This window comes from Ovis canadensis, chromosome 8 (assembly GCF_042477335.2).
Source record: "Ovis canadensis isolate MfBH-ARS-UI-01 breed Bighorn chromosome 8, ARS-UI_OviCan_v2, whole genome shotgun sequence".
NCBI lineage: Eukaryota > Metazoa > Chordata > Mammalia > Artiodactyla > Bovidae > Ovis > Ovis canadensis.
Window position 1 is genome coordinate 56722545 of NC_091252.1, and position 72089 is coordinate 56794633.

Genomic DNA, 72089 nt, shown 5'->3' on the forward strand with positions numbered 1-72089 from the left:
GACTTGCAAAACAGTGTAAAAACCCACCCCCTCCCCCGCAAAAAAACAGGAATAATTAAAAAAGAAAAAGAGAGTAAGATGAAGTTCATTTATTCTGAGGACTGAGAGCACAAGGAGTTAATGGTTCTAAATACTGTGGCCAGTGTTGGGAGAGAGGCTGGTAAACCTTGAGAGAATTGTGCTCTACTTAAATGACAAGTACCAGGATCTGATTGATATTCTCTGTAAAGTTTTCCCTGGTTACATCGTTTTTCCTTGGCACCTATGATTTATGGAATATACCCGTATTAATTAGGCATATGCTAGTATTTGGGAACAAGAGGCAATAAGAAAATCCTCTTGCATTTCATTGCATAATATATACAATTTATTGAAAAGACACAAGTTTGGAAACTTGGAGAAAAGGTTAAGCACTTGCTTCAGGTACCATAAAGGAAAAGGCTGTCAAAAGTAGATCATCATCCCCTAAATATCAAGAAACCAAAAAATAAGTTATTTCATAGGGAAAAAAAAATTAAAAGCCATGGCAATCCCTGACTCAGCAAACAAAAGCAGTTGACAAATGTACCTGCTACCCTGTCTACAGCTGATCTTGCCTTTTCAGGATGGCCTTATCAACTTAAGATCTTGTTGGAGAGTAATGAACAGGAGGAAAGACACTGGTCCTCGATTGCTCATCATTAGAGCTCCTTATATAGCTTGAAGGGGAGCAGGGACTGGGATAAATCAGTGCTTTGACCCTCCTGATAATTGGTGTTCAAATCTCAGAATCTGAGTATTATTCTTGGCTAAAGTATTTAATATCTACCACCTGGCTGGATTGTTCCCTATATTCATATGGGGAAGACATAGTAGGCAAGCGTTCATCCTTGCAAAAGGAGCTGGCAGAACTGAACTACATACAAGCCTGACCTAGTGTGTACTCTGAGCCCTCTCTTTTCTCCCAGTTTCTCCCATATGGATTAGGAATGACAGTCACTTCTGGAGAGGGCAAGGGAGTGCACACAAGAGCAGAGTGTATTTTTAATTAGAGTGCCCCCTAAATGCAAAAGCAAACCTGTATCACAGAAATTTAGCAACGTGAATGAACTATTTGTTGAATACTGACTTGAATATAACATTTTACAAAGGATATTTCTAAACATCACAAGAACCCTGAAGAACAGGTAGCTCAGAATGACCTATGCAGGCAGGTAAAAAGCTGAGAGTGGCGAAGTCTCTAACTCTGGGATCAGAGGGCAGTGTTCCTGAAGTCCTCTTCAAATTCATTGTGCAATTCAGAGGAAGTCCCAAAGTGAGTTCTTTCTTATGTTATCTGTGATATTTAGACTTGCTCAGTCCTCAGTCAACTTTTATAAATATAATTACCTCCAGGGATGTCTTCATGTTCACATTTTCCTTATTATGTTATTTTCTTGCCAGTGTGCATCCTCGGGCATCCAGCCATTTGACCATGACCACAGGTTGACAGACACTGTCCTGTAAGTGGGAGCACGTTTATTCCTTTCTCCACCCGACCCTCACTCCCTCAGTTCCAGATTCCTTCTCTTACTCACACATGGTCCTTGGGATGGAAAACTTCTGCTCATATCAGATAGGTCCCACAAATCACTTAAAGATCTGAGGCAATCATATAACTGCAGCATCATTGGTTTTCTTTTTAATTTTTAAAATTTATTTATTTGGCGGAGCCAGGTCTTAGTTGTGGCATGTGAGATGTAGTTCCCCAACTAGGGACAGAACTTGGGTCCCCAGCATTGGGAGCATGGATCTTAGCCACTGAACCACCAGGAAGTCCTGCAGAATCAGATTTTTCGAGAGTTTTTAAGATTGTAAAAAACACCAATGGCAATGATTACTCAAGCTGGCTTGGGAAGGGGTCTGCTGATGAGGGACAGTCCAGGGGGTGCTCAAATCATGGTTCAGGCTGTGAGCAGCCCATGGATGGTTATACCACAATGGTCACTTTGTCCATCATAGATTTATCTTTATCTGATTTGCTTAAGGGGAACTCTTCAAATTTATTTGTCCCTGTTTTAATATTCAGCCAGCACAAGAGAGATAATGATACTCTGCACAATGGACAAGTCCTTTTTTACTAAACCTGTCCAAGACATGCACATATATAAAATAAATTACATTTCCCAAAATAGCAAGTCTGTTTGCATCAAAATAAGGTGATTAAGAATGTATATCCTGGAGTCAGTTACTAAGATCCTTAGCTGTGCATTTTGGGGAAATTTATTTCATTTCTTTAAGTCCTTGGCTTCCTTCGGAGAAAACAAAATAAAAAGAGAACTTACATTATAGGGTTGTTTTAAGGATTAAATGTGATGATGTATATAAAGCCCACAGCACAGCATCCAACCGTACTAAACACTTAATGATTGTTTTTGCAAGTACCTCTGTCCACATGCACACAAAGTGCACACACAAGGCAAGGAAAGAAGGGCGTCAGTAGGACGGACACTTCCTATAATGAGTTTACTCCATTAGAGGAGATATTGCTATTCTCATCTTATCCATGAGGGAAAAGCAGAGACAGATTAAAATGGCTTCCACCAGCTCACACAGCTGGTTATTGATCAAGTCGGAATCAATTCAGGATTCTGATCCCAGCTTGTCTTCATACAAAAGCTCTTCAAATAGCTGCACTCTGCTTCTAACAACACAGTGCTCTCTGCTATAGGTATAATCAGCCTGAACAAAGGGCAAAGGCATAATAAAAAAGATTCATAGAAACCGCTTTCAACTTTATTCCATGATCTTTTTCCACAATTCTTCCTAACTATTTACCCTCTGGTTATCTTAGAGGATAGATACACAAGGCTGGGGCTTCCCAGGTGGCTCTAGTGATAAAGTGTCTGTCTGCCAAAGAAGCAGATGCCTGAGACGAGAGTTCGAACCCTGGGTCAGAAATATCCTGTGATGGCATGGCAACCCATTCCAGTATTCTTGCCTGGAGAATCCCATGGACAGAGGAGGCTAGTGGGCTACAGTCCATAGGATCCCACAGAGTTGAAAGTGACTTAGCACCCACACATGCACCCACACAAAGCTCGTTCCAAGTCCATCTGGATCTAATCACCCACAACCTGGGTAAAGCATAAGAGTAAGGATGTTGCTACCAGAGGCTTGGGGAAAAACCAGTAATACATCTTTTAAAGCTGAAATGAACAAGATTGAAACATGTTCTTAACCTTGAAGGATTTTTTTTAAGATTCCATTTATATCTAGTTATTTTGATAAGCTATTTTCATGTTAATCTTGTTTATACATATTCTAAGTTTCAATAAAATGTGCAGTGGCTCTTGTTTTTCTGTTTTATGTAGATCTGTATCATCCTTATTGACTTTACATAATGAAAAAGTGGCTTCCCAGTGTCATTACTATTGATCTTGATGAGGGCGAAAGTGACTGTTAACTCTCAAAATCATCTGTAAATATTTAATCATCCCCATTGATACTATAAAAAAATAGATCAAGTACTCATTTTCTTTCCTACAATCATATTTGACTCTATAAATGGAAGAAATCTGTATCCTCATGGTTAAAAAAAAAAAAACAACAACAACAAAAGCAAGAAGCAAAACCTTAGATATCTATGAGATTTTTCAGATTTCAATGAGAAAAAGGATGCAAGAATCTAAAGATAAATCTTTCTCTTAAGGTATTATTTTACTTCATTTCTAACAATAGTCATCCAAAAACATTTGAAAGAAGGCGCTGCCACCATCACAGCTGACTGCCAATATTCCCAGGACTCCTTTGCTCCTGGGTACCAGTGGGACTGACCTACAGAGCTTAGTGTTCAGTGCTCAGCCGTGTCCAGCACTTTGTGACCCCATGGACTGGAGCCCACCAGGCTCCTATGAACATGGGATTCTCTAGGCAAACTACTGGAGTTAGTAGTTATTTCCTACTCCAGAGGATCTTCCTGGCCCAGGGATCGAACTTGAGTCTCCTGTTTCTCCTGAAATGGCAGGTGGATTCTTTAACACTGTGCCACTTTGGAAGCCCTGCAGGCCCCATTGTAATAAGGTATGGTCATAGGACTGTCTTTGGTTACTTGAGTGTTAGCAAAGGTAAAATATTTCAGTCTGAAACAGTTAATTACCAATGCCTTATCTCTAGCTCTTTCTGCCCTGTAAGGTTGGTTGTGGAAGATCTCTTTTTGTGGAAGATTAAGATGTTGAAGGAGCCCAAGCCACCTATTGACAGAGCTCCCTTTTATTCATAGATAGCATTGAGTGACTGAAAAGTACATTCTATTTTGTTAAGCTACTGAAACCTGGGGGATTGTTTAACCAAACCTGTCTTAATTTATTGGCCCAGCTATAAAATATTGATGTCCATTTTCTCTTTTACTAAAAGCAAAGATTTTTAAAAAATAATGCCCAAAGACCTCAGTAACAACATGTGGAAAACCTTTGTCCATATATATCATTAGAAGCAAGGGATAACAAGAATTAATATTGATGCATATTGATGTATGTTGATGCATATATGCAGAATCTGAAAAAAACTGGCATAGATGACCTTATTTACAAAGCAGAAATACAGACACAGATGTAAAGAACAAACATATGGATACCAAGGAAGTAACTGGAAAGTAGAATGAATTGGTAGATTGGGATTGACATGTATACACTACTGATACTGATACTATGTATAAAATAGATAATTAATGAGAACATACTCTATAGTACAGGGAACTTTACTCAGTGCTCTCTGGTGACCTGAATGGGAAAGGAAAGGAAAGGAAAGTGAAGTTGCTCAGTCGTGTCCGACCCTTTGCTACCCCATGGACTGTAGCCTACCAGGCTCCTCCATCCATGGGATTTTCCAGGCAAAAGTACTGGAGTGGGCTGCCATTTCCTGACCTAAATGGTAAAAAAAAAAAAAAAATCCAAAAAAGAGGGAATATATGTATATGTATGGACCTTCAGTGGTAAAGAATCCACCTGCCAATGCAGGAGATGCAAGAGACACGCATTCTATCCATGGGTCATGAAGATCCCCTGGAGAAAGGAATAGCTACCCACTCCTGTATTCTTGCCTGGAGAACCCCATGGACAGAATAGCCTATTGGGCTAGAGTGCATGAGGTCGAAAAGAGTCAGAAATGACAGAGCAACTGAACACATACACATACACACACACACACACACACACACACACATATTAGAGAATATGGGCTGAGAAGTAATGGGCTTAACAGTAATTGTCCATTTTACTGGCTCTGGATCTTAAAAAAAGAGATAATTCAGAGAAGATGTAAAATTACTGGCTCAATTATTTTAAGTCATTAATTATTTTTTAAATTTTTATTAGAGTACAGTTGCTTTACAATGTTGTGTTAGTTTCTACTGTATAGTAAAGTGAATCAGCTATACATATACATACATTTTATGTGTGTGCTCAATCATGTCCTACTTTTTGCAACCCCATGTTACTGTAGCCCAACAGTCTCCCCTGTCCATGGGATTCTCCAGGCAAGAATACGGGAGTGAGTTACCATTTCCTAGTCTAGGGCATCTTCCTGACCTTGGGATCAAACTGGTGTCTCCTGCATTGGCAGGTGGATTCTTTGCCACTGCACCACCTGGGAAGCCCATTATCTCTAATAGTTTCTAGTAAGCGAAAGAAAATGACTGGAATGAAACTCTATAATATACTTATTCAATGTTGTTTTAATAAAATTAAATCATTAGACTATTTTTAAAGGATACATAGGGAAAAGAGGATTGCTGTCAAAGAGAAGTTATATTAGATTGTAAGAGTTTCGAGTTATTTTTGCCATATTCCAGGTTAAGTATAATTTGGTCTCATTGCATTTTTTCATTTTGTTTACTTTTCCTCAGTTTAAAACAACATTTTTTGGCTCAGTTTCTATGGGTCAGGAGTCTGAGCCCAGTTTAACTAGATTCTCTGCTTCAGGGTCTCACAAAAGTTCAATTACAAAGTTAGTCTGGAATACATTTCCATCCAAGGCTTTACTATAAGTATCTGTTCTTATGCTTATTGGCAGAATTTAATTTCTCATATACTATTGGACAGAGGTCCTCAGCTTCTTGTTGGCTGTTGGTCAAAGACCATCCTCAGCTCCTAAAACCTGCTTCAATCATTCCCTGGATTTGTCTCACTAGTCCCAAGAGATCATTTGCCAGGAGGCTGATGTCTTTGGAGTACATCAGGTGAGCGCCTCTGCTTTCCATCTTCCAGCTGTGTTTGACCAGTGAGAGGCACCCAGCAGAAAATGTAGACAGGGAGGAGATTGAGTTTGTGTTTCTGTTTCCCTGATTTCCTCTCCTCCTTGCCAGGCATTGAGTTGACTAATTTTTTCTAAGCAAAAATCAAAGCATTTTTACTCAGGGGCCTTCAGGTCCAGCTGTTGTCTCTGGATCCTCATAGCTAATCCCCCACTTGCCGCTTAGACAGAGTAGTAATGGCTTCCCAGTGGGCTGGTCCTGGGAGGTTTTATTGTTCCCCTTGGTTTCCCTTAACTTGTTCATACCATTGAAGACATTCCCTTATTTAAACTCTCCCTATTTATCTTATTTGACTATGCACATGTTTGTCCAGGACTCTGCTATAACCCACTTTCTAAAAATCAGCCTAATTTTAAATGACTCCTTAGTGGCATCAGTGACTTTCTTCTCTTTATGAATTATTTTACCCCAGGTTTTTATATAACATGAAATTTATTATCTTAACCATTTAAACTGCATGATTCAGTGGCATTAACTCATTCATATTTTTTGTGCAACCGTCTCCAGAATTCTTTTCATCTCACAAAACTGAAATTGTACCATTAAACTATAACTCCTCTTTCTTCCCTACTCCCAATCCCTGGCAACCACCATTCTACTTTTTGTCCCTATTGTTTTGATTACTCTCAATATCTCACATAAGTAGAATCATAAAGTATTTCTCTCTTTGCTTATTTTACTAAGCTTAATGTTCTCAAGCTCCATTTATACCATATGTGTTTCCTTTTTAAGGCTGAATAATATTCTAGTATATGAATACATCACATTTTCTTATCCACTTGACCACTGATTGACAACTTGGGATGGTTCCATCTTTTAGTTATTGTGAATAATGCTACTATGAACATGGATGTACAAATATCTCTTTGAGACACTGTGTTCAATTTGTTGGATACATACTCAGAAGTGGAATTGCTGGACTAAGTTATCTCTATTTTTAATATTTTTGAGGTACCACCACACTGTTTTCCACAGCAGATATATAATTTTACAGCACTATCTATAGTGTACAGGATTCCAGTTTTCCACATCCTCACCAACACTTGTTGCTTTCTGGGTTTTGGAGATTTTTTTCATAGAAGTCATCCCAACAGGTATGAAATGGTAGTTCATCGCACATACTATGACACTGTACAGAAGACAGAGATCAAGACCATCCCGATGGAAAAGAAATGCAAAAAAGCAAAATGGCTGTCTGAGGATGCCTTACAAATAACTGTGAAAAGAAGAGAAGCAAAAAGCAGAGAAAAGGAAAGATATTCCCATCTGAATGCAGAGTTCCAAAGAATAGCAAGGAGAGAGAAGAAAGCCTTCTTCAGCAATCAATGCAAAGAAATAGAGGAAAAGAACAGAATGGGAAAGACTAGAGATCACTTCAGGAAAATTAGAGATACCAAGGGAATATTTCATGCAAAGATGGGCTTGAAAAAGGACAGAAATGGTACGGACCGGACAGAAGCAAAAGATGTTAAGAAGAGATGGCAAGAATACACAGAAGAACTTTACAAAAAGGATCTTCACACCAACATAGTCATGATGGTGTGATAACTCACCTAGAGCCAGACATCATGGAATGTGAAGTCAAGTGGGCCTTAGAAAGCATCACTATGAACAAAGCTAGTGGAGGTGATGGAACTCCAGTTGAACTATTTCAAATCCTGAAAGATGATGCTGTGAAAGTACTGCATTCAATATGCCAAAATTTGGAAAACTCAGCAGTGGCCACAGGACTGAAAAAGGTCAATTTTCATTCCCATCCCAAAGAAAGGCAATGCCAAAGAATGCTCAAACTACCACACAATTGCACTCATCTCACACGCTAGTAAAGTAATTCTCAAAATTCTCCAAGCCAGGCTTCAGCAATATGTGAACTGCGAAATTCCAGATGTTCAAGCTGGTTTTAGAAAAGGCAGAGGACCCAGAGATCAAATTGCCAATGTCCGCTGGATCATCAGAAAAGCAAGAGAGTTCCAGAAAAACATCTATTTCTGCTTTATTGACTAGGCCAAAGGCTTTGACTGTGTGGATCACAATAAACTGTGGAAAATTCTGAAAGACATGGGAATTCCAGACCACCTGACCTGCCTCTTGAGAAACCTATATGCAGGTCAGGAAGTAACAGTTAGAACTGGACATGGAACAACAAACTGGTTCCAAATAGGGAAAGGAGTACATCAAGGCTGTATATTGTCACCCTGCTTATTTAACTTCTATGCAGAGTACATCATGAGAAACGCTGGGCTGGAAGAAGCACAAGCTGGAATCAAGATTGCCAGAAGAAATATCAATAACCTCAGATACGCAGATGACACCACCCTTATGGCAGAAAGTGAAGAGGAACTAAAAAGCCTCTTGTTGAAAGTGAAAGAGGAGAGTGAAAAAGTTGGCTGAAAGCTCAACATTCAGAAAACGAAGATCATGGCATCTGGTCCCATCACTTCATGGAAAATAGATGGGGAAACAGTGGAAACAGTGGCAAACTTTATTTTTGGGGCTCCAAAATCACTGCAGATGGTGATTGCAGCCATGAAATTAAAAGACACTTACTCCTTGGAAGGAAAGTTATGACCAACCTAGATAGCATATTCAAAAGCAGAGACATAACTTTTCCGACTAAGGTCCGTCTAGTCAAGGCTATGGTTTTTCCAGTTGTCATGTATGTGTGGATGTGAGAATTGGACTGTGAATAAAGCTGAGTGCTGAAGAATTGAGTCTTTTGACCTGTGGTGTTAGAGAAGACTCTTGAGAGTCCCTTGGACTGCAAGGAGACCCAACCAGTCCATTCTAAAGGAGATCAGTCCTGGGTGTTCTTTGGAAGGACTGATGCTAAAGCTGAAAGTCCAGTACTTTGGCCACCTCATATGATGAGTTGACTCATTGGAAGAACTCTGATGCTGGGAGGGATTGAGGGCAGGAGGAGAAGGGGATGACAGAGGATGAGATGGCTGGATGGCATCACCGACTTGATGGGCATGAGTTTGAGTGAACTCCAGAAGTTGGTGATGGACAAGGAGGCCTTGCATGCTGCAATTCATGGGGTCTCAAAGAGTCAGACACCACTGAGTGACTGAACTGAACTGAACTGAATGACTAATGATTCCCTAGTGATTAGCCCTACATTGTTTTCTGTGGATATCAGCTCAGTCTGGGGCTGAAGATGCCATATTATCAAGTAGAAGGAATTTAAAACACTGCTTGGCAGCCATGAATTTGCAGATTTTCCTCAATGGTGCTAATTTTTGCCTCTGACCTTCCTTGTCCCTTTATATCTCCAATCCTATTTCTGCTGATCCTTATTCTCCATCATGGGTAAGAATGATGGCTGTAGAAATAAAATCCTACTAGTATAAGAGGTCTGAATTGGGTAGAGTAGAATACTATAGAGGGGTGATGGAATACAAAAGAGTGAGAAATTGGGTCTCTGCCACTCTATCACGGAGAAGGAAATGGCACCCCACTCCAGTACTCTTGCCTGGAAAATCCTATGGACAGAGGAGGCTGGTAGGCTGCAGTCCATGGGGTCAGGAAGAGTCGGACACGACTGAGTGACTTCACTTTCACTTTTCACTTTCATGCATTGGAGAAGGAAATGGCAACCCATTCCAGTGTTCTTGCCTGGAGAATCGCAGGGACAGGGGAGCCTGGTGGGCTGTCGTCTATGGGATGGCACAGAGTCAGACATGATTGAAGCGACTTAGCAACAGCAGCAGCAGCAGTAGCCACTCTATCAAATAAACTACTATTGACTTATTCCTGGCCTGTTCTCTATAAGATTTACTGTCAGTCCTAGCCAGAACTCTGCTTCTTTTCAGGGTTTTCCAGGTAGTGCTCATGGTAAAGAATCCACCTGCCAAGCAGGAGATGCAGGTTAGATTCCTGAGCTGGGAAGATCCCCTGGAGGAGGGTATGTCAACCAACTCCAGTATTCTTGCCTGGAGAATCCCATAGACAGAGGAGCCTGGGGGGCTACAGTCCAGGGGTCACAAACAGTCAGACACGATCGTAGGAACTTAAGATAGAGGAATGATTAGTGATGTGTGTCTTTTCATGTATATATTAGACGTTTGACTGTCTTACTTGGAAAAAAAAGGAACATCTATGTAAATTCTTTGTTCACTTTTGAATTGAACTAATTGTTTCTCTGTTGTTTAGATTTAGGAATTCTTTCTATATTCTAGAAATATTTCCTTACAAGATACATAATTTGCAATTTTTTTTCTCCCATCCTGTGCATTGTCTTTTTATTTTGTAGACAGTCTTTTGATGTGCTAAAGCTTTCATTTTCATGAAGTCCTTTGTCCACAATTGTTTTGATGCCTGTGCCTCTAGTGCCATATCTAAGAAATCATTGCCAAGTCCAACACTATAAAGATTTTGCCCTATATTTTCTCTTAGATTATAGTTTTAGATTTTGCATTTCGGTCATGGATCAATTTTGAGTTAATATTTTTGTATGGTGTTCGGTTAGAATCTATCTTCATTGTTTTGCATACGGATGTCAATTTTACTAACACTGTTTGCTGAAAAGACTGTCTTCCCCGGGATGAGTGATCTTGATACACTCATCAAAATTAATTTGACCTTATATGAAGTTTTTTTTACAGACTGTATTATATTCCTGGGCTTCCCTGATAGTTCAGTTGATAAAGAATCTGCCTGCAATGCAGGAGATCCCGGTTTGATTCCTGGGCTGGGAAGATCTGCTAGAGAAGTGATAGACTACCTACTCCAATGTTCTTAGGCTTCCCTTGTAGCTCAGCTGGTAAAGAATCTGCCTGCAATGCGGAAGACCTGGGTTTGATCCCTAGGTTGGGAAGATCCCCTGCAGAAGGGAAAGGCTACCCTTTCTAGTATTCTGTCCTAGAGAATTCCGAGGGGTCACAAAGAGTCGGATATAGCTGAACAACTTTCACTATTCTATTCTATTAGTGTATATGTCTGTTTTTATCTTAGTATCACACTTTTTCCGTTGCTATAGCTTTATATTAAGTATTTGAATAGAAAGTATGAACCCTCACACTTTATTTTTTTTTTCAGGGTTGTTTTGGGTATTCTAGGCACCCTTGAGTTTAATATATAATTTTAGGATGGATTTTTTAATTTCAGCAAAAGAAAAAGATTGAGATTTTGATAGGGATCGCATAAAATCAGTATCACTTTGGTAGTACTGATGTCTTAACAATATCAAATATTTTAATCCTTGAATATAGCATGCCTTTCAAATTATGTATATCTTTAGTTTCTGTCAGCAATGTTTCAAATTTTTCATTGTACAAATCTTTCAAATGTTAGGTAAATTCCTAACATTCTTTTTGATGCTGTTATAAATAGAATTGTTCTTGTGATTTCTTTTTTGGATTGTTCATTGTAACTATATGGAAGCACAACAGATTTTTATGTGTTGACTTTGTATCCTGCTACTTTACTGAATTCATTTATTACTTCATTCATAAGATACTGTTTATAAGCAGAGATCATTTTACTTCTTCCTTTCCAATTTGGATGTATTTCACTTATTTTCCTTGCCTAATTTGCTCTGCTAAATTTTCCAGTACTGTGTTGAATAGAAATGATGAAAGCAGGCATCCTTTTCTTGTTCATGATCTTAGAGAAAAGTATTTCAATGTTTCAACATTGAGTTTGGCTTTCCCTGAGGGTTTCATCCTATATGGATTTTATTATGTTGAGGTACCTTCCTCCTGTTCCTAGTTTTATGAGTATTTTCATCCTGAAAGGACGTTGGAATATGTCAAATCCTTTTTCCACGTCAATTGAGATAATCACATGGATTCATTTTTTTCCTGCATCTGTTAATGTAGTGTGTTACACTGCATGATTTTTGTATATGGAATCACCCTTTGATTTCAGTAATAAATCCCATTTTGTCATGTATATAACATCTTTAATATGCTACTTAATTCATTTTTCTAATATTTTGTTGAGGATTTTGCATCAGCGTTTATAAGAAATATTAACCTGTAGTTTTCTTGCAGTGCCTTTGTCTGTCTTTGGCCTCATGATAAGGTTAACTTCACAGAATGAATTTTCTTTTCAACTTTTTGGAAAAACTTAAAAATAATTAATGTTAGTTATTTTTTAAGGTTTACTAGGATTCACCAATAAATCAATTAAGCCTGTGGCTTTTCTTTGCTGTGAGATTTTGATTACTGATTCTGTTTCCTTACTCTTATAGGTATATTCAGATTTTCTATTTCTTCATTGTTCAGTCTGATAGGTTTTATATATCTAGAAATTTGTTTGTTTCATCTAGGTTTTGCAACCTGTTGGTATACATTCATAGTACTGCTCTTCAAATAATTTTACTTCTATATATCATATCATATACAATATATATCATATCACACTTAATTGATTCTTTCTCCTGCTTGCTCAAATCTAAATTTGTATTCCTTTGACATAATTTTTATTTTAATTATTTCACTTTTCAGTTACAGAATTTCTTTCTATTTTCCTTTTACATTTCTTTTAATTGATATTTACATTTTGTTCATACATTGTTTTCTTGACCTTTTTCAGTTCAGTTCAGTTCAATTGCTCAGTCGTGTCCAATTCCTTGCGATCCCATGAACTACAGCACAGCAGGCCTCCCTATCCATCACCAACTCTCAGAGTTCACCCAAATCCATGCCCATTGTGTCAGTGATGCCATCCAACCATCTCATCTTCTGTCGACCCCTTCTCCTCCTGACCTCAATCTGCCGTTGACCTTTTTAACATCTTTTAATTCTTTGAGCATCTTTAAGACAGCTTTAATGTCTTTATCTGGTAGATTCACTATCAGGACAGTTTTTCAGAGATAGTTTTAGCTTTATTTATTTTTTCTTGTTTAAATGGTCCATACTTTCTTTGTATGCCTTGTTGTTTTTTAAGTGAAAACTGGACATTTGAATATAATAATGTGGTAACTCTGGAAATACAATTCTTCATCTTCCCTAACAGCCATTAGGCACTAATTTAGGTGTTAGACATTTACTAAATGAATCTTTCTATTTTTTTTCTCTTCATAGATTGCATTGCTCAGCTTCTATCTGCCATGAACAGAAATAAGGAAATAATCCTTTCTCCAGTGTTGTATTTGGGTTCTGATTTCAACCACTTGCTAGGTTCTGATTGATTTCTCCTCTAGCTCAAGGTCATTGATTGTCCATTTTTGCTCCCCACCCAGTACTGCTTGATGGTAGAGGAAAGTGGATCCAAAACTGGATTGAGCCTGGTCGCTGGATATGACTGCATGGAGTCATGGATAGATTGTGCATGAGTAAGACATAAGCCATAGTCTTGCGCAGCTATTGAGATTCATGCATTTATGAGACCCAGCAGCTAGTAACCTGATTAATGTATGGAGAATAAAGCAAGCACATATGGTTTGTACAAGTGTACTTTTAAAAATTTTGTTTTGTTGTCATTAAGCTTAAAATTTGATGATAAATGCAGTGCTTATCATCATGAGTGGTTGGTTCTCTCTCCAATATGGGCAGAACCATTACCCTATAGGTTCCTCTCCACCCACAATGTAGGAACATCCCAACCTGATACACAGGAAACTTGAGCAGCTATGCATCAGTACTCATGGACTCAGAATCAGACATAATATTCACTTCTTAAATCTTGGATCTTATTCTTTCCTCCTCTCATCATATTACTGAGTCCTTGACTACTTTCTCTCAGCTTCTTCTAGAGGTGAAATATTTGTTATCACAATATAAGATTCTGAATTGCTCTTTGCTAGCAAAGTCTCTTCATCATGAACTTTTCCAAGACTCCAGACCTGTGACCAGATTTGCTGAAGATGCTGGAGCTAGCCTACTGTTCATCAAGGTCTGTAGGATACAGACAGAGAATTTTAACATGATTTGATTGTCCACATATTCCAGAATCCTCTTACTTCTTATTTTTTGGAGAAATACTCCTTACTCCAGGCCTTTGATTCTATTCACCTGCTGAGCACTCAAATACCTGACATCCCAAAAGACACGTTAAGTGTCCATGTCCATAAGCATGAGCTAATGGATTAAGTTGCTTTTTTGATGACCTCACAAGCAGGGGAACCTACCTTCTGGTCCTGAGCTCCATGTTTACCTAATCACCTAGCATCTCAAATTGCTATGTCTGGGAAACTGTATCATTCTATGCTCCAGATTTTTCAGGAGCTAAAGTTATGCCTGACCTTCAGTCTTAGAGGCTGGATTTATGTATTTATTTATTATTTCTGTGATCATAAGTTCTCTCTTTTTCTAAATTGGTAACACTTATTGTATCTCTTTATCTTTTTTCTTTTTTAATATAAATTTATTTATTTTAATTGGAGGCTAATTACTTTACAATATTGTATTGGTTTTGCCATACATTGACATAAATCTGCCATGGGTGTACATGTGTTCCCAATCCTGAACCCCCCTCCCGAACCCCCCTCCCACCTCCCTCCCCATCCCATCCCTCTGGGTCATCCCAGTGCACCAGCCCCGAGTACCCTGTCTCATACATCAAACCTGGACTGGCAATTTGTTTTACATATGACAGTATACATATTTCAAATGCCATTCTCCCAAATCATCCCACCCTCACCCTCTCCCACAGAGTCCAACAGACTGTTCTATACATCTGCGCCTCTTTTGCTGTCTCTCACACAGGGCTATCATTACCATCTTTCTAAATTTCATATATATGCATTAGTATACTGTATTGGTGTTTTTCTTTCTGGCTTACTTCACTCTGTATAATAGGCTCCAGTTTCATCCACTTCATTAGAACTGATTCAAATGTATTCTTTTTAATGGCTGAGTAATATTCCATTGTGTGTATGTACCATAGCTGCTTTCTTATCCATTTGTCTGCTGATGGACATCTAGGTTGCTTTTATGCCCTGGTTATTATAAACAGTGCTACAATGAACATTGGGGTACACATGTCTCTTTCAATTCTGGTTTCCTTGGTGTGTATGCCCAGTAGTGAGACTGCTGGGTCATATGGCAGTTCTATTTCCAGGACTTTAAGGAATCTCCACACTGTTCTCCATAGTGGCTGTACTAGTTTGCATTCCCACCAACAGTGTAAGAGTGTTCCCTTTTCTCCACACCCTCTCCAGCATTTATTGCTTGTAGACTTTTGGATAGCATCCATCTGACTGGCATCAAATGGTACCTCATTGTGGTTTTGATTTGCATTTCTCTGATAATGAGTGATGTTGAGCATCTTTTCATGTGTTTGTTAACCATCTGTATGTCTTCTTTGGGCTTCCCTGGTGGCTCAGACAGTAAAGCATCTGCCTGTAATGTGGGAGACCAGGGTTCGATTCCTGGGTCAGGAAGATCCCCTGGAGAAGGAAATGGCAATCCACTCCAGCACTCTTGCCTGGAAAATCCCACGGACGGAGGAGCCTGATAGGCTACAGTCCATGGGGTCACAAAGAGTCGGACATGACTGAGCGACTTCACTTTCACTTGTCTTCTTTAGAGAAATGTCTGTTTAGTTCTTTGGCCCCTTTTTTGATTGGGTCATTTATTTTTCTGGAATTGAGCTGTAGGAGTTGTTTGTATATTTTTGAGATTAGCTCTTTGTCAGTTGCTTAATTTGCTATTATTTTCTCCCATTCTGAAGGCTATCTTTTCACCTTGCTTATAGTTTCCTTTGTTGTGCAGAAGCTTTTAAGTTTAATTAGGTCCATTTTCTTATTTTTGCTTTTATTTCCAATATTCTGGGAGGTGGGTCATAGAGGATCCTGCTGTGATTTATGTCGGAGAGTGTTTTGCCAATGTTTTCCTCTGGAAGTTTATAGTTTCTGGTGTTATGTTTAGATCGTTAATCCATTTTGAGTTTATTATTGTCTATGGTGTTAAAAATTTTCTAGTTTCATTCTTTTACAAGTGGTTGACCAGTTTTCCCAGCACCACTTGTTAAAGAGATTGTCTTTTTTCCATTGTATATTCTAGCTTCTTTTGTCAAAGATAAGGTGTCCATAGGTGCATGGATTTATCTCTGGGCTTTCTATTTTGTTCCATAGATCTATATTTCTGTCTTTGTACTAGTCTTGATGACTGTGGCTTTGTAGTAGAGGTTGAAGTCAGGCAGGTTGATTCCTCCAGTTCCATTCTTCTTTCCCAAGATTGGTTTGGCTATTCAAGGTTTTTTGTATTTCCGTACAAATTGTGAAATTATTTGTTCTAGTTCTCTGAAAAATACCATTGGTAGCTTGATAGGGATTGCATTGAATCTATAGGTTGCTTTGGGTAGTATACTCACTTTCACTATATTGATTCTTCCAATCCATGAACATGGCGTATTTCTCCATCTCATTGTGTCCTCTTTGATTTCTTTCACCAGTGTTTTATAGTTTTCTATATATAGGCCTTTTGTTTCTTTAGGTAGATATATTCTTAAGTATTTTATTCTTTTTGTTTCAATGGTGAATGGAATTGTTTCCTTAGTTTCTCTTTCTGTTTTCTCATTGTTAGTGTATAGAAATGCAAGGGATTTCTGTGTGTTGATTTTATATCCTGCAACTTTACTATATTCATTGATTAGCTCTAGTAATTTTCTGGTAGAATCTTTAGAGTTTTCTATGTAGAGGATCATGTCATCTGCAAACATAGTTTTGGAAGTTTTGGCCACAGCAATCAGAGCAGAAAAAGAAATAAAAGGAATCTAGATAGGAAAAGAAGAAGTAAAACTCTCACTGTTTGCAGATGACATGATCCTCTACATAGAATACCCTAGGTTCTCCCTTTTGCCTGCCTTGATTATGCTTTGAGAACTGGTAATAACTTCTTGGACTCCCCTGGAAACTATGAGAGTAGAAAAAAGGAGATTCTGATACTGTCCTCCTGAAATACATACTCTAGTCTAAAGGGAACAGGTTATGTGTGTGTTAGTTGCTTAGTCATGTCCGACTCTTTGCTACTCCATGGACTGTAACCAGCCAGGCTCCTCTGTCCATGGGATTCTCCAGGCAAGAATACTGGAGTGGGTTGCCATTTCTTCCTCCAGGGGGAACAGTTTAAAAATGCACAAACCAACTGGTGATGCATAGTGATAGGAAGGTAATAGAAAAATGTTTGCTGGAGAGAGTTGCCATTTGCTTCTCTAGGGTATATTCCCCACCCAGGGATCAAACCTGTGTCTCTTGCATCTCCTGCTTTGGCAGGCAAATATTATGTCACTAGTGCCACCTGGGAAGCCAAGCAATCTGTAGTCACTGCAAATAAGTTCCTGAGGAGCCAAGGAATATATAAGATAATTTCTGTTGAATGAAACTGAACTTGAATAATTTGCTTTACAAAATACACCTTATTTTTAGTAAATTTAGTAAAATTGCATGCATTATATCATATCAATATTGAAGATGATCTAAATGATCTGATGAGGATATTTCCCTGCTGATTGGCCCTGCTCCTTTCCACTGCTTGTAGATGCTCACTTGAGACTGAGATTCTGGGAGGTGGGAAGTGAGACTTCTTTACAAACTTCACGGCCCTAGGACATACATATTTATATGCCAGTTTTCACTTTATCTGCGTTCCCAGTGTCACTCCATCTGTGTGAGCAGCACAATATTATAAACAGCTTTAAAATGTAAACAAATGAAAGCCCATCAACACATACATCTCAGCATACAGATTCTGCCAGATCAAGTAAACCACACTTTCATCTGCACATACCTGCATAGAATTGAATTATATCAGCCCACCGGAGCCTCTATCCTTATCTCCATAATCCTCTCTTCATTCAGTGGGTACTTCACTACCTCTGACCCTTAGAATAATAGTACATGCTCAATGATTCATCTCATGTCACAGCCTGGGAATCAAGAGTCAAAAGAAACCCCAGACTTCAGCTTAGACTGTGTTTAACCTTTGTCACTCAAACCATCCTTGGGACATCCTCTGTGCTCTGTTCCTAAAAATTTCAAAAGGCTTCTCTCTTCCTGATGGAAGATCCCAATTTTTCTCCTTTAAAGACCTTTTAACTCACTTGAAATTTGTTCTGTCTTTCTCATGCTGTCCCCCACTAAAATCACTTAACATCAGGGATCAAATCCTTGGGCCATTCTCTAGCCACATAAAATTCAAATTACCATGGGGCTTTTGTTTCTTCTGAGGTAAGTCCTAGCATAGTCAACCTTTGCTCAACAATTTAATTAGATATTAAGACTTATTCCCTGATATAAATGATTTTAGGAAGACATTTTTTTTGAGGGGGGTCATCAGCTCAGTATAGTCACTCAGTCGTGTCCTATGCTTTGTGGCCCCATGTATCGCAGCACGCCAGGCCTCACTCTCCATCACCAACTCCCGGAGTTCACTCAAACTCATGTCCATCGAGTCAGTGATGCCATCCAGCCATCTCATCCTCTCTTGTCCCCTTCTCCTCCTGCCCCCAATCCCTCCCAGCATCAGAGTCTTTTCCAATGAGTCAACTCTTCACATGAGGTGACCAAAATATCGAAGTTTTAGCCTTAGCATCAGTCCTTCCAATGAACACCCAGGACTGATCTCCTTTAGAATGGAGTGGTTGGATCTCCTTGCAGTCCAAGGGACTCTCAAGAGTCTTCTCCAACACCACAGTTCAAAGCATCAATTCTTTGGTGCTCAGCTTTCTTCACAGTCCAACTCTCACATCCATACATGACCACTGGAAAAACCACAGCCTTGACTAGACGGACCTTTGTTGGCAAAGTAATGTCTCCGCTTTTGAATATGCTATCTAGGTTGATCATAACTTTTCTTCCAAGGAGTAGGCGTCTTTTAATTTCATGGCTCCAGTCACCATAGTCTAGTTCTATTTACTATGTGTTGAAATCCACAGAGCCACACCCCCACACCCTCAAATATTAAAGTTAAATATCACTGTAGTTATGCAAGATTTGCTAGTGATAGATGTCATCTTTTTGCTTAATACTATGCAAATCTACCTCAGATAATTTAGAAATGTCCTCAGAATACAGAAGATATAAAAAGAATTGAGAAGAACTCTGTAACCTTAACTTTAGTGGTGGGGAAAAGTACTTAAATGTTCAGATGTGTAAAACCACCCCCAAAATAACCTCTATGTTCCCACTCTCTGCAGAAATATTTCCTAAAGCTTAGTAGAGCTAGGTAGAAATGGACTCAGGATTAATTCTGACCTTCTGTGGCAGTGCATTTTCAAGCCCAAGAATTTATGTGTGCAGAATATTAAATGTCAAATGCAAATATGAAAACGGAGCTACACAGTTGCAGATCGTCCCTAATTGATATTGAACAGACTATTCCCTTTAAATGTTAATGAAACTGTTGTAATTACTAAATGACCAAAACAGCTCAGAAGCCAGGGTTCACAGCTGTAAACCATTACTTGTAAATTACTGGCACAGGACCACATTAGCAGATGGCTCGGTCCATGGAAGAAAACTTCCTCAAGATGCTTTTCTTCCAGGCCTGGGCTCAGGAGCAAATTAGATGAGCATATTAGAGAGGGCCAGAGTGTCTGTTTGGACATGTCACTGGAGATAAGCACCTTCTTTGATCTTTTTCTTTTTCCCCCCATTATTATTACATTCTTTGCAGAAAGTGCTGAATATCACAGAACACAAAGAAAGGAGAAGGATAAACTGACAAGAGCTTATAAATGTTGCAGGAGGTCAGATGTGCACATTTCTGCTGGCTTTTTAAGGAGTAGAGGGTTTCCTAAATTCTGAGGCAGATGGACTGAATACTGAAGTGGGGGAAGGGAGAGAGAAAAAAAATAGGGTGAAAGAGAGAGAGGGAGAGTGAACACCTGAGACCTGCTAACAAGCCAGTGGCAGAAAAGCAATTAGAAGAAAAATAGGGCATTTGAATGGGTTTAGTACCCTCAAGACAGAGAACATCTATAAAGCTGTGTAAGCAAAAACTATGCAGTAGGAACAAGCGATGTCTTTATTAGAGAAGGCCTGTGGCTCTTCACAGCTTTGTTCTGTAAATTCCATACCAGCTTTGCAAACTCTCTGAGGTTATTAACTTTAGCGAAGCTTTTTTTTAAAAAGTTGGGTGAGTCCTGCAGTTGATCCTTTCATTAATAAGAAAGAAAGATTAATTAAGACATCTGCCAAGAACAGGAGGAAGGAGGAGTTTGTCTTACAGTGTACACAGCAATCTCTCCTAAAAATGAAAGGATGGATTTTTCCATGCCATGAACTACTCTGTAGAGAAAACGTTTAAAGAATGAGGTTTGACAGTCAAACCGAGAGTGTGGGTAATTCCCATCTTCTGAGCTGTTTGATATCCAAAGTGGTATAGAAAAGAGTTGTTAGGATTTCAAAAGGCATCTTCACAGATAAAGAACATTGTAACTGCTTCTGAGTTTGGAAGAAGTATCACATAAGTCTGAACAACCTGACTTTATGTGGCAGAAGCGACAAAACATGGGTGGATGGGTATGAACCAGACCGTGGGTCAGAGTTGCTGTGAAATAACCAGGCACAAAAACTTGAGACATAATTTGAGAAATTTGTCAAGGGGATGCGTAATACTGAATTTCCCAGGATATTTATGTTTTATGTGTAAAAATCTATGAGACCAGAACTTCCAGGAGACACACATTCTATTCCTGGGTTGGGAAGATCCTCTGGTATAGGACATGGCAACCCATTTCAGTATTCCTGTGTGGAGAATCCTATGCACAGAGGGCCTGTGGGCTACAGTTCAAAAAAAGTCAGACATGACTGAAGTGGTTTAGCAGTAGCAGCATAAAATCAAACCAGTGATCAATGTACTGATACAGTCTTGAGTCTGGATTCTTAGATTAAAAGCTAACATATAACATATGAAGGAGACAATAAGGATAGATCACATTGGAAAAATGAGTAGGACCTTGGAAGACTTTTTAAGAAACCTTAACTCTGTTGGAGAACATTAGAGGATCTTTGAATGGTCCTAAATAGAATTGTTTGCCCTGTAGAAAACTGACTCCAAGGACTGTGGAGAATGGACTGGAGTGAGGGAAAGCAGTAATAAGTGTATTGCTGCAACACGAGGAAGTGATAAGAGGGTCCTGGACTCTTGGCAAGGACATAAATAGAAGTGGGTGGATTTATAAGAGTTTTGTAAGAAGTAAAAAAAATATGAAATTTTATGTATTTGGTTATGAAGGGAATGAGAGAGAAAAGATGAAAATTCATCTAAGAGTTTTGTTTAAAGCCACTGAGCACCACTGATTCAAATAGACACCAGAGGATAAAAAAGTTTGAGTAATAAAAGGTTAAGTTTTGTGATTATTGGATTTCAATTTCTGTGGGCTATCCAAGTAGCCAGTGGAGCAGCTCTGGGCTGAGGAATGAGATCCTTGAATCAGTAGAATTTGGAAATAATTGAAACAACAGCGCTTGATGGGATCATACAGGAAGAATGACAGGACCTTAGTGAATTCGAGTAAAAGCTAACATGCTATTACAGAAGAACCCTGTAATATGCTTGGAGAAAAAAGGCATAGTTTTCTCTCCAATGACAGTCCCAAGGTGAAGAAACCAAGCTGGTAAAATAGTTCAACTCTACACAGGCTCTTTGGGACACTTCTGTCTGGGTGATGTGTGATTCCATAGGTGTTATCATAAGCATGGTTGAAGCTGGAGCACTGCCTTCTCTGGCTTCCAGCCATTTGACCAATTGTCATTATAATGGAGAGAAAAGAGAGTAGATCTACAGATGTAAGTTCGTTTCCAGGTTTGATGAAGAAAGTTAAGGAAACTCCTCTGTGAAGGAGAAATAAAAATCATCTACTGAGAGTAAAGAGGGAAATGCCAAGGTTATAAATCAAATGCAGAAAGAAGTTTAGATTATCTTCATGGAGAACCAGAAACAACGATTTTTGGAGAAACTGAATGGTCCAGATTGCTGGTCATTCTGGAACACCTGGATAAGTTTTGAAACCATCACCTCATAACTGTTGTACCTAACTATTCAACTACAAAATGATCAAAAAGTAATGTGAAAGAAACATTTAGCAATATTTATGTTTTCAGTGCTCACATCTATTTATAAACATAATTAGAGGCTGTTTACTGAATAGGCCATCCAAAATTTAAGATCCAAATTTTACAAATATGACAAATCCATGTTTCTCTGAAGGAAATATCAGCAAAAATATGATAACTATTCAGCTTAAAAATATGGAATTCTCATAGCTTTGACTTGAAAATATGCATGTTATCTTTGACATTTAATTTTGATATTTTTGTTTATGTGTTCAGGCAAGTTTTCATGCTAATAACCTTCTTTACAAAGACATGTGAATGGAATCCATGTTTCCACAAAAGGCTTTGCCAGGTGAGTGTACATTGTCAAATATAACTGAATTCTCTGGAATTTTCTGACTTGAAATCCTGGCAAGTCATTTGTCCCAAAGTCATATAGGTCAAAATATGCCACAATGATGCTTTTTGTGTCAGCAGGAAAAGAATCACAAATCCAGATTTCAATATTTAAGTAGTTTGAGCAGACATGACCTTGGGAAGAACTCTACAGTTTTTCCAGTACAGTTTTTCCAGGGATCTGTAGATATCTTCCCACAGAGAATTTGGCAAGGCTCTATCACTCTCCATGAAGATGAAAATCTCGACTTCTATAGCATTTATAACTTTTAGATACTTTCCTTATTCTTGTGTTTGGTTAAAAACTGGTAACTTGGATAAATAGTTTGTCATTTGTTGTGGTGGTGGTTTAAGGAAGGGATAGGATGCTGTGCTTGTTTTGTTTTTAGCAGCATCCGTAAATCAAGGCTTTGCTTTGAATAAATTACCACAATTGTATTGTCAAAAGTAGTCTTTCTTAGTCAACATGTGGATCAACTCCTCCTTGTCCAGTATTTCCAAGTGAATTTTTCTTTATATCATTTTATCTTCCACCTGTTCCCCTCCAAAAAATAATTAACAAAGAAAAAAGAAGAGAGAAAGGAGGGAAACAATAAAGGTAAAACTTTCCCAAAATGCAATCAAGCACTTCAAGTTTTACTCTTGGAACATGCAGTAGAGAAGTTAATATTCCTGTCTCATCCTTTGACAAACCATACCAAAATGAACGATTTAAACCTCTGGCTCTGGTAAAGTTGATCTTTCCATGGCAGTGGAGGAAGACGTTTTCAGAGTTGCTGGCAGTCTCATGCCATTGCTTGCCGGTATAGAAGGCAGTGAGTCATTATGACATGTGGAATGGCTTTCTTTAAGAAAGCAGCCAACCCAGACGTGTTGCCAAACATTGCAGGTGCTCCACCTGTGCACTGAACACCAAGATTTGTCTTCCAGTGGAAGCTTTCCCTGGCAAAGATGTTTTTCACCATTTTGAAGACATTGACATCCTCTCCAGGTTCCAAAATGGACTCATAAAATGCAAATTTTTCTCTGATGGCAAAAATTTGCACGCAATAAATGAAAGCTAGGCACTGGCTTCACTAAAAGTGAAGCGAAAGTTGCTCAGCTATGTCTGACTCTGCGACCCCATGGTCTGTAGCCCTCCAGGCTCTTCTGTCCATGGGATTTCCCAGACAAGAATACTGAAATGGGTAGCCATTGCCCTCTGCAGGGGATCTTCCTGACCCTGGGATCAAACCTGAGTCTCCTGCATTGTAGGTAGATTCTTTATCACCTGAGCCACGAGGGAAGGCCTGGCTTCACTGTGGCACACATATTTTTGTCCGGCTACATGCAAAATGAAAATTAGATAGCTGTTAGTTTCTCCAAGAGTTGCTTTAATATAGTGGAAAACATATCAGTATTTCTGGAATGTATAACATTTATTGGCAAAATTATTTTTTCTTGAGAGCTCAAAGATATAAAACGGCTGAACATGATGGCACAAAATTCTCTCCAATATGGCAACTTATTTTGGCTGGGAATGAAAAAGAAACCACCTGTCAATGCAGGAGACATAAGAGATGTGGGCTCAATCCCTGTGTTGGGAGAATCCCATAGACAGAGGAGCCTGGCGGGCTACAGTCCATAGGGTTGCATAGAGTTTGGCACGACTGAAGCAACTTTTGCACAGCATACATGGAATAAGCAAACTTGTGATGCTTTAATATCTGACTACCTGGTTGGGAAATCTAAGTTCTTATAAATATCTAATACTGAAAATTCAGTCTTTTTCTTTTAGAATAGATTCATATCACCTGATGTCTTTGCTTGGTGGCCAGTTATAGGATTCTCCTTCCATTTGGTTAAATTTAATGCTGACTTTTTTGTCCCATGATTTTCAAAAATGTGGTATAATAATAAGATAAAAGGACATGGTTCCTTCATTTTTTTTTTCATTTGTATTTGTTATCCTGAGCTGCACTTGATGTCCATAAATGTAATAGCAGGGTAAATCTTAATATATAACAATAAAAGATATTTTAAAATTATTACATGACAAAGATTCGCTAATTGACTTAAAAAAGTACAACACATCTACTATGAGTCAAGTTCTGCTATGGGAATTGAGTATAAAGCAATGAACAGAAAAGACCCAAATCACTTCCATTGTAAAGTTTACATAGTAATGTATCACAAGTGTGTGCTTCCTAAATGTATACAGCAGCATGCTGTGTCACTCAAAAATTGCTTTAAACAAAATAAAATATTAATAACAATTTACAAAAATGTGTGGTATAATTATTTTTTATAATTTCCAAAATAACAACAAAGAGCTTTAAAGGAAAGAATTTTTTGATTTCTTTATTAATTTATTTGATCACTCCTTGAAACCTTTACCTGAATCTCTAAGGTTTTGCAGACCTAGTTCACAAAGTTTGGGCACGAAAAATAAATAAGTAATTAAGTAATTGTTGTAAAGTAATCTGTCTGCAATGCAGGAACCTGGGTTGGATTCCTGGATTAGGAAGATCCCCTGGAGTAGGAAATGGCATTTCACTCCAGTATCCTTGCCTGGAGAATCCCACAAACAGAGGAGCCTGGCAGGCTCCATGGGGTTGTAAGAGTTGAACACAACTTAGTGCCCAAGCTACCACCAAGCAGTTGCTATATATTCAAAATAGAAAAAGAAACCACCCTATTTGAAAAGATTGAAAGATAGTATTTTCTGAGCTTCAACTCAGTAGCAATATACTTATTTATATTATTATACTGATTTATATTACATTGTATCACAGAGTTTCTCATAATATTTTTTTTAAGTTTTTGAGCACATGAAAGACTCTTGTTAATAAAATCTTCATGTCACTTTCCCTGATATCAGTTTGGTTATTATCTGTTCCACAAGCTTGGGTCATTAGCACAAAATGTCATAAAGTAGGTGGCTTATCGACAACAGGAATTTATTTTCTTATAGCTCTGGAGGCTAGAAATGTATAATTATGGTGCTAGCATGGTAGAATTCTGGTGAGACCCCTCCTTTGGGTCACAGATTGTTGCCTTTGTTTCTTAACCTAATGGGCAAGGGACAAACTGGCTCTCTGGCCTCTTCTTAGAAGGATACTAATCCCATCCACGAGGGCTCCACCCTCCCAAAGCCTCCACCTCCAAATACCCATCATACTGGGGATTAGATTTCAACTTATAAATTTTGAGGGGTCACAAACATTCAGTCTATAATATCATCACAAAGTTACTTGTCTTTGGAAAGGTTTTTAACCTTCTTAAGTTGCTTCAACAGAACAGTTTTCCTTTGGAACTAACCTGAGTTTTCCTCTCAGTGTAACTTTGAAACATGTATGCGTGAAACTACTCTGTTAGCTGCCTTAAAATTGTGGAAACACTTTTACTGTGCTGGAAAGAAAAGGTGGGGGGGATAAGTACAATTAAGCTTCTAGGACAATGGTCTCCAATTGGAGAGTAGGAAGCCAAAACAAATAGTTGTTAACAAACATCTGTTGTTTTGTTTGCCCGGTGCAGTAATTCACTACACGTGCACACTCCCACCAATCTATGCTAGCAGTTCCCTTGCCTGGTTACTGATGATTTCAAAGGAAGCTGCCATCTTTTTTATAGATTCTGATACCCTGTTCAGATACTGCTAAGGGAATCAATACCTGACTCAGGTAGGACCAACAAGAATCTTTCCTTGGGATTTACGAAACTAGGGCAATATGGAAGAACTCTTATTCCCTGTTTGGGTTTTTTTTTTTTTTTTTAATGTTATTAGCTTAAATGTAGAGACTGCCAGTAATAGTGTGTCTAACAGTTACAGGAGAAGTCACAGAAAGAAAGAAAAAAGCAAAGCAGAGAGGATAATACTTATCTCTGAGCCCTTATGACAACTCTATCATTATTTTGGTTATGTTAGCCAATAAATTACTCTTGTTTGCTAAAGGTAGTTCGAGTTACATTTATGAAACTTGAAGCACACTGTCTTGATTATGTAATGGCTCACTGATTTTCAGTTTGTAAAAATGATTAGTTATCTCATTACTTATAGATTAATTGTATTAATAAAACAAGTGTCCTGGATGGAACTAGAATCTGTCATACAGAATGAAGTAAGTCAGAAAGAAAAACAAATATCATATATTAATGCATATATATTGAATCTAGAAAAATGGTACTGATGAACCTGTTTGGAGGACAGGAACAGATATGCAAATGTAGAGAGCTGACATGTGGACACAGAGGTAGAAGGGGAGGAAGGGATGAATTGGGAGATTGGGATTGACATGTATGCACCACCGTGTGGAAAATAGATAGCTAGTGGGAAGCTGCTGGGTAGTACAGGAAGCTCAGTATGGTGCTTTGTGATAGAGGAGTGGGATCACTGGAGAAGGAAATGGCAAGCCGCTCCAGAATTATTGCCTGGAGAATCCCATGGACAGAGGAGCCTGGCAGGCTCTGGTCTGTGGGGTCACACAGACTCAGACATGACTGAGCACTCACAGTCACTCACACAGAGGGATGGGGGGGAGGCTTGTGAAGGGGAGATATATGCATGCATGTGTCTGATTCGCTTCAGTGTGCGGTAGAAACTAACACAACATTGTAAAGAAATTATATTTTAATTTTTCAAATTATTTAAAAATAGAATAATAATAAAAATTTAAAAACTTCATGAAAATGTTCATCAAGCCTTCTTAGAACCTTCATTCCGTTGACCCCAGCATTAATGGAGTGGATGTGCAAGAATAAGGAAGTGAAAAAGGTGAGTGTAGAGAGATTTTAAGCTGTTTTGTTATACTGTGAATGAGAGAATTGGCGTCATATGTAGAAAGGAATAGAAAAGTCACTGAAGGTTTTTTGTTTTCATTTTTTCTTTTGCATTACAGCTTTTCTTTTTTTAATGTACACAGTGATTAATGTATAATGCACATACTGGTAGCAATTACCTAGCTTTGTTGTTTATTAACATTCTGACAAATTTGTTAAGAGACAGATTCTTAGTGGCAGAAAAACAATATTTTTATATGCTATTGAGAAAGATTGAAAAGTAAACTGGGATGGTGCAGCAAAGATAGTGGAAATGACTAGGGAGATTTGTGTACATGAGAAAGGATTGCGTTTGATGCACTAGAGGAGGAGTTAGCCTTCCCACAGAGAATGAACAGCAAAGTCATGCTTTTATAGACATGGTGCAGATGGGAGTGAGATGTGGAAGTTCTAGTCTAGGTTCTTGTATTTCCTAAGTGAACTAGAATCAAGAGGTCAGCAGCAATGCATGAGAGTGAGTAAAGGTGATGTAAATTTGTGGAGAATGCGTGTATAATCCTCTGGGAAAGGGAATGGTGTGTAGGTTTGGAGAATGTATTGTGATTGCTCAGCACCTTAAGGGCCCACTTAATCATGAATTTAAAGTGGGACATGTTTACATGACAGTGTTGATGGCTAACTACAGACAGCTGTAGTGGGTATAGTCTCAGAGTTTAAGTAGGAAGGCAGTTCAAAAAAGCAAGTACAATGAAGCAAGAAGACAAGGGCTGTTGAGAACTATGCAAGGGAGGGTTTATCATGATGGAAGTCAACTCTAAGTTGAGTAAACAGAGTGAAAAGGGTCTGATCAAGGTAAAGTTAATAAGAAAAGGGAATTTCTGCAATATCTTCATTGTCTGAAATATTAAATGAATCAAAAATCATTGGCTTTGAGAAGAAGACTAAGAAAAAACTTATGACAACAATTTTCAAAGATCTTTGTGATTTGCATTTTAAGTCATTGTGCTCTTTGTATCTTTCGTTGTTGTTCCTTCAACTCGAATGTTTGGGAATTTTCTTTTCAATATTGTTCAGTATTGTAAACAGGACAATACATTAGATGTTGCCTCATACAGTAAACTGTATACTCACACAGTAAACTATATACTCACACTTATGTGTTGATTTTTGAGATCTCTCTGGGAAGCAGACATCACTCAGAAGGAAATTGGAACAAAAACAGTATTTTTCTTCTTTACCAATATTATAGGGGTAGGGGACTCCATACTCTATAGCTTGATTTTCTTTTCTTTCTTTCCTTCTTTCTTTCAGTACTTCTTCACTGTCAGTTGTGGTTAAGAACATGTTGTAGAATTAGATTACATGAGCCTGTATACCAGCATAGCAACCAAGGCCGTGTTTATTACCTTAGACAAGAGACTTAACAAATTTAATTTCTTTCCTATGTATAAAATATGCCTAAGTGTATCAAAGTCATAGTGAAATTAATTATGTGCAGTTACATTCTATGAGATACCATCCAAATAAGAGATTAATACACATGGTTCTGTTTTCTTGATTGGATTTACTCATTTACTGCCATTGCCACTGGTGGTGCTACTGTAAAGTCTAATTTATCTAAATACTCCCTGTTGGTAAACCACTAACCCAGTTCAAGTTTCCTTTCTACCCAGAAGTGTTCTCTGTGCCTGGCCTATCAGATTCAGAAGCCCTGTCGCTAAGCTCCACTAGTACGGCATCTGCCATCACCTTCTGGCATCATTTTTATGTACACATTTCTTTCTTAGGAGGAAGAAAGATTTCTATCAGAGGAAACTGGGTTTGATTTCTCCATCTCCCAACCACCTGGTGGAGAGCCTAGATCACAGGAATCAGCTACATTTTAAGTGACTTTATGGGCTTCCCAGGTGAGTCAGTGGTAGAAAGTCTGCGTGCCAATGCAGGAGATGTAAGAGACATGGATTCAGTCTCCAGGGGAAGAGCCCCCCAGGAATAGGAAATGGCAATCCACTACAGTATTCCTGCCTGGAAATCCCAGGGACAGAGGAGGTTGGTAATCTACAGTTCGTGGGATGTTCAAAAGTCAGACACAACTCAGCATGCATGCACATACAGGCGGATACATGTTAATGGAATTTGAGTTTATGGTGAGAACATTTCATGGTTCATGCTATTTAGAGTTAGAGGCAGAAGCTTCATTCATTTTATTTCGTATTAATCATTGCTGCTAAAAACCATTTGTGTTTTACCTGCTTGAGTGTCTGAAGTTTTTTTTTTTTTTTTGGTTGTTGTTTTGTTTTCTATTAGTTCTGTTTGGCGTTGCTTGTGTCTGCTGCAAAGTTCTCGTCTCAAGCTTTTCCTAGGGCTGCCCTATAGTCTATTTAATCACCAATGTGCTATCCTAAACAAGCTATTTTGTTTTACCTTTTATTGTATTTTATTTTATATGAGGGCCTGCCACTGGCTACCTGCTTAATTTCTTCCTCTCAATCTTTTCTACTTAGAGCTTTGGAGCAACTTGACCCCACATTTTTCCTCCATCACTTGCCTTCTTGTGGAAGTTCCTGTAGCAGCACAGCCCACCCCTTCAGTTGTTTCCAAACTTTGCTCCTATTGACATAGGAATTCCCAGAGCTGCTTCAAAGGTCACCATCAATGGAAACCAACAAAAACAGGGGCTTCTCTTATAAATATTTTATATATAGGGAATGTAAGATTTTTTTAAGAAAAAACATTTGGTAAATATTTCTTCACATTATTTTCAATGCCAAATAGTAGGTACCTATGCTTTCAGGATATTTATTATTAATGTTTAAATATTTTAAACATGGATATTAAAACACAGATAATGTATCCCACCTCCCATCCATCTTATTCCTTGGAAGTATGCCATTTCCAAACAGTGGCATCAAGGGTTTCATAACTTAAAAGACAAATTGAGATGTTTAGCAAGGTATTTATATAATTTGCTTTTATTTGTCACAGTTTTAAATTTAATTACATGTGTTCATAAGAAAGTATGTAGATATGTATGTATAGATACCTACACGTGAGAAGCATACATGCAAACATATTTTACATATATTCTGAATCCACAAAAGAGCTTCCATTTAACTGCAGAATGCATTTAGTAAGGAGATTATAAACATGAACGTTAAATGGAACTATACATGATTTTTATTGATTTTTAAAATCTTTTTAGAAAAATACCACATATAAAACGTATATGAGAAAGTAACTGTAAATGTAGATTTAACATTTTTATTAAGGTTAATTTGAAATCAGCAATTATACAGAAAACTTAACCTTCTCAAGCAAGTTGAGACATCATGTTTAAGGCTATTTCTTGCTCAAGATACAGTCATAGTCCCCTTCCTATAGGGTATTTAACCATATAAATGACACAATGAAGTCATACCAAATTGAAGTAAAGTTTTAGGATGTGGCCAATGGTTTCTATCTTACTTAACCACCCTGGAGCTTATCATGCCTTTGATCATTCCCTCCCTCTTGAAATTCTTTCCCTCTCTTGACATCTTCGACATTCTCTGTCCTACTCTTCTCGTACTCTTCTGGCCATTTATATTTAATTCCTTGTTCATGCTTTTAAAATGTATCCATGAATGCTGAAGTTCCCCTGAGTTATTTTCAATATACTTGATTATACTTGGGATTTCATCTGCTTCCATGATTAAAACTACCAATGTTTTATGTTCAAGACTCATAAATATATTAATAGACTTAAAACATAGTTCTCTACTTTTTATTTATCCTTGCCTATCTCACAGATAGAAACTTGCTCATCAAATTCTTTTTCCTTCCCTTATGAAGCATCAGGGTAGGCTAAATTCCTCAGTCTCCTGAAGAATCAGGTATGACCATGTTACTGACTTCTGACCAGCAAAATGTAAGTGTTGATGTGATACAGGCCTCTTTTAGGTCTGCCCCATGAAACACTCTTGCCTGAATCCTCTCTTTCTTGGCATGTCCATGTACTCCACAAAGAAGGTTCTAAGAATTTAGAGGAAGGCATATGAAAGGTTAAAAGGAACCTTAGTGCGTGAATGGCTCATTAAACATAGACCCTCCCAAACACCCCTCACTGGGCTATGATATTGATGAAATAGTAACTTCTATTTGTTAAGATAATGAAATGATATTTTCTTACAGTAGTCAGCCTGCTTTAACCATACACATTCTAACCCAAAATGTCTGATGTTGAATTTATAGCCTATCTCTTCTTATTTTCTCTTATTCAGATTCCTAAACATAGCATAGAAACATATTGTCCCTATCTGATGTTCATCTTTGTGGTTCATTATTCTCTTCTATCTCTCCCTTCCATCATTCCACTATTTTGCCAGAGTTACTGAGAGCTCTGTGATCTCCCACCCTGCATCCTACTCACAAAGATGGCTCTCATGCCTGTAATACCTCCAAGGGAACACCCCCTCCACCCCGATGAACTTGGCTTAGTCCTACTCCACATTAACATTTGGCTTATATTTCATCACCTATAAGAAGCTGATCAGATGACTGATAAATCCTTTTTTTGTGATTCCTTTTCATTCTGTACTTATTTCTATCACAGTACAGCAATTATTGTTTTATATATGTTTCTGTCTTTGCCTAGACTACTTTTTATTTTTTTTTAATTTTTTTTTTAAATTTTAAAATCTTTAATTCTTACATGCATTCCCAAACATGAACCCCCCTCCCACCTCCCTCCCCACAACATCTCTCTGGGTCATCCCCATGCACCAGCCGCAAGCATGCTGTATCCTGCGTCAGACATAGACTGGCGATTCAATTCTTACATGATAGTATACATGTTAGAATGCCATTCTCCCAAATCATCCCACCCTCTCCTCTCCCTCTGAGTCCAAAAGTCTATACACATCTGTGTCTTTTTTCCTGTCTTGCATACAGGGTTGTCATTGCCATCTTCCTAAATTCCATAAATATGTGTTAGTATACTGTATTGGTGTTTTTCTTTCTGGCTTACTTCACTCTGTATAATCGGCTCCAGTTTCATCCATCTCATCAGAACTGATTCAAATGAATTCTTTTTTACAGCTGAGTAATACTCCATTGTGTATATGTACCACAGCTTTCTTATCCATTCATCTGCTGAAGGACACCTAGGTTGTTTCCATGTCCTGGCTATTATAAACAGTGTTCAATTCTGGTTTCCTCGGTGTGTATGCCCAGAAGTGGGATTGCTGGGTCATAAGGTAGTTCTATTTGCAATTTTTTAAGGAATCTCCACACTGTTCTCCATAGTGGCTGTACTAGTTTGCATTCCCACCAACAGTGTAGGAGGGTTCCCTTTTCTCCACACCCTCTCCAGCATTTATTGCTTGCAGATTTTTGGATCGCAGACATTCTGACTGGTGTGAAGTGGTACCTCATTGTGGTTTTGATTTGCATTTCTCTGATAATGAGTGATGTTGAGCATCTTTTCATGTGTTTGTTAGCCATCCGTATGTCTTCTTTGGAGAAATGTCTGTTTAGTTCTTTGGCCCATTTTTTGATTGGGTCGTTTATTTTTCTGGAATTGAGCTGCAGAAGTTGCTTGTATATTTTTGAGATTAGTTGTTTGTCAGTTGCTTCATTTGCTATTATTTTCTCCCATTCAGAAGGCTGTCTTTTCACCTTGCTTATATTTTCCTTTGTTGTGCAGAAGCTTTTAATTTTAATTAGATCCCATTTGTTTATTTTTGCTTTTATTTCCAGAATTCTGGGAGGTGGATCATAGAGGATCCTGCTGTGATTTATGTCTGAGAGTGTTTTGCCTATGTTCTCCTCTAGGAGTTTTATAGTTTCTGATCTTACATTTAGATCTTTAATCCATGTTGAGTTTATTTTTGTGTGGGGTGTTAGAAAGTGATCTAGTTTCATTCTTTTACAAGTGGTTGACCAGTTTTCCCAGCACCACTTGTTAAAGAGGTTGTCTTTACTGTATTGTATATTCTTGCCTCCTTTGTCAAAGGTAAGGTGTCCATATGTGTGTGGATTTATCTCTGGGCTTTCTATTTTGTTCCATTGATCTATATGTCTGTCTTTGTGCCAGTACCATACTGTCTTGATGACTGTGGCTTTGTAGTAGAGCCTGAAGTCAGGCAAGTTGATTCCTCCAGTTCCATTCTTCTTTCTCAAGATTGCTTTGGCTATTTGAGGTTTTTTGTATTTCCATACAAATCTTGTAATTATTTGTTCTAGTTCTGTGAAAAATGTGACAGGTAGCTTGATAGGGATTGCATTGAATTTGTAAATTGCTTTGGGTAGTATACTCATTTTCATTATATTGATTCTTCCAATCCATGAACATGGTATATTTCTCCATCTATTAGTGTCCTCTTTGATTTCTTTCATCAGTGTTTTATAGTTTTCTATATATAGGTCTTTAGTTTCTTTAGGTAGATATATTCCTAAGTATTTTATTCTTTTCATTGCAATGGTAAATGGAATTGTTTCCTTAATTTCTTTTTCTACTTTCTCGTTATTCATGTATAGGAATGCAAGGGATTTCTGTGTGTTGCTTTTATGTCCTGCAACTTTACTATATTCATTGATGAGCTCTAGTAATTTTCTGGTGGAGTCTTTAGGGTTTTCCATGTAGAGGATCATGTCATCTGCAAACAGTGAGAGTTTTACTTCTTTTCCAATTTGGATTCCTTTTATTTCTTTTTCTGCTCTGATTGCTGTGGCCAAAACTTCCAGAACTATGTTGAATAGTAGCGGTGAAAGTGGACACCCTTGTCTTGTTCCTGGCTTTAGGGGAAATGCTTTCAATTTTTCACCATTGAGGATAATGTTTGCTGTGGGTTTGTCATATATAGCTTTTATTATGTTGAGGTATGTTCCTTCTATTCCTGCTTTCCGGAGAGTTTTTATCATAAACAGATGTTGAATTTTGTCAAAGGCCTTCTCTGCATCTATTGAGATAATCATATGGTTTTAATTTTTCAATTTGTTAATGTGGTGAATTACATTGATTGATTTGCGGATATTGAAGAATCCTTGCATCCCTGGGATAAAGCCCACTTGGTCATGGTGTATGATCTTTTTAATGTGTTGTTGGATCCTGATTGCTAGAATTTTGTTGAGGATTTTGGCATCTATGTTCATCAGTGATATTGGCCTGTAGTTTTCTTTTTTTGTGGCATCTTTGTCAGGTTTTGGTATTAGGGTGATGGTGGCCTCATAGAATGAGTTTTGAAGTTTACCTTCCTCTGCAATTTTCTGGAAGAGTTTGAGGAGGATAGGTGTTAGCTCTTCTCGAAATTTTTGGTAGAATTCAGCTGTGAAGCCGTCTGGACCTGGGCTTTTGTTTGCTGGAAGATTTCTGATTACAGTTTCAATTTCTGTGCTTGTGATGGGTCTGTTAAGATTTTCTATTTCTTCCTGGTTCAGTTTTGGAAAGTTGTACTTTTCTAAGAATTTGTCCATTTCTTCCACGTTGTCCATTTTATTGGCATACAACTGCTCATAGTAGTCTCTTATGATCCTTTGTATTTCTGTGTTGCCTGTTGTGATCTCTCCATTTTCATTTCTAATTTTATTGATTTGATTTTTCTCTCTTTGCTTCTTGATGAGTCTGGCTAATGGTTTGCCAATTTTATTTATCCTTTCAAAGAACCAGCTTTTGGCTTTGTTGATTTTTGCTATGGTCTCTCTTGTTTCTTTTGCATTTATTTCTGCCCTGATTTTTAAGATTTCTTTCCTTCTACTAACTCTGGGGTTCTCCAATTCTTCCTTTTCTAGTTGCTTTAGTTGTAGAGTTAGGTTATTTATTTGACTTTTTTCTTGTTTCTTGAGGTATGCCTGTATTGCTATGAACTTTCCTCTTAGCACTGCTTTTATAGTGTCCCACAGGTTTTGGGTTGTTGCGTTTTCATTTTCATTAGTTTCTATGCATATTTTGATTTCTTTTTTGATTTCTTCTGTGATTTGTTGGTTATTCAGAAGTGTGTTGTTCAACCTCCATATGTTGGAATTTTTAATAGTTTTTCTCCTGTAATTGAGATCTAATCTTAATGCATTATGGTCAGAAAAGATGCTTGGAATGATTTCGATTTTTTTGAATTTATCAAGTTTAGATTTATGGCCCAGGATGTGATCTATCCTGGAGAAGGTTCCATGAGCACTTGAAAAAAAGGTGAAATTCATTGTTTTGGGGTGAAATGTCCTATAGATATCAATTAGGTCTAACTGATCTAATGTATCATTTAAAGTTTGCGTTTCTTTGTTAATTTTCTGTTTAGTTGATCTGTCCATAGGTGTGAGTGGGGTATTAAAGTCTCCCACTATTATTGTGTTATTGTTGATTTCCCCTTTCATACTTGTTAGCATTTGTCTTACATATTGCGGTGCTCCTATATTGGGTGCATATATATTTATAATTGTTATATCTTCTTCTTGGATTGTTCCTTTGATCATTATGTAGTGGCCTTCTTTGTCTCTTTTCACAGCCTTTGTTTTAACGTCTATTTTATCGGATATGAGTATTGCCACTCCTGCTTTCTTTTGGTCTCTATTTGCGTGGTATATCTTTTTCCAGCCCTTCACTTTCAGTCTGTATGTGTCCCTTGTTTTGAGGTGGGTCTCTTGTAAGCAGCATATAGAGGGGTCTTGTTTTTGTATCCATTCGGCCAGTCTTTGTCTTTTGGTTGGGGCGTTCAACCCATTTATGTTTAAGGTAATTATTGATAAGTATGATCCGTTGCCATTTACTTTATTGTTTTGGGTTCGGGTTTATACACCCTTTTCGTGGTTCCTGTCTAGAGGATATCCTTTAGAATTTGTTGGAGAGCTGGTTTGGTGGTGCTGAATTCTCTCAGCTTTTGCTTGTCTGTAAAGCTTTTGATTTCTCCTTCGTATTTGAATGAGATCCTTGCTGGGTACAGTAATCTGGGCTGTAGGTTATTGTCTTTCATCACTTTAAGTATGTCTTGCCATTCCCTCCTGGACTGAAGAGTTTCTATTGAAAGATCAGCTGTTATCCTTATGGGAATCCCCTTGTGTGTTATTTGTTGTTTTTCCCTTGCTGCTTTTAATATTTGTTCTTTGTGTTTGATCTTTGTTAATTTGATTAATATGTGTCTTGGGGTGTTTCACCTTGGGTTTATCCTATTTGGAACTCTCTATATTTCTTGGACTTGGGTGATTATTTCCTTCCCCATTTTAGGGAAGTTTTCAACTATTATCTCCTCAAGGATTTTCTCATGATCTTTCTTTCTGTCTTCTTCTTCTGGGACTCCTATAATTCGAATGTTGGAGCGTTTCATATTGTCCTGGAGGTCTCTGAGATTGTCCTCGTTTTTTTTAATTCGTTTTTCTTGTTTCCTCTCTGATTCATTTATTTCTACCATTCTATCTTCTATTTCACTAATCCTATCTTCTGCCTCCGTTATTCTACTATTTGTTGCCTCCAGAGTGTTTCTGATCTCATTTATTGCGTTATTCATTATATTTTGACTCATTTTTATTTCTTCTAGGTCCTTGTTAAACCTTTCTTGCATCTTCTCAATCCTTGTCTCTAGGCTATTTATCTGTGATTCCATTTTGATTTCAAGATTTTGGATCATTTTCACTATCAATATTTGGAATTCCTTCTCCGGTAGATTCCCTACTTCTTCCTATTTTGTTTGGTTTGGTGGGCAACTCTCCTGTTCCTTTACCTGCTGAGTATTCCACTGTCTCTTCGTCTTGGTTATTTTGCTGCGTTTTGGGTGGCCTCTTTATATTCTGGTAATTTGTGGAGTTCTCTTTATTATGGAGCTTCCTCACTTTGGGTGGGATTCTATCAGTGGCTTGTCAAGGTTTCCTGGTTAGGGAAGCTTGTGTTGGAGTTTTGGTGGGTGGAGCTGGGTTTCTTCTCTCTGGAGTGCAGTGGAGTGACCCATAATGGGTTATGAGACATCAAAGGTTTGGGGATAATTTTGAGCTGCCTGTATATTGAAGCTCAGGGGAGTGTTCCTGTGTTGCTGGAGAATTTGTGTGGTATATCTTGTTTTGGAACTTGTTGGCCCTTGGGTGGAGCTTGATTTCGGTGTAGGTATGAAGGCATTTGATGAGCTCCTATTGCTTAATGTTCCCTGAATTCAAGAGTTCTCTAATGTTTTCAGGCTTTGGATTTAAGCCTCCTGCTTCTGGTTTTCAGTTTTATTTTTACAGTAGCCTCTAGACTTCTCCATCTATACAGCACCGATGATAAAACATCTAGGTTAAAGATGAAAAGTTTCTCCACATTGAGGGACACTCAGAGAGGTTCACTGAGTTACAAGGAGAAGAGAAGATGGAGGGGGTAGTTAGAGGTAACTGGAATGAGATGCGGTGAGATCAAAAGAGGAGAGAGCAAGCTAGTCAGTAGTCACTTCCTTATGTGCGCTCTATAGTCTGGACCACTCAGAGGTATTTACAGAGTTATACGAGGAAGAGGAGAGGGAGGAAGTAGACAGAGGTGACCAGGAGGATAAGAGAGAGGAATGAGTAGGAGAGAGACAAATCCTGCCAGTAACTAGTTCCTTAGGTGTTCTCCACCATCCGAACACACAGAGATTCACAGAGTTGGATAGAGAAGAGATGGGGCAGAAAAGAGACAGAGGCCACCTGGTGGAGAAAAAGGAGAGTCCAGAGGAGGAGAGAGTGGTCAAGCCCATAATCTCGCTCTCAGGTAAACTTGGGTAGTGAAGTTTGGGTTTTTAAATGTACAAAATTGACAACAAAAACCTAAGAGCAAAGATTAAAAATCTAGAGTAGAGGTTGGATTTTCAAAGATACAATATTAAAGAAAAGCAGAAGGAACAAGGAAGAAAGAAAAAAAAAAGAATTATTAAAAAACAAACAAACAAACAAACAAAAGCCACCAACAACCATCCAAAGACTATATATGGTGTTTGCCTTAAAAAAAAAAAAGTCTTTTTTTTTAAATCGTAATAATAGGTTATAGAAATAAAATTAGAGGAGAAATAGAAGACTTAACAATTTAAAAAAGTTAGAAAAAAAAAAGCAAAAAACAAAAAAGCAAAAAAAAAAAAAGGAATGATTTTAAAAATAGTAAAAATATATTTGGCCCTTCTCTGATATTATGGGCCATGTGGGATCACTTCCAAGGTGGTTCCCTCTGTTTAACTTCTTCTGTTTGCTGGTTTTTTAGGCTCGCTAGTTCAGTCGCGCTGTGGGGAGGTGGGATGCTGCAAACAAATAGCACTGTCGTGTGTACACAGTATCTCAGCCCCGCTTGACCTGTCCTTTCTCGTGGCGCACAAACCGTTCAGGCTCTACGATGCTCAGCCGGGGACCGTCTGGGGCTGGCCCTAGGCTGCGTGCACTTCCCCGGTCCAAGCCGCTCAGGTTTGGCACTCAGGCAGCCCTCAGAGGCACAAATTCGGCTGGGACTGCACTTTGTGCCCTTCCCAGGTCCGAGTAGCTCAGGAGTTTGGCGAACGCGATCTCCGCGGCTTGTCACCTTTTCTGCCGCTGCTGCTCAGCTTTCTGGGTGGACTGCTGGCACCCCCCGTGAGGCAGATTGTGACTGTCCAGCACCCCCAGAAGTCTTAGCAAAGGAGCCTGCTTGCAGTTAGGTAAGTAAAGTCTCTCCGGGTCTGCAGTTGCCCCTTTCCAGTCCTCACGGCTCTGGCTGCCTGTCCCCGGCGGGGGATGGTCTGCAGCCGGCTTTTTCCGTTCCGTCCTTTGTTCTGTGCTCGGTCCTGGCGGTGTCTTATGTTTGAGCTTTTCGCATGGTAGCTATCCCACAGTCTGGTTTGCTAGCCCAAGTTAGATCGTTCTGGTTGCGCGTGGGGCGTTCCTGCCCGATTCTTACAAAGCACTGCAGCCCGCGCCTCCCGTGCGTCCCTGCCCTGCCCCCACTTCCCAATGGCGGATGCAGGCGTCTGTGCTGCTTTTCCGCTGGGGGAGTTACTGGTGGGCTTGTAATCTCTTGATTTTAATTATTTATCTATTTTTCCTTCCTGTTATGTTGCCCTCTGTGTTTCCAAGGCTCGCCACAGACTCGGCAGGGAGACTGTTTCCTGGTGTTTGGAAACCTCTCTTCTTAAAATTCCCTTCCTGGGACGGGCTTCCCTTCCCGGGACGGAGCTCCCTCCCCACCTCCTTTGTCTCCTTTCTCGTCTTTTATATTTTTTCCTACCTGTTTTTGAAGGCAATGGTCTGCTTTTCTGGTTGCCTGATGTCCTCTGCCAGCCTACAGAAGTTGTTTTGTGGAGTTTGCTCGGCGTTGAAATGTTCTTTTGAGGAATTTGTGGGGGAGAAAGTGGTCTTCCCGTCCTATTCCTCCGCCATCTTTCCCTCCCCCTCTAGACTACTTTTTAAATCTAAAAATATTAATTAATCTTTTTACCCATAGCAAAAAGGAAAAGGCTTGGCCTGTAGCATATATTCAGTAAGTATATGCTGAAAAAATGCATAATATGATGAAAGTTGCAGTATAGATGTGTCAATTTGGTTTCATAAACATATTTTGGCCATATACACAGTTATCCAGTGGTTAAGATGCTGTGTTTCCACTGCAGGGGGCTTGGGTTTGATTTCTGGTCCAGAAAAGATCCCACATACTGTGCAATGGGGCCAACAAACAGAAGAAAAAAAAAAATACTAGGTGTTTTGAATTCTAAACTTGGATAATATGTGCCTTGACCTACAGTTTACACATAATAGTCTGATATAGAAAAATAGTTCTATAAAACTAAATTTTAACTACAGTTCTGTTTAAAGTTTAGAAGTTGTACTTGAATAAATTACATACTTTAAACAGCACTTGCTCTGGTGCTTAATAAGAACAATGCATTTCTCTAATGGTTAAATGTTAAATCAATTTGGCACCAGTCTTACTGAATCTTACTTCAATATGTTTCTTAATTCCATCCCATGTTCATCATTCCCCGTGATACTGTCTTTGTTCATAGTTGTCTTACTTGTTATTGGCATTGTTTTCTTATTTTCTAATATTTCTACCCTGCTGCCGCTGCTGCTAAGTCTCTTCAGTCGTGTCCGACTCTGTGCAACCCCATAGACGGCAGCCCACCAGGCTCCCCCATCCCTGGGATTCTCCAGGCAAGAACACTGGAGTGGGTTGCCATTGCCTTCTCCAATGCATGAAAGTGAAAAGTGAAAGTGAAGTCGCTCAGTCGTGCCCAACTCTACCCTAGACTTTCTGCTATAATATCATCAAATTGATTATCAGAATACCTGCACCTGAGATTTCTCTTTGATCATAAACTTAATGTGGCTTTGAACTTATCATTTTCCCTGCCGCATCCTCTTCCCTCTTCTCTTCCTCTCTTGGATTCCCAAATTTTGGTAAATTGCATCAATTATTGCTATCTTCCCTACCAGAAATATGGATGTCTTTGTCTGTCCAGTAAACAGTTCTCCAATGTGTTTCCTGTTCCCTAGTGTCTCTTTTATCATTTGATTTATTTCTTGCACAGACTAATGGGATAGTTCTATCATAAGTGTCTGCAGAGTTCACTTCCCTGCACCAATATACCATTTACATTCTCTTAAAGTGATCTTTGTAGTATTCAAATCTGACTGTGTTCCTTAGGCATAAATATCCTCCGCAGGATAAAGCTTCAATTCCTTAGCTCTGCATCCTCTAGACCTTTATCATCTCATCAAGCCATCTTCTCTCTACTGTGTATTCGGACTGTATTTGTGGATTATAGCTAACTGAATATGCAATACATTCTTGTGCTTGTACACTGTCTTCTGATTATAATACCCTGCCCCTTCTTTCTTCTAACTTTAATTTGTCCTTCTAGAAATTATAAATATAAGCAGTCCAAACTGGAATAGAATGTGACTCAAAATAATATGTTCCCTTTCACTTAAGTATTTTAGTATCTGCTGAAAGATCAAACTATCTCAAATATATTCTTGACTCATCAACTGGCAGAATTCATTAATCTCTTAATATACTGTAACAGTCATAATAGGAGTAATTAATAACTTAATATTTACCCAGAAACTTTTTTTCTGAACTAGAATTCACATTTTCAACATTTAGCTGAAATTAACTGCAATTAGTAATACAGTGGTTGGTATGTGAAGGCAATATAAACTGATAATGAAAATGATGACGAAAACATGCAGGTATGTGTGTATGACCTTAACCTCCATCATCCTAGACAAGTAGAGGTAAAACACATTTTTCACAGCATATTCAGTAAACATCAATTGTGCTCAAAGCCCCAGAAATAGACTTGTTCTGAGTCAGAAATGAAGTAAGCTGAAAGAGAAAATACCTTAACAAGGTAAATACTAATAAACGAAGTAATCAGTTTCCTTCAGTTATCCCAAGAGTATGTATATATTTATGCATACATAATCAGTTCAACCCAACAAATGTGTACTGGCCACTAGACAAAATTTATAGACAATCCAGAGACAGAACTTTGCAAATTTGAGAGGTAGGCATCACTGGTCTCCTGTCCCAGTGTCTGGGGTGAGTTGAACAGAGGCCTATATACTCCCTAAATATGAATGTGTAGTCAGTCCACTTGCCCATGCAAAGAATGAAGTCTAACACATATTGAATAGATCCCATTACATTTTAATTAAAGCGTGTTTATACTGCTTATATTTTCATTCTTAATATTCATGTATCAGGGTTTTCAATATTTATGTCAGTGCATTTATTTATTTTTCTTAACAATTTATAACAGTATAACTTAAGGTATCCAATGACAATATTCTCAAGAAAGGAGTGTATGAAATCAAACCACATTTTCACTTAGATTCCCATCCTGACCAGTGCTTCATCACTAATGAAGCAATAGCGATGCTTCATCTTTTTCTTTTTTGGGCCCCATCATGGAGCATGTGAGATCTCAGTTCCCTGACTAGGGATAAAACCCATGCCTCTGCAGTGGAAGTTCAGTGATGCTTAATCTTAATTTTTAACAGATTTTAGTTGGAAGTGGCTCCTCACATGTCACTTCTAGTCCGTCACCTTGCATTTAGTCATGGTTTTTATTATTGTTTCACAATGAATTGTTTACACCCCTCATTATTTTTATTACAAGTAATCAGTGAATCACCATCAACAGTTTAAACCATACCATAGAAATATAAAGGAGAATCTACATTTTCACAATATTTTACAAATTTCAATAAAGACATCTTTAGATTATTGTTTTATCTGTGAAATCCAACTGAAGTAGTATTATTGTTCAAACACAACTTCAAGTTGCCCTCTCTGTTCAAATTGTTGTGCCCCAAGACCTTCATGACCCAGATAACCATGATGGTGTGATCACCTATAGCCAGACATGCTGGAATGCAAAGTCAAGTGGGCCTTAGGAAGCATCACTATGAACAAAGTAGGGGAGGTGATGGAATTCCAGTTGAGTTGTTTCAAATCCTAAAAGATGACGCTATGAAAGTGCTGTGTTCAATATGCCACAGAATTTTGAAAACAGCAGTGGCCACAGGACTGCTGCTGCTACTGCTGCTAAGTCACCTCAGTCGTGTCCGACTCTGTGCAACCCCATAGACGGCAGCCCACCAGGCTCCCCCGTCCCTGGGATTCTCCTGGCAAGAACACTGGGGTGGGTTGCCATTTCCTTCTCCAATGCATAAAAGTGAAAAGTCAAAGGTGAAGTCGTTCAGTCGTGTCCGACCCTCAGCGACCCCATGGACTACAGCCTACCAGGCTCCTCCGTCCATGGGATTTTCCAGGCAGGAGTACTGGAGTGGGGTGCCATTGCCTTCTCTTGGCCACAGGACTGGAAAAGATCAATTTTCATTCCAATCCCAAACAAAGGCAATGCCAAAGAATGTTCAAACTACCACACAATTGCCCTCATCTCAAACACTAGTAAAGTAATGCTCAAATTTCTCCAAGCCTGGCTTCAACAGTACGTGAACTGTGGACTGGAAGATGTTCAAGACAGATTTAGAAAAGGTAGAGGAACCAGAGGTCAAGTTGCCAACATTTCTGGATTATAGAAAAAGCAAGAGAATTCCAATATATATATATATATATATATATATATATCTATATATATATATATATATATATATATATATATATATACTTCCGCTTTATTGATTACACTAAAACTTTTGACTGTTTAGATCACAACAAACTGTGAAAAAATTCTTCAAGAGATAGGAATAGCAGATCACCTTACCTGCCTCCTGAGAAATCTGTATGCAGATTAAGAAGGAACAGTTAGAACTGGATATGGAACAAAAGACTGGTTCTAAATTGGGAAAGGAGTACATCAAGGCAGTATGTTGTCACCCTGCTTATTTAACTTATATGCAGAGTATATCATGAGAAACACTGGGCTGGATGAAGCACAAGCTGGAATCAGGATTGCTGGGAGAAATATCAATAACCTCAGATATACAGATGACACCATCCTTATGGCAGAAAGTGAAGAGGAACTGAATAGCCTGTTGATGAAAGTGAAAGAGAAGAGGGAAAAAGCTGGTTTAAAATTCAACATTCAGAAAATTGAGATCATGGCATCCGGTCCCATCACTTCATGGCAAATAGATGGTGAAATTGTGGAAACAGCGACAGACTTTATTTTGTGGGCTCCAAAAATCACTGCAGATGGTGACTGCAACCATGAAATTAAAAGACGCTTTCTCCTTGGAAGAAAATCTATGACCAACCTAGACAGCATATTAAAAAGTAGAGACATTACTTTGCCAACAAAGTTCCATCTAGTCAAGGCTATGGTTTTTCCAGTGGTCATGTATGGGTGTTAGAGTTGGACTATAAAGAAAGCTGAGAACTGAATAACTGATGCTTTTGAACTGTGGTGTTGGAGAAGACTCTTGAGAGTCCCAGAGTCTGCAAGGAGATCCAACCAGTCCATCCTTAAGGAAATCAGTTCTGAATATTCCTTGGAAGGACTAATGTTGAAGCTGAATACTTTGGCCAATTGATGTGAAGAGCTGACTCATTTGAAAAGACCCTGATGCTGTGAAAGATTAAAGGCAGGAGGAGAAGGGGATGACAGAGGATGAGATGGTTGGATGGCATCAGCGACTTAATGAACATGAGTTTGAGCAAGCTCCAGGAGTTGATGATAGACAGAGAAGCCTGGCATACTGCAGTCCATGGGTTCACAAAAAGCTGGACACAGGTGAGTGACTGAATGGAAGTCTGTTTAATCAGAAATTTTAGCAATATCAGAGACATTCAAACTATCAGGATGTCACAAATTTGCTTGACATCCCATCGTTTTTTCATGCTCAGTTTTCCTAAGTAATGTTGGCCATTTCCTTATGAATTTTTCTCTACTCTAAAGCTGTGTAGTTGTCAACTACCTGGCAGCAGGTTGAAAGTTTTCCGATTCTCATTCAATGTCTCACTTCTCAGCTGCTGAATCCCTTGAAAAAGACAGTGTCCAATTGTCAGATAAACAAAGAATTTTCTCTCATCTCTCTCCTTTGGCACCAGGGTTAACTCCTGGGAAAACTCTGTCAAGGAAGCCACGGTGTCCTAAGAATTGAAATGCTTCTTTTTCTTTCTCAGCAGAGTGCAAGTTTTGAGCCATGCAAAGGCTCCTAGCCAGCTGAGACATTATCTTCACTCAGGACTCTCTCCCCAGACTGCCCTTTGTGCCTGTCAGGGCTCACTGCCCCCTCATATCTACCATACCTAAGGCACCCCGTACCATATAAGTTGCTACAAGTATGGAAGACCTCTCTATTCAGGGTGCTCTGCTGTCTTTCCTTCCTTATTTTTAATTTGTAGGAAGATGTAGAAAGCTACAGAAAAAATATTCTTTTTCTGCCTTCTAGAGAGTATGGTAAGCGGGCCTGTAATGGCCCACTTATCTCTAAGATTTTTCTCAAGGATTTTCACAGCTGAGAAGACAGTTGGCTTAGAGAGGAGGAATTTTCAACAATTTTTCTTATTTCCCTTTTTTTCCCCTTCTCACAGCAGAAGGAATGGCATTGGCTTCATTTTCTTCTTGTCAATGATTCAATAATATTTTTTTGTATAATGACTGTATGTGTGGAAAAAATATAGTCTGGGAATTTACATGTTCTGGGAATATACTGGTGAATAAAAGAGACCAAGGCTCTGCACTCATAAATCTTATAGTCTCAAAACTAATAGAAGAACAAATCAGGTTAATCGTCTCTCCTCACCACTGAATACGGACCTTGCCTTCTCACGTGCTAAGTTACTTCTGTCCAGGCTCCTCTGTTCACAGGGATTCTCCAGGCAAGAATACTGGAGTGAGTTGCCCTGCTCTCCTCCAGGGGATCTTCCCAACAGCAGGAATCAAACCCATGTCTCATACATCTGCTGCACCGGCAGCCTAGTTCTTTACCGCTAGCACCACCTGGGAAGCCCAAATTGTGACCTTAACCCTCCTAGATTTCCACTTCTGTCAAAGAGGCCAGGGGGACACAGATATTCCTTTATATAATGATGGTGTCTTGGTCTGTAGGTACTTCTTATATAATGGAATTTGTCCAGACACCTCTAAAATAATTCTCAGCCACTTCTATTTTCTGTAATTATATGCAAATCTTACTGAAAATATCAGGGCACGATCTGACTTCCCTATTCCAATTCACTCCTGTAGGTGACAAGTTTTATAAAATGCATGAAAATATATAGAGTGACACAAAAATACAAAGCTAAATATCTGCAGTAAAGAAATGCAAATTAACTTAACCACCATATTATTTTCCTAGCAGGAGATTCTAGCTAATATGAAATTTTATGAGGCATCACAGCACCCATAAAGTATGGAGCATAAATAAATGAATTCCTGAACAATGTGGTATAAATTTAATGCTACCTTTAAATATGAAAAAGAAGTCTGTGATATATATCTCCATTAGGATCTTGAATTTGTCTAACTGGTTATCACTAATGCCCTATTGAAATGCAATTGAAAATTAATATATCTGGCAGTAAAAAATATGACTATTAAGGAAAGTTCATGCATGATATTTTTATAGACTTGCCAAGTCTCTTGAATTCAGAATGTGGGACAGATGGTCACATGGTGAATTGTTCTCACTCACTAATGCTTTCTGCTGCTTCACTGATTTTTGATCTTCAGATGACTTGTCTCATTCAGAATGTGTGGCAAATGAAAGTTTCCAATTGTCTTCACCAAATGTGAAAAATCATAATATATTCATGACAGAATATCATATAAATTTTATAGATCTAAGTCAGATCAAAGCCTTCCTAAATTTCTAGGTCTTTCATGCAGAAATTTTAAGTTTATATCTAAGGTGAAAATTATTTTTCTGAGAGTGTAAGATACTCAAATCCTAATTTTTCCTGTTTTCATTTATTTACTTATTCATTAAGTTCCTATTCAATAAAGATGTTCATTCAATTATTTTTTCACTTATGTCAGTTCAGTTCAGTTGCTCAGTTGTGTCCGAATCTTTGTGACCTCATGGACTACAGCACACCAGGCCTCCCTGTCCATCACCAACTCCTGGAGTTTACTCAAACTCATGTCCATTGAGTCAGTAATGCCATCCAACCATCTCATCCTCTGTTGTCCCCTTCTCTTCCTGCCTTCACTCTTTCCTGGCATCAGGGTCTTTTCAAATGAGTCAGCTCTTTGCATCAGGTGGCCAAAGTATCAGAGTTTCAGCCTCAGCATCAGTCCTTCCAATGAACACTCGGGACTGAACTCCTTTAGGATGGACTGTTTGGACCTCCTTGCAGTCCAAGGGACTCTCAAGAGTCTTCTTCAACACCACAGTTCAAAAGCATCAGTTATTTGGTGCTTTCTTTATGTATTTAGCCATAAATTTAGATGTATTTGCCTGTTCAGGCTATCACAACAAAATACCATAAATGGGTGGCTTAAACATGAGATATCTATTTAGCATATGCAGAGTACATCATGAGAAATGTTGGTCTGGAAGAAGCATAAGCTGGAATCAAGATTGCTGGGAGAAATATCAATAACCTCAGATATGCAGATGACACCACCCTTATGGCAGAAAGTGAAGAGGAACTAAAAAGCCTCTTGATGAAAGTGAAAGAGGAGAGTGAAGAAGTTGGCTTAAAGCTCAACATTCAAAAAACAAAGATCATGGCATCTAGTCCCATCACTTTATGGGAAATAGATGGGGAAACAGTGGGAACAGTGACAGACTTTATTTTGGGGGGCTCCAAAATCACTGCAGATGGTGATTGCAGCCATGAAATTAAAAGATGCTTACTCCTTGGAAGGAAAGTTATGACCAACCTAGATAGCATATTCAAAAACAGAGACATTACCTTGCCAACAAAGGTCCATCTAGTCAAGGCAATGGTTTTTCCAGTGGTCATGTATGGATGTGAGAATTGGACTGTGAAGAAGGCTGAGCGCTGAAGAATTGATGTTTTTGAACTGTGGTGTTGGAGAAGACTCTTGAGAGTCCCTTGCACAGCAAGGAGATCCAACCAGTCCATTCTGAAGGAGATCAGCCCTGGGATTTCTTTGGAAGGAATGATGCTAAAGCTGAAACTCCAGTACTTTGGCAACTTCATGAGAAGTGTTGACTCATTGGAAAAGACTCTGATGCTGGGAGGGATTGGGGGCAGGAGGAGAAGGGGACGACAGAGGATGAGATGGCTGGATGGCATCACTGACTCGATGGACATGAGTGTGAGTGAACTCCGGGAGTTGGTGATGGACAGGGAGGCCTGGTGTGCTGCGATTCATGGGGTCACAAAGAGTCAGACATGACTGAGCAACTGAACTGAACTGAACTGAAGAGTAGAAACCACAGATCAAGGTTCTGGCAGATTTGATTTCTGATGAGCTCTCTCTTTCTGGCTTGCAGGTGGCCTCCTTCTTGCTGAATGCATGTGCCTTTCCTCTGTGGTTTGTGGAAATTAAAAAAAACCTGGTGTCTCTTCATCTTCTTATGGGAACATCAGTTCTATCAAATTAAGGTCCCATTCTCATGACCGCATTTAACCTTTATTTTGGAGAAGGAAATGGCAACCCACTCCAGTATTCTTGCCTGGAGATTCCCATAGACAGAGGAGCCTGGCGGGCTACAGTCCATGGGGTCAGAAGAGTTGGACATGACTTAGCAACTAAACCACCACCACCAACCTTTATTTTCTTCTATAGCCCTTGACTCCTAATACAGCCGCAGTGGAGATTAGGGCTTTTGGGGGAATTTTAGAGTGACATAATTTGATCCATAGCACTAGTATACCTATTTTTAATCATTATAAAATAAAATGAATGTTACTTTTGAGATTTTACAGTAGGGCATACACTTTTCTATTCTTCTCATTGCAAGTAATTATTAAAAGGTATATATTACACCTGCTGAGTGGCACAATAATCATTGATCCTGAATAGGCATAATTTTGAATCACTGGGAAACAGGTTGTAAATATAACATATACAAGGTTCAATGCCAAACAGTTGATAGTGTGGTTATCAACTATCTTTTTATCTTTTTTTATTTTTTTGGTTATCTTTTTATCAAAAGAAAAAGTATGTTTTCTTGTGGAAGAAATCAAACTACTCTTAATTATCCATCTTAAAAAGAGATGCTATTTATATTGGATCCTTCATTCATGATACCAATAAGTCAGGTATTTAATAACAGGCATATGTTTTATTATACAGATGGTGACATTGAAAACAATTTCTTATTAAGGTTACATTGGTTAAACACCAGTGATTCGTTGCTCTTGGTTACAGCTCATAGGATGAAGGTTGTGATTTGATCTAAAGACAGTCAAATGAGGGTAGTTGGATTAGTCAGAAGCCCACAAAGAGGCTGTTAATAAATCTTTATACCCACACAGATTACGGGGATAAACTGGACCAATTCTTTCTCTTAGAAATTTTAGCTGAAGTTTCTGATCAAGTGTACCAGTTGATAGGGGTACCAAAGGAGAAAGACACAGGAAGAAGCAGTGAGTGGGTGGGTGGGTGACGGGTGAGGAGGAATAGCAGAGCTCAATCTGTGCAGAGCCCTGAAACAGATTCTTAGGAATGTTTTCTGCAGAGGTGTGCAATAAAGAAATGAACTTTCCCAAAGAGAGGTCAGGAGTTAGCTTCTATCCCTTGTGAAGTTGTCTCTAAACCCCGGGATACCTGGCTTCAAAAAAGTGATTTTGTTTACCTGGAGGCCTGAGACCATCATCCTACATAATCTAACACTATAAATTATGCTGATTTACTTTGTATCAAAAGGTATCAGCTGGACTTTCAGAGCAGCTGGAAACTGAGATGAGCCACATGCTCAGTCAGCCTTGTCCCTAAGATGGGACCCCAACGAAAGCTCAGGACTCAAGTTTCAGGTGAGCTTCCTTGGTTGAGTCAAAACACACGAGTCCTCCATGTGTATTGTCCCACTTTGCTTCTGAAAGAATAAACACTGTTTATGACTTTAAGAGATGGGACCTTTGGAAGTGTCATGTCTAGAACTTTCCTAGTTCCAGACTTTCTTGGCATAGCTGCCAGGCAACTTGAACAAAGCCTGCTAATAGGCAGTATTAGTTCTTCTTATGAATCCAGGTTGCCCAGCCTTTTCCAGGTGGTGTACAAGTACATGAATGCCTCTCTTTTGTGTTTCCACAGATGTCCCTATAGTGAACTCTGCCACTTTAGCATCACTGAGGGAGTATATGAGAGCACAGCAAATCCAGCATTGTAGTCCAATAAGTAGTATCTATTTTAGATCTCTTTAATTTCCACTTGCAAGATGTCGTGATTTGTCATAGTCTATGACTATTCCTAAGGAAATGTAAGATGAAAGCAAGAAAACTAATAGAAATAGTTGTAGAACAGTAATAAAAATTTGCTGTAGAAACTGGGTTCTTTGCATTTAGAGGAAGAATATTCAAAGGTAGCTGGTAAGCTTTGTAAGAGGAGAAATGACTTTTCATTGGAATATCTTTGTGTTTGCCCTGCAGCTACTGTGATGCCAGCCATAGCTTTAGGCAGTTCTTTCACATGGATGTCTCCACATGTGCATGTGTGGTCAGCCACTCAGCCGTGTCCCACTCTTTGGGAGTCCATGGACTGTAGCCCACCAGGCTCCTCTCCATGGAATTTACCAGGCAAGAATACTGGAGTGTGTTGCCATTTCCTCCACTAGGGGAATCTTTATGACCCAGGGATTGAATCCACGTCTCCTTCAAATCCTGCATTTGCAGGTGGATTCTTTACCACTGAGCCACCTAGGAATCCCGTTTACATGGATTCTCTCATGGAAAAATGTCTGTCTTATGACTCATTTCCTTGAGATCTGGTTCCTTTCTTTCCAAGGAAATATGTTGATAATATGACAAATTTATCCCTGTTGGGTTATGTGGTATTGTTGGCTTAATGACCACTTGGTAACAACCTCTATAATTTGGGGAAGATCTTTTGTACTATGTATCTACAGATCAAATAAACACCTCTAAAAAGGCAACTCTTTAGGTAGATTAAGGATGAGGATCTTTGGCTACTGTTTTTAGAAAAGCATTTTTAGGAGACCTGTGTTCTGTTCTGCTACTAATGAACTGTGAGACTTCAGACAAAGGGTTTGATCATCATCTGTATCCTCAACTGTAAAATGAGAGAAGTAATCCACAGTCTTATAAACAGGGACATTCTGCCGAAGACGAACAACATTTTCTCTATGGAGAGTGACCATAGATCGAGGTTCACCAGGGACAGCAACAATTTCTGTGTATTGCCCCAGCAGGTTAATTAATTATTAAGTATATCCCCTTCACACTCAAGAGCAGCCCAATTGGCTTAGTATGGTATCTAAGCCAATTTTGTGCCAAATGCCTAGTTTACAGGAAACTTTCTCATTATTGATTTGATAATCTTGTAGAGATGAGCTTAGGTAAGACTTACCTGCTCAGGGATCTGCAGCTAAACCTCGCCCCAGAGTATACGTGAAACTCTCCACTGCCTAACGTGAGAGTCAGTTACAGCTATACTGTAAAAATTTCTAAAAATTGTTACAGTATAACTGAGCCATTTTACCCAAAAGGTCTTCATATAAAAGTTCTATGTCAAAAATAATTAGATTGGTTTTAGAAAGCCAATATATTTTTCTTTCATTCTTTACTCTCTCTAGCCCCTATCCTTCAACCCTGCCAATACTATAAATCAAAAGGGAGCAAAAGTTATCTAACTGTAATTATCTCGGTTTACATTTTCCTCAATTCATTGAAATCTTTCCTTTCTAAAAAATCCCCTCCATCCAGGAGACTCCAGTGAGCATATTCATGTTTCAAACAAATCTGCCTTTGTTAATCATCAAAAGGTATTTTCTTTAGGAAGTGAAGCTCAGCAGGCCCTGCAGCTGTGTTGTTTATTTTATAGCCAGCACAAAGAGAGTTTATTTTTTTAAATACTATAATTAGATTAGTGCTCTCTTTATTGAAGCATCTGTAGGAAAATGAGAGTGTGTTTCTTTGAATGAATGAGCAGTCGCATTTATTTTTATTAAATCTGAACTTGTCCTCCGAGATAGCAGAATTTAATTTTATGTTCTAATACTACATGTAATATTCCAACTTTTTTTCAGATAAAGCTCTGGTCGCCCCAAAAAGGAGGTTGGACTAAATTGAATCTTCTGATTCCAATTTTATGAACTGCATTAAAATCTCTCTAGGGTGCAGGATTACGTCTGTGTTGAAGAATGACTGCATTAAGGTATGTATTTGCATACATAAACAAATATATCTGATGGTTATCTATGACCTGTCACTGACATAGGGAGTATCATGGGATATAATAATATTATACCTTTGTTATGACTTTGCACGTCTTTACTAAAAAGTTTTAGAAGTGCTGCTTATGAATCAGATTAAGATCCAAAATAGAAACATTTTGACAAAAGTTTTGGAGACTGGCTTATCAACAGTGCATCTATAAAACTGCTACTTAGAACTGTCTAGACAGCAGTTAAATTGCCCAGGGAATAAGGCATCACCTCTTGACCAGATACTTTTCCTTTCCACTTTGGCATTGCCAATAAGGAAAGTATATTCATTTCTCTGTGCTCTTTTTGTCTTTATTGATAAAAGCAATTTTTGTATTATATCTTTAACAAGAAAAAAACTCTTCTAGTTTTCTATTGTTGGGTAACAAATCATAAGCTAAGTAGCTTAAAACAATTTATGATTACCTTTCCTGGTGTGTGGGCTCATTGGGTTCCACTGGGCAGCCTTTCTTGGTGCTTCTCAAGCCATACAGTGATGCGGTGGCTCGGGCTCGAGTTAATTGAAGGCTCAACAGGGCTAGACATCCAGGTGAGCTTTGTATCCCAGATAACCGACTTTTCAGCTGAAATGATTTGAACCAGAGCAGGAAACTGGCTAGTTAATGTTTCTCCACTCTTCTTTTCTCCTTCTGGAGTGCCTTTTTTGTGTGACCCATTCAAATGGCTATTTTGGGCTTCCTCACACCATATCCATCTCAGAGAGAATGAGCTTACCAGGAAGTAGTTTCGCCCAGAGCAAGTGTTCTAAAGGCCCAAGGCGAACACTGTGTGCCTTCTATAAGCTATTTGGACATCACGGAGCATTGATTCCACTGCCTTCTATTTTCTGAACAAGGACCATTATAGGCTCAATGTGGGAAGGAAATTCTTAAGTAAGTTAAGGTTCATTGAAATGTGGGGAGGCATGGGCAGAATTTTTGTAGAAAAACTAGCACAAAGCAAAATATTTATTTTTATTAAAATTTTTAAAATAAAATAAATTTAGTTATAATAAATAATAAATGCCATCCATGCTTCAAGTGGATAATTTTTCTAAAAAGTTTTTTAGAATGTTAATGTTTTTTAATGATTTTACCTCATTAAATAACAATACTTTTTAATTTAATTTTATTTATTTTCCCTTTTAAGTATACTATTGTACTTAATTTCTGCTATATTATTAAAAAAAAAACAATTTTATTTAAATAACATGTGTTATTCAAAAGCCTCTATGTGATGTGCTAAGGATAGCCTTAGCACATAGAGGCTATCATAGCCTCTGACAGAATTATTAGTCAATTTGGGGACATAATTTATTTGTGTCTTAATGAATTCACATAGGCAAACATCCAAGCAATAATACAACTTGCTGCAAAAAAAATAATAATAAAATAAAAAGTTTTGAGAAAATATTTTTATTATTGTGTTAAAATCTAACAAAAAAAAATATCACTTTCTTAGTCTCAGCATTAGGTTCTAGAATTTTATGCTAATTTTGAGCTATAATTGTTAATATTTGTAAATGGAAAGTAGAGGTTGGATATGAGGGCAACCTTTCATTAATCACCAGGGTTGATTGGGCTGATTTCTCTGGCTAAGCAGATGTCTTCTTCCTCAATCAACACTCCAGGTGTGTTCCTCCCAAAGCTATGTGTCCAGTGGAAGAGGATGACCATCTCTCATAGAGGAGGACCGTTCTTTGGTCAATGGAATATGAGTAGTTGCACTACCCTGCTAGAAACTCCAAACAAGTTCTCAAGGTCCACTGGTAGGAGAACATAGGATCATCAAACTTCCAAGATTCCAGACACATCCAAATGAGGTGGTGATTGTGGCAGTCTGCCTTTCTTAAAAAAAAGAGAGAAAGAAAAAAAGAAAAGAAGATAAAGGTTAATTCATTTCAAGCCATGTTTTGGGCATTAGAATAATTTCTATTCAGTAATTTCTTATTCAATTTCTACATCTCTTCATATTTAAAAGCATTACAGGCCTAAGAAAATTTATTATTCTAATTATAATTTCTAAAAATACACCTAGATGAAAATAATATGGAAGCCTTAAAAACTACACAAATTATTCAAAAATCTTTCTTTCTTTTTTTTTTTTTACTGAAGAGAATACATATTTAATTCCATCAATAGAATAGAATATTTTGATACAAAAGGAAGCTGTGGGGCAAAAAAGTCCATAATTTCCCATAACAAAGTCTTTCAAAATTAGCTTTGTTTTTCTGAAACATGGTCTTACTATTTAAATCACTAAATGTAAGGTGAATGCAGTCATCATTTCCTTGTAACTCCTCCCAAAACCTTGTGAGCTGTAAACACAGATTACCTTTTAAAACAAAAGGTTAGAGAAAGTTCTAAAAGCAATAGTAAAAGCAATACAAAATATTGGAATCTATATTTTTCCACAAATAAATTGATCACAAAATTGTTCTGGTCAAGAGTCGCTTTTTTAAAATTGATTTTATACCCAAGATAAAGTTCACATAAGATAGTCACTGGAATTTAGGAATAGAAAATTTATTATAAATGTTTTAGATATGGATCATAAATTTAAAAAAAAAAAGCTATGTAGTGAAATACCAGACAGAGGAGAGATAAAAAGTAGTAAGTTAAGTGGAAAAAAATCCTTGAAATATATTTTTTTTTAAAAAAAGCCAGACTAAAAATCAACAGAAATAAGTGGAGGTAGCCATAGGGAAATGTTTTTAATGAATTGAGTAAGTGAAAAAATATTGATAGAGAAATTCTTTTTTAGAAGTTCTGATAAGAGGGAACTTTTTACAGGCAAATTCAACGTATAGAATAGAAAATGTTGCCCCCCAAAAAGGAATCATAATTTATAAGCCAATTTTAACCTTGAAGTATATCACAGGGTTCTAAATTAGATCTATCAAGTGAGGTTGACTATTATATCTTTATTTTATATTCTATTCTTCTGAAACTATAGTCCAATATCTCTGCCTATTTTGAGAGTTGATTTTCATTGATTGATGGCCTCAATGATTTTTTCTCTAAAATAATAAGAAAAAATAGTCTATTTGTAAATAGATGTATGAGATGACAATTTCATTCAGTTTAATATTTTCTCTCTGTGTTTTCTATTCCTAGATAAATTTGTACCAGACTTCTAAACACTTCACACAATGAATATCATTATCTTCTATCTTTTGGCATAGTTTTAAATTCTTAGAGAGTGATTAATTTTAACAGGCTTTTTTGTTTTGCAGCTCATATTTATATGGCAAGATGCTACAGTAGGAATGGGCAGAAAGGAGATGATAATGGTGGTGATGGTGGAGGTTTTATAGAGTGATTTAATGAACAACAAAATAAAACATTAAAGTGACACTTCATATAGGAAAAAGTTTAGGAAAATTTTATATATTACTATTAAAGGGTATGAAGTGTTAAAAGTAAGACAGTAAGCCCCAAGTAGAGTTGCTTCTGCTAAGCCCCACATCCAGGTCACCAAACTGACGTGATTACCATTTTGGCTTTCACAGATGCAAAGTCTTAAAGCAGCCAATCAGAAATCACCTGATTCAGAAGTACACACAACAGGTTCCTGCTATCCCCTGAAGGAAAGCAACTTTGGAATAACCAACCCACATTTTTACCTAGTATAGGACCCTGTGTTCTGTTTCCTTCTGCCTGCTGCTGCTGCTGCTGCTGCTAAGTCGCTTCAGTCGTGTCCGACTTTGTGTGACCCCATAGACTGCAGCCCACCAGGCTTCCCCGTCCCTGGGATTCTCCAGGCAAGAACACTAGAGTGGGTTGCTATTTCCTTCTCCAATGCATGAAAGTGAAAAGTGAAAATGAAGTCGCTCAGTAGTGTCCAGCAACCCCATGGACCGCAGCCTTCCAGGCTCCTCCGTCCATGGAATTTTCCAGGCAAGAGTACTGAAGTGTGGTGCCATTGCCTTCTCCTACAGTACTCTTATTTCATTCAGCTCCTCGGAGATCCTTTCCATCTGCTAGATCGGATCCTACCCAATTTAACTCAATTTTTGTTCCAATAAATCCTTAAAATTTTTAATATGCCTTAGTTATATTTTAGTAAGGTATTTTCATGATTAAGACACATACTTGAGAAATGCTCATGAGTGTTCTGTACTCTGGGTCCAGTCGAAAAGCTTCTATGGAAAGATATATTTTTAATGTGCATGCATTTGTGCTAAGTCGCTCCAGTCCTGTCCCACTCCTTGTGACCCTATGGCCTCTAGGCTGCCAGGCTCCTATGTCCATGGGATTCTCCAGGCAAGAATGCTGGAGTGGGTTGCCATGCCTACCTCCAGATACTTAAAAGTGTGTCTTATTTCAGCCCACAATTGCTTGTATTGTGCCTGACATAATTTGGGACTCAGTCCATTCTCAGACTGGGGACTTAATGGCTGAAGCTCTACCCTGGGGCATCCTTGAAATGTGACTTTTTCCAGTTGTTCCACAATAACTCAGAATGTAAAAGCTGACTAGAATTCCTGATCTTTTCCTTTCGCATCATAATCCCTCCCTACGGGATGTCTTATTATCATGACCATTGATTTAAGCTGATAACTTGTCATTCTCTGTTGTATTGGCTGTGATCTTGTATTGCTCATTGGTAATTCTAAATAAACTACTCAGGAAATCCATTTTGTCCATTCTGATATCTTCCTATTCTTTCCAACATGGTTGAGACTCCCTGAGGGAAGCATGCAATAATTGTTTCTTGGAAAAAAAATATTCATTTTTCCTTTTAGATTTACTCTGAATTGGGGATCAACCAAGTATTATCTCTATCCAATTAATCCTGCTTCAGTAAAATATAAATAATAATCTACTTCATTTGCCTGTAGAATAATTTTCTAATGAATTTAGCTCCTGGATGATATAATGCCTTGCAAATAATAAGTACTAAATAAATGTCAAATAATTATTTTTTTCATTTTAAATAGTTGCCTTAAACAAATTTATTTTTACTGCTTTTTTTGAAGTCCTTAAATATATATGCTTAACTGACCTTTACAGAGCTATTTTTATCACCATTAATTTCTCATTTATATTTCTATCAAATTCTCATTGTTATTGGTTACTACTGCCTTTATTCAAGTTATTTTGTTATAAAAATAATTGCATGTACAATGGACAAAATGTTTAGTACAGAAGTTCCTTGGAATCTGCAGAAGGATTGATTCCAGGACCCCTGTGGATAGAAAGATCTGCAGATGCTTCAGTGCCTTGTATAAAATGGCACAGTTATTTGCATATAACCTACTCACATCCTCCCATATATTTTAAATCATCTTTAGATTAGTTTTACTACATAATACAATGTAAATGCTATGTAAATAGTTGTAAATACAATGTAAATGCTATGTAAATAGTTGCCAGCATGAGGCAAATTAGAGTTTTGCTTTTTGGAACTTTGTGAACATTTTTTTTCTTTAATATTTTTGATCTGCGGTTGGTTGAATACAGAGATACCAAACCTGCAGATACAGAGAGCCAACTGTATTAAATTATATAGCAGGAAGCATTTTTAAATCACTCATGGTCCCAAACTTAATGCCCAGATATGACTATCTTGAATACACTAATCTTGTTTCAGAGCTATGTGTGTGTGTGTGTGTGTGTGTGCTTGTGGTTATGTGTTGATACTAAAGTACTGAAGTCCAATTGCAAGCCCCTCTTTTTTTTTTTCTATTAGAATTTTAGAGATTGTAAAAAATCCATTGGTACTAGTTTTTATATTTTACCTTTTCCCTGCTGTTTCACAAAGCACATTTTCCACACTACTAAATATTCTTCAAAATTATGTTTTTTTCTTGAGTGACTAATATTCTATCCTACAAATTACTTCAATTCACTTAACCATTCACTGGTTATTGACCATTGCTGCTTTCAAAGTCTTGGTCTCATAAATAATGTTGTGATGCAAGTCCATGAAAACAAATCTTTTAGTGCCATTCTGATTATTTCTTTTGGAAAGATTCCTAAAAATGGAAATAGAGGAAGAGCCCCTCTTCAAACTTTCATCACATGTTATCAAAGTGATTTCCAGAGAAGTTGTATTCAGCTGTGCTTCCACCAATGGCAACATACAAGAATGCCTGTCTCACTGCATCTCAGCTTCCTTGTGTGCTTAGTCGCTCAGTTGTGTCTGATTCTTTGCAACCCCATGGAGGGCAGTCCCCCAAGTTCCTCTCTCCTTGTGGATTCTCCAGGCAAGAATACTGGAGTGGGTTGCCATTTGTTCCTCCAGGGATCCAGAGATCAAATCCAGGTCTCCTGCTTTTCCTGCATTGGCAGGTGGATTCTTTATCCGCTGAGCCAATGGGAAAGCTAAGCATCCTGACATCCATAGATACTGATCTCCACCAACGACAGAGCTGTCTATGTTGTTCTCGCCTGTGTCTAAGAACCAGCTCAGTTTGAACCCATAGTGGCTCAATAATTATTTGAGGAGAAAATTAATAAGTACTTAAATCTTTATAAATTAAAAAGGCAGACTGTTCATGTTTTTGAAAAATATGTATTGATATCTGACATATAATAAACACAGACCTGAAAATATGATTTCTGTTCTTGTGAGGCTTGCAATATGATGTTAAGATCATTAGATTTTTCATTTGAATTATTGTATTACTAGTAAGGTTTTCCCTCTGTATTGACTTTTTATACACTATTTCTTTTGTATATTATCTACTTGGATTTTACTCATTTTTCCATTGGTATTTTTTTTAAGTTTTTTATTTTTTAAATTTTAAAATCTTTAATTCTTACATGCATTCCCAAACATGAACCCCCCCCCTCCCACCTCCCTCCCCATAACATCTCTCTGGGTCATCCCCATTCACCAGCCCCAAGCATGCTGTATCCTGCGTCAGACATAGACTGGCAATTTAATTCTTACATGATAGTATACATGTTAGAATGCCATTCTCCCAAATCATCCCACCCTCTCCCTCTCCCTCTGAGTCCAAAAGTCCATTATACACATCTGTGTCTTTTTTGCTGTCTTGCATACAGGGTCGTCATTGCCATCTTCCTAAATTCCATATATATGTGTTAGTATACTGTATTGGTGTTTTTCTTTCTGGCTTACTTCACTCTGTATAATCGGCTCCAGTTTCATCCATCTCATCAGAACTGATTCAAATGAATTCTTTTTAATGGCTGAGTAATACTCCATTGTGTTTATGTACCACAGCTTTCTTATCCATTCATCTGCTGAAGGACACCTAGGTTGTTTCCATGTCCTGGCTATTATAAAGAGTGCTGTGATGAACATTGGGGTACATGTGTCTCTTTCCATTCTGGTTTCCTCAGTGTGTATGCCCAGAAGTGGGATTGCTGGGTCATAAGGTAGTTCTATTTGCAATTTTTTAAGGAATCTCCACACTGTTCTCCATAGTGGCTGTACTAGTTTGCATTCCCACCAACAGTGTAGGAGGGTTCCCTTTTCTCCACACCCTCTCCAGCATTTATTGCTTGCAGATTTTTGGATCGCAGACATTCTGACTGGTGTGAAGTGGTACCTCATTGTGGTTTTGATTTGCATTTCTCTAATAATGAGTGATGTTGAGCATCTTTTCATGTGTTTGTTAGCCATCCGTATGTCTTCTTTGGAGAAATGTCTATTTAGCTCTTTGGCCCATTTTTTGATTGGGTGGTTTATTTTTCTGGAATTGAGCTTCAGGAGTTGCTTGTATATTTTTGAGATTAGTTGTTTGTCAGTTGCTTCATTGGCTATTATTTTCTCCCATTCAGAAGGCTGTCTTTTCACCTTGCTTATAGTTTCCTTTGTTGTACAGAAGCTTTTAATTTTAATTAGATCCCATTTGTTTATTTTTGCTTTTATTTCCAGAATTCTGGGAGGTGGATCATAGAGGATCCTGCTGTGATTTATGTCGGAGAGTGTTTTGCCTATGTTCTCCTCTAGGAGTTTTATAGTTTCTGATCTTACATTTAGATCTTTAATCCATTTTGAGGTAATTTTTGTGTGCGGTGTTAGAAAGTGATTTAGTTTCATTCTTTTACAAGTGGTTGACCAGTTTTCCCAGCACCACTTGTTAAAGAGGTTGTCTTTACTCTATTGTATATTCTTGCCTCCTTTGTCAAAGATAAGGTGTCCATATGTGTGTGGATTTATCTCTGGGCTTTCTATTTTGTTCCATTGATCTATATGTCTGTCTTTGTGCCAGTACCATACTGTCTTGATCACTGTGGCTTTGTAGTAGAGCCTGAAGTCAGGCAAGTTGATTCCTCCAGTTACATTCTTCTTTCTCAAGATTGCTTTGGCTATTTGAGGTTTTTTGTATTTCCATACAAATCTTGAAATTATTTGTTCTAGTTCTGTGAAAAATGTGGCTGGTAGCTTGATAGGGATTGCATTGAATTTGTAAATTGCTTTGGCTAGTATACTCATTTTCACTATATTGATTCTTCCAATCCATGAACATGGTATATTTCTCCATCTATTAGTGTCCCCTTTGATTTCTTTCATCAGTGTTTTATAGTTTTCTATATATAGGTCTTTAGTTTCTTTAGGTAGATATATTCCTAAGTATTTTATTCTTTTCGTTGCAATGGTGAATGGAATTGTTTCCTTAATTTCTTTTTCTACTTTCTCGTTATTCGTGTATAGGAATGCAAGGGATTTCTGTGTGTTGCTTTTATGTCCTGCAACTTTACTATATTCATTGATTAGCTCTAGTAATTTTCTGGTGGAGTCTTTAGGGTTTTCCATGTAGAGGATCATGTCATCTGCAAACAGTGAGAGTTCTACTTCTTCTTTTCCAATTTGGATTCCTTTTATTTCTTTTTCTGCTCTGATTGCTGTGGCCAAAACTTCCAGAACTATGTTGAATAGTAGCGGTGAAAGTGGACACCCTTGTCTTGTTCCTGGCTTTAGGGGAAATGCTTTCAATTTTTCACCATTGAGGATAATGTTTGCTGTGGGTTTGTCATATATAGCTTTTATTATGTTGAGGTATGTTCCTTCTATTCCTGCTTTCCGGAGAGTTTTTATCATAAACAGATGTTGAATTTTGTCAAAGGCCTTCTCTGTATCTATTGAGATAATCATATGGTTTTAATTTTTCAATTTGTTAATGTGGTGAATTACATTGATTGATTTGCGGATATTGAAGAATCCTTGCATCCCTGGGATAAAGCCCACTTGGTCATGGTGTATGATCTTTTTAATGTGTTGTTGGATTCTGATTGCGAGAATTTTGTTAAGGATTTTTGCATCTATGTTCATCAGTGATATTGGCCTGTAGTTTTCTTTTTTTGTGACATCTTTCTCAGGTTTTGGTATTAGGGTGATGGTGGCCTCATAGAATGAGTTTGGAAGTTTACCTTCCTCTGCAATTTTCTGGAAGAGTTTGAGGAGGATAGGTGTTAGCTCTTCTCGAAATTTTTGGTAGAATTCAGCTGTGAAGCCATCTGGACCTGGGCTTTTGTTTGCTGGAAGATTTCTGATTACAGCTTCAATTTCCATGCTTGTGATGGGTCTGTTAAGATTTTCTATTTCTTCCTGGTTCAGTTTTGGAAAATTGTACTTTTCTAAGAATTTGTCCATTTCTTCCACGTTGTCTATTTTATTGACATACAACTGCTGATAGTAGTCTCTTATGTTCCTTTGTATTTCTGTGTTGTCTGTTGTGATCTCTCCATTTTCATTTCTAATTTTATTGATTTGATTTTTCTCTCTTTGCTTCTTGATGAGTCTGGCTAATGGTTTGTCAATTTTATTTATCCTTTCAAAGAACCAGCTTTTGGCTTTGTTGATTTTTGCTATGGTCTCTTTTGTTTCTTTTGCATTTATTTCTGCCCTAATTCTTAAGATTTCTTTCCTTCTACTAACTCTGGGGTTCTCCAATTCTTCCTTTTCTAGTTGCTTTAGTTGTAGAGTTAGGTTATTTATTTGACTTTTTTCTTGTTTCTTGAGGTATGCCTGTATTGCTATGAACTTTCCTCTTAGCACTGCTTTTATAGTGTCCCACAGGTTTTGGGTTGTTGTGTTTTCATTTTCATTAGTTTCTATGCATATTTTGATTTCTTTTTTGATTTCTTCTGTGATTTGTTGGTTATTCAGAAGTGTGTTGTTCAACCTCCATATGTTGGAATTTTTAATAGTTTTTCTCCTGTAATTGAGATCTAATCTTAATGCATTATGGTCAGAAAAGATGCTTGGAATGATTTCGATTTTTTTGAATTTATCAAGTTTAGATTTATGGCCCAGGATGTGATCTATCCTGGAGAAGGTTCCATGAGCACTTGAAAAAAAGGTGAAATTCATTGTTTTGGGGTGAAATGTCCTATAGATATCAATTAGGTCTAACTGATCTAATGTATCATTTAAAGTTTGTGTTTCTTTGTTAATTTTCTGTTTAGTTGATCTGTCCATAGGTGTGAGTGGGGTATGAAAGTCTCCCACTATTATTGTGTTATTGTTGATTTCCCCTTTCATACTTGTTAGCATTTGTCTTACATATTGCAGTGTTCCTATATTGGGTGCATATATTTATAATTGTTATATCTTCTTCTTGGATTGTTCCTTTGATCATTATGTAGTGGCCTTCTTTGTCTCTTTTCACAGCCTTTGTTTTAACGTCTATTTTATCGGATATGAGTATTGCCACTCCTGCTTTCTTTTGGTCTCTATTTGCGTGGTATATCTTTTTCCAGCCCTTCACTTTCAGTCTGTATGTGTCCCTTGTTTTGAGGTGGGTCTCTTGTAAGCAGCATATAGAGGGGTCTTGTTTTTGTATCCATTCGGCCAGTCTTTGTCTTTTGGTTGGGGCGTTCAACCCATTTACGTTTAAGGTAATTATTGATAAGTATGATCCCGTTACCATTTACTTTATTGTTTTGGGTTCGGGTTTATACACCCTTTTCGTGTTTCCTGTCTAGAGGATATCCTTTAGAATTTGTTGGAGAGCTGGTTTGGTGGTGCTGAATTCTCTCAGCTTTTGCTTGTCTGTAAAGCTTTTGATTTCTCCTTCGTATTTGAATGAGATCCTTGCTGGGTACAGTAATCTGGGCTGTAGGTTATTGTCTTTCATCACTTTAAGTATATCTTGCCATTCCCTCCTGGCCTGAAGAGTTTCTATTGAAAGATCAGCTGTTATCCTTATGGGAATCCCCTTGTGTGTTATTTGTTGTTTTTCCCTTGCTGCTTTTAATATTTGTTCTTTGTGTTTGATCTTTGTTAATTTGATTAATATGTGTCTTGGGGTGTTTCGCCTTGGGTTTATCCTATTTGGAACTCTCTGTGTTTCTTGGACTTGGGTGATTATTTCCTTCCCCATTTTAGGGAAGTTTTCAACTATTATCTCCTCAAGGATTTTCTCATGATCTTTCTTTCTGTCTTCTTCTTCTGGGACGCCTATAATTCGAATGTTGGAGCGTTTCATATTGTCCTGGAAGTCTCTGAGATTGTCCTCGTTTTTTTAAATTCGTTTTTCTTGTTTCCTCTCTGATTCATTTATTTCTACCATTCTATCTTCTATTTCACTAATCCTATCTTCTGCCTCCGTTATTCTACTATTTGTTGCCTCCAGAGTGTTTCTGATCTCATTTATTGCGTTATTCATTATATTTTGACTCTTTTTTATTTCTTCTAGGTCCTTGTTAAACCTTTCTTGCATCTTCTCAATCCTTGTCTCCAGGCTATTTATCTGTGATTCCATTTTGATTTCAAGATTTTGGATCATTTTCACTATCAATATTCGGAATGCCTTCTCCGGTAGATTCCCTACTTCTTCCTCTTTTGTTTGGTTTGGTGGGCAACTCTCCTGTTCCTTTACCTGCTGAGTATTCCTCTGTCTCTTCATCTTGGTTATATTGCTGCGTTTGGGGTGGCCTCTTTATATTCTGGTAATTTGTGGAGTTCTCTTTATTATGGAGCTTCCTCACTTTGGGTGGGGTTCTATCAGTGGCTTGTCAAGGTTTCCTGGTTAGGGAGGCTTGTGTTGGAGTTTTGGTGGGTGGAGCTGGGTTTCTTCTCTCTGGAGTGCAGTGGAGTGACCCATAATGGGTTATGAGACATCAAAGGTTTGGGGATAATTTTGAGCTGCCTGTATATTGAAGCTCAGGGGAGTGTTCCTGTGTTGCTGGAGAATTTGTGTGGTATGTCTTGTTTTGGAACTTGTTGGCCCTTGGGTGGAGCTTGGTTTTGGTGTAGGTATGAAGGCATTTGATGAGCTCCTATTGCTTAATGTTCCCTGAATTCAAGAGTTCTCTAATGTTTTCAGGCATTGGATTTAAGCCTCCTGCTTCTGGTTTTCAGTTTTATTTTTACAGTAGCCTCTAGACTTCTCCATCTATACAGCACCGATGATAAAACATCTAGGTTAAAGAGGAAAAGTTTCTCTACATTGAGGGACACTCAGAGAGGTTCACTGAGTTACAAGGAGAAGAGAAGATGGAGGGGGTAGTTAGAGGTAACTGGAATGAGATGCGGTGAGATCAAAAGAGGAGAGAGCAAGCTAGTCAGTAGTCACTTCCTTATGTGAGCTCTATAGTCTGGACCACTCAGAGGCATTTACAGAGTTATACGGGGAAGAGGAGAGGGAGGAAGTAGACAGAGGTGACCAGGAGGATAAGAGAGAGGAAGGAGTAGGAGAGAGACAAATCCTGCCAGTAACCAGTTCCTTAGGTGTTCTCTACCTAAGAGAGAACACACAGAGATTCACAGAGTTGGATAGAGAAGAGATGGGGGGGGGGGGGGGGGGAAGAGACAGAGGCCACCTGGTGGAGAAAAAGGAGAGGCCAGAGGAGGAGAGAGTGGTCAAGCCAGTAATCTCGCTCTCAGGTAAACTTGGGTAGTGAAATTTGGGTTTTTAAATGTACAAATTGACAACAAAAACCTAAGAGCAAAAATTAAAAATCTAGAGTAGAGGTTGGATTTTCACAGATACAATATTAAAGAAAAGCAGAAGGAAAAAGGAAGAAAGAAAAAAAAGAATTATTAAAAAACAAACAAACAAACAAACAAAAACAAAAAAACACCAACAACCATCCAAAGACTATATATGGTGTTTGCCTTAAAAAGAAAAAGAGTCTTTTTTTTTAAGTAGTAATAATAGGTTATAGAAATAAAAATTAGACGAGAAATAGAAGACTTAACAATTTTTTAAAAAGTTAGAAAAAAAAGAAAAAAGAAGAAAAAAAAACAAAAAAGCAAAAAAAAAAAAAGGAATGATTTAAAAAATAGTAACAATATATCTAGCCCTTCTCTGATGTTATGGGCCGTGTGGGATCACTTCCAAGGTGGTTCCCTCTGTTTAACTTCTTCTGTTTGCTGGTTTTTGAGGCTCACTAGTTCAGTCGTGCTGTGGGGAGGGGGGATGCTGCAAACAAATAGCACTGTCGTGTGCTCACAGTATCTCAGCCCCGCTTGACCTGTCCTTTCTCACGGTGCACAAACCGCTCCAGCTCTACGATGCTCAGCTGGGAACCGTCTGGGGCCGGCCCTAGGCTGCGTGCACTTCCCCGGTCCAACCCGCTCAGGTTCGGCGCTCAGGCAGCCCTCAGAGGCACAAATTCGGCTGGGACTGCGCTTTGTGCCCTTCCCAGGTCTGAGTAGCTCAGGAGTTTTGTGAGCGCGATCGCCGCGGCTTGTCACCTTTTCTGCCGCTGCTGCTCAGTTTTCTGGGTGGACCGCTGGCGCCCCCCGTGAGGCAGATTGTGACTGTCCAGCACCCCCAGAAGTCTCAGCAAAGGAGCCTGCTTGCAGTTAGGTAAGTAAAGTCTCTCCGGGTCTGCAATTGCCCCTTTCCAGCCCTTAGGGCTCTGTCTGCCTGTCCCTGGTGGGAGATGGTCTGCAGCCGGCTTTTTCCGTTCCATCCTTTGTTCTGTGCTTGGTCCTGGTGGTGTCTTATGTTCGAGCTTTTCGCGTGGTAGCTATCCCACAGTCTGGTTTGCTAGCCCAAGTTAGATCCTTCTGTTTGCGCATGGGGCGTTCCTGCCCGATTCTTACAAAGCACTGCAGCCCGCGCCTCCCGCGCATCCCTGCCCTGCCCCCACTTCCCAATGGCGGATGCAGGCGTCTGTGCTGCTTTTCCGCTGGGGGAGTTACTGGTGGGCTTGTAATCTGTTAGTTTTAATTAGTTATCTATTTTTCCTTCCTGTTATGTTGCCCTCTGTGTTTCCAAGGCTCACCACAGACTCGGCAGGGAGACTGTTTCCTGGTGTTTGGAAACCTCTCTTCTTCAAATTCCCTTCCCGGGACGGGCTTCCCTTCCCGGGACGGAGCTCCCTCCCCACACCTCCTTTGTCTCCTTTCTCGTCTTTTATATTTTTTCCTACCTGTTTTTGAAGGCAATGGTCTGCTTTTCTGGTTGCCTGATGTCCTCTGCCAGCCTACAGAAGTTGTTTTGTGGAGTTTGCTCGGCGTTGAAATGTTCTTTTGAGGAATTTGTGGGGGAGAAAGTGGTCTTCCCGTCCTATTCCTCCGCCATCTTTTCTCTTGAATCCTCCATTGGTATTTTTAAATGCTTTTCTAAATATTCAGTGAGAGTTTTTTATAAGTTATGAGCTGTCTGTCATATTTATTGCATCAGAAGTTGTACTATATTTTTTAATACTGTGGTTGGTATACCATATATATAGCTATACCATCTTAGGAAAGTTAATTACTCTAAATTTCAATTAATATTGAAATAAAATCTACTTCAAAAGATCTTTTGATGAACAAATTGGATAATTCATATAAAACTTTAAATATAAGATCTTAAATAGTAAGCGCTCGATACATGAATATTAGTTTTACTATTAATGTCATTATTGTTAGTCCTGTGCTCAAAGAATACTTGCTCATATAAAAATCAACAACAACAAAAAAAATAATGCACACTTTTTTTTCTGTCTGTAACCCAGACAAACTATCACAGGTTTCAGCTTTCTTAGTATCTAAGTAATTTTTTTTTCAGGGTATTTCTACATTAAAAAAAATACCACTAAGTAAATAGGTCAAACAATTTTAGAAGTATTTATATCCTAATGGCAACTTAGCTGTTTGAAAAACTTCACTCAAATTAACACCATCTCAAAATTCCATTCTTATATAACCACAGTTACTAATGGGATGTGAGTACCTGTTGAGTGCTGTTCAATTCAGTTCAGTTGCTCAGTCATGTCCAGCTCTTTGTGACCCCATAGACTGCAGCACACCAGGCTTCCCTGTCCATCACCAACTCCTGGAGCTTGCTCAACTCATGTCCAGGTTGGTGATGCCTTCCAACCATTTCATTCTCTGTCATCCCCTTCACCTCCTGCCTTCAATCATTCCCAGCATCAGGGTCTTTTCCAATTAGTAATTTCTTCGTATCAGGTGGCCAAGGTATCGGAGCTTCAGCTTCAGCATCAGTTTTTCCAATGAATATTCAGGACTGATTTCCTTTAGGATTGACTGGTTTGAACTCCTTGCAGTCCAAGGGACTCTCAAGAGTCTTCTCTAACACCACAGGTCAAAAGACTCAATTCTTTGGCGCTCAGCTTTCTTTATTGTTCAGCTCTCACATTCATACATTACTACAGGAAGAAACATAGCTTTGACTAGACAGACCTTTATTGGCAAAGTAATGTCTCTGCTTTTTAATATGCTTTCTAGGTCAGTCATAGCTTTTCTTCCAAGGAGCAAGCATCTTTTAATTTCATGGCTGCAGTCACCATCTGCAGTGATTTTGGAGCCCAAGAAAACAAAGTCTGTCATTGTTTCCATCGTTTCCCCATCTATTTGCCAGGAAGTGATGAGACCGGATGCCATGGTCTTAGCCTTCTGAATGTTGAGATTTAAGCCAGCTTTTTCACTCTCCTTTTTCACTGAGTGCTGTATAACTTCTCAAAACACACACTGAAAATCACCACCCTCACTTATTGATTCACACTGCATTTGCTTCTATCACAGCATTTATTATGACAGAAAGATAAAATGCCAATGAAACAAATGTAGCTCAAACTAATGAGAAAACTCTATCTGGAATTAGCAACTTGTGCCATGTCCAACAGATGTCAAATATTTCTATGTTTTCCTTGAAAATTTAAAATATCCTGTGGTGCTCTGAATTGACCCTCCACACTTAGAGAGATTTCATGAAAAATTTTGGACCATGAGGTTATATGTTTTACATTAGCTTTTGTTTTCTTCTTTATGTTTAATTCTTTGTATTTTGCTTTCAATAATTTAAGAATATAATTTTTCATAGCAACCCTGTCCAACATCATTGAAAATGTTTCCTTTCTTTAGGCCTCTTATTTACTTTATAACATACCAAGGTAATACATAGACCAGATGCATGAGAGTCGTGTTAGGTGCTTCCAAGTAATGCCAGGCATAGTCAGAATACTTTTGGATAGGGTCGCAGAATCCAGATATTTTAACCAATATTGACAGATGACCTTTGGGAACCCCAAATTGAGAATAATTTTCCTGGGAACTGCTTCTGGGTTAGCTATTCTATTCTGCTAATCTTCAGTTGAGTTTAGGTTGATTTTAATTGCTCTAGATACATAGCTCTTTTCCTTATCAGAAAGAAGATTATTATTTTTATGGTTATTTGCATAAATAATTTGTTTCATCAGTATTTTCTATTTTATTAGCTTAGAATAGTATTTATATCTGCTAACTTTCACATTTGCTATCTTACAACTTAAATTCAAGCTGACATGCTGTCTAGTGTCTAGTTCAAAAAGGCTGTGATGTGTTTAATAGAAAAAATATACGTGTTAGATAAGTTTTAACCAAGCATGAGTTATAGTGCTGTTGATCATAAGTTTAATGTTAATGAGTCAATAATATGTTTTAACTAGGTTTCACTAAACAAAATCATGCATAAAACAAGGTTCTGTATCAATCAGTTGATGAAAATGTCACAACCAGAGATTCATAGGACACTAATCCTCTATTTCCCCTGAAGCAGTAGTTCAGTATTTACTAATTTGGGGTTTGTGATGACTTTATAAACATAAATACTATGAATAATGAGATTTGACTGTATAATATTTCCACCTATAGATGAGATAGACCTAAGTAACTACACCATCATAGAAATTACTAAAATACAGTACAATTCTTAGGAGGTGATTTTCTTTGAGTACTTAATGCCTCCATTCTTAACATAATTAATTATAAGTCTATAGTATTTATTTTTTAGTACTGGGTGTGCTGGCTTATAAAATTTCTGAAAATCTAGCAATGGGCACTTGTGAGTTTGTATGAGCCAGCTCCTGGATTTTTAGATGTTTATCTTTCTTCTTTTTCTTTCAAGTTTTTTCATCACCTTAACCAATATATGATTTTGTTTTACTTCTCTGATAAAGCTTTCCAGATTTATTCTCCATATTTCTAGCATAATTTTTGTTTTTAATTTATGCTCTTTAGTGATTCTAATAGAAAGTTTTATTGACTATTAAACAATATAATGCCTCGCAAACCCTACTTCTCCATCTCATCACATTGAAATCTTATCTATGGCCGTTCTTTCAGCTTCTGTCCCTATTCCTTTAAGGCCCTATCTTCTTTGAGCAGGCTAAGTTTGGCTCACAAGTATCCAAGAATATATTCTGGCTTTTGGAGTAAATAATTTTTAGTTTTAATCTACCTGTAAGTCTTCAAAGTAGAGTACTTTTCTTTCTTTTGCAATTTATTTTGGTGATCCTTCAACTTGTATTTTTTATTCTTTCATTTTTCTGTTTACCATTCTTTGAGAAAAAAAAAAAACTAATTTTCTCAGGACATTTCACTTTCTACAATATGTAGAATTACCTTACCTCTACTCCATAAATTCAATATTGCCTTTATCAAATGTACAGTTGGGTGGTATGCTTATATCCATAATTTATAACCTAATTCCTGAAATCTAGCAGACTTCAATACATCATCGTTCTATTGGCTTGATATGAGCATAACTATCTCTCTGACACTTACAAGAAGATAGATGATTAAAAAACTTCCACTTGCCAGGCATTCTTACTTTCTCCTTCTCTTTCCCACTATGAGAAAAGCAATGATACCCAACACTCTCTACTTTTTTTTATTCTCTCTTGGTATGCATCCCACTTTATAATGAATTATTATTAATTCCCATTTATTTCTTATCAGTTATTTTGGTTCAGCTAATGTCAGACAGGCCTGGCATGCTGCAGTTCATGGGGTCGCAAAGAGTTGGACATGACTGAGCGACTGAACTGAAGTGAACTGAACTGAATGTCAGACACTGTTCTGATAGTATTTTTTTCTTCTTTTGTACAAGACATGGATACCGATTGAACTGGGAGTGAATGACACTCTAGCTTCAGCAAAAAGAAGTTACCATGGAGCAGCTAAATAGATGAAGTTCTGCCCATTGTCTAGACTGCATGGAACTTGTGTTTTTGAAGCAGGCAGCAATGTACAGAATATGTTTTGAGTAGGGCAAAGAGTAGCAGAAGATTATTTTTCTACCAGTTTTAAAGAAGGCAGCTATATATACCCACCCCCCTTAATTTAGGGGCTTTCCCAGTGGCTCAGCAGTAAAGAATCTGCCAGCAATGCAGGAGATGCAGGAAGCAGGTTCAATCCCTGGATCGGGAAGTTCCTTTGGAGTAGGGCATGGCAACCCACTCCAGGATTCTTGCCTGGAAAATCCCATGAACAGAGGAGTCTAACAGGCTATAGTCCATGGGGTTGCAAAGAGTCAGACAGGACTGAGGACACAAGCACCCTTAATTTGGACGTGTAATGAACATAGATTGGAACCTTCTTGAGCCTATTGATTTACAAAAGCAAGAGGTATCCTGGAGAAATCTGTACCAGCAAAGTTTGAGAGGGCCACGGAATAGGGAACCTGAGAAGTGAAAGATGTGTGCACCTCCTTTTCAGTTCTTTATAGCCTTTAGACAACACAGGAGAGGAACAGCCCAGTGTCCCTTCCTCCAAATGAAGAATCATGGCATTTAGTTTAAGAACAAAGCGTTACTATACCAAGCAAAGCAACTTCACAACTAAACAGAGGATATTTTCTTTTTTCCCGTGACTTCTGAAAGGGTCAAAGAGTGCTTAAACTTAATACAGAATCTTTTCTGACGACAAGGAAGCTGAGGGAAAGTGAGTACTTCTTCAAGGAAATTGTATAGTCTCCTCAGTGAAAATCACTAGCATCGGACTAAACGCTGTCAAACCAGAGCGTTGATTAGGGCTATTTACTCCACCACATGTGAGGGAGTGCTAAGTCACCTCAGTCATGTCCGACTCTTTGTGACCCCATGGAATGTAGCCCACCAGGCTCCTCTGTCCATGGGATTCTCCAGGCAAGAATACTGGAGTGGGTTGCCATTTCCCACTCCAGGGGATCTTCCTAACCCAGGGATGCAACCTGCATCTCTTCTATTTCCTGCATTGGCAGATGGGTTCTTTACATATGGCTAAATGAGGTCTCTGCCTTGAATCTCCTCTCTCTGCCCTAGCTATGGAAGACTAAAGTCAGAAAGGGGAAATGAACAGAGCCTAGATGAGAACTCTCTGGCATTCAAGGTACTAATATGGAAAGAGAAGAGAAAGAATAGATCCCATAACTTGCCCAAATCCAAACACACATAATCTGTGCTGAGAGGAAAATTCCTGTCAGCTATGAGAGAGAATTTAATATGCACTCAACTAAGTTCAATTATAGAAAAAGATTTGAAAGCTTTGAAATCTTACAAATATAAAGTATTATAAAGGGAAAAATCTATATATTAATAGAATAGTTAAATAAAATATTGGGAGAAAATTTAAACTAATTTATGTAAATAGTCAATTTGAGACTCCTTGATAACCAGTTATATATACTTTTAGAAAGCTCCTATGTTCTATGTTGACTAATAAAACATGTTTTCTGAGTATATTCTTTATAGCCAATATATAATTATATTTTAGTCTTGCATATACACATATATATCTTTCAGCCTCATTTTTCCAATAGGTATTTTAGAAAGTTCTCTATAGGTTCTTACTGATATGAACAAGTTTAACTTTGTCTAAAGGTAAGGATTATTTCTT